Source organism: Mustela lutreola, chromosome 14 (assembly GCF_030435805.1).
Source record: "Mustela lutreola isolate mMusLut2 chromosome 14, mMusLut2.pri, whole genome shotgun sequence".
NCBI classification, from domain to species: Eukaryota; Metazoa; Chordata; class Mammalia; order Carnivora; family Mustelidae; genus Mustela; species Mustela lutreola.
In genome coordinates, this window is record NC_081303.1 from 50,789,820 (window position 1) to 50,859,997 (window position 70,178).

Sequence of the window (70,178 nt, forward strand, 5' to 3'; positions counted from 1 at the left end):
TGCCTACCCAGGCGGGCACGGGAGCCATGGGTGACGGCGGCGCTGGCATTCTGTACCCTCTTAATGGGTTCATTCCTTCTTGAGCAAGCTTGTTAAAAGTTAGAGGGGCTTCACACCAGCTAACTGGCTCCTGTCTCATTTTCTGCCACGCTGGTTTCTACGGGAGTCTTTCTCCCGAAGCACGGCTACGGTTGTTATGCACTTTCTCATTTTAGTCTTGAGATCATTTCTTGCTTCAGGCAAGAGTGAAGTTTAATTTTACTCCGCGTCAGCCCCTTCCCATTACTCTAATCAACAAGGCTTTTCTTGGCTGGGGGTGGGCGTGGGTTTGGGGAGAGAAGGAAAAAGGGAGGAAAAAAAAAAGGCAAGAAAAGGCAACCTCCCCAACGTCAATAATCCTTTTTCTTGAGTGAAGAATAATCATCAGCTACTATAGATATGAATAATGTGGTCTAGCACTTCTTTATTTATGACTGTGGCAATGAAAATAACTTGGTACTTAACCAATTATTTTTAAGAGGTGGTAGCACAGTGTTTCTTTGAATGTTAAAAACCAGAAATAGAGCCTTTAAGAATTTCTCCCATCTGCCAGCCTGGATGTTGGCTGGGTAGAGATTTTAACAGCACACATGTGATAGGCCGGGCCTCCTCGCCCCCTATGTAGAACACAGGCCCATGAAACCCAGCACCCCTCTGTGACACGCAATTAGCTGAATTCCGCTTCGCCAGCCAGCGCTCCACCAACTGAACCGTTGGGCAATCAGGGGAGACAGAGCCCCCGTCTGGGCGGCAGGTCCTCCCCGGAGGTAAGTAGTGACATTTACGGGAATGAACGCTGTGCTGCTCTGGGAATGACAGCCTGTTACCAGGGTAAACACTGCATAATGAGGTTGATTGGGAATGCCTTTCGGCAGTGCCTTGCTCATTTCAGGAACTTCTCCTCACAGGGATGAAAAGGAGGCAAAATCTGGGCAATTGGTTTTGTGGTTTCGCATGTGTATTTGGGTTGGAATCCACTTAAAAATGAAGTGGGCTCATTCTGCATAGAGGGAAGCCGGCGCTTTGAGAAGAGATCCAGACATGATTAAGATCCAGTCCCCAAGCCAAGGAGCTCCAGGAGTTGTAGGGGAAGGCAGATGAGTAGTTAAAACTGGAAAAATACCACAGTCCGATGGCTGGGAGTTTGCTCTGGACAAGAGGAGAATAAACCTCTATACAGATTCTCTTTCTATTACTGAGACTAGTGGGAAAGGGAGCCCTGCCTGGGAATTTGATTTGGCCCAAGGTAAGAAAATCTCAGTGTCATGGCTTCTGCCCGATCGGTGTGGAGCCGGAGGTGGGGTGGGGGCAGGTAGGGGACTCTTTGGGAAGACCACCCAAATAGGCTCGTTCTCTCCTGCCCACATTTTAGCTTCCTTATGTCTGAGATTTCAGAAAAGTGTCTTCTGCAGCTCGTGTTATACTGTGAAGAATTAGGGCAGTGGTGGAAGTGGCCTCCACTCCTCTGGCCCTCTGTTGAGGTCAGCTGGGTGACCTCACCTTGGCGGCCGGCCGTTTCCTATGGAGGGCGCTGCTCTTGGGGTGGAGGGGACAGTCAGCCCCACTCCCCACACACACTTTCCCCACATGACCAGGGGAGGGGGAGCCTTGGAAGAGAGGCTCCTGGAATACTTGGGTCCAACCCACATCACCAATATTCACACAACAGGACAAGTGCACTTTGTGGGGGGGGGGGTAACGGTTTCCTTTCATGCCCCACCCTATTTGCTCTGGACAACCGTGGCCAGTCCTTCTCTCCCTGGGCGACCCATGGAGGTGCCCCATGGCCACTCTCCCAATGGATGTCTTCTCTGCCACCCTGGTTCTCACCGCGTTGCTGCATTTGTTGGCACACACGATGGAGAGTGTGTCATGGTGTGCTGCCTCTCGTAAGTGCTGGGCTCCCCGCTCCTGTGGCTGCAGGGCCCGAAACACCGAGAAATGCAGTGCCCTCCCAACATCCCTGAGGAATTTGACCAATGACTCCTTTGGTTTGGCAGCTCTTTAAGAAGCCTTCTCTTCCTAGCTCTACTGGGAAGCCAGGGAAGCTGCGAGAACCAACAGAGAAGACAATAAGGGAGGCAGGGAATGTTAGCTCTTTTTTACTATTTTTTTTTTAATATTTTACCTATTTATTTGACACACAGAGAGAGAGAGAGAGGCAGATGGAGAGGGAGAAGCAGGCTTCCCGCTGAGCACAGAGACCATGGGTTCATCACCAGAGCCCAAGGCAGATGCCCAACCCACTGAGCCACCCAGGCGCCCTGGGAAGCTTAGTTCTTAGAGGTGTTCCTCTTCTCAAGTTTCTGCCTCTTCAGACTCCTTAACCTGGTTCCCAAGACCGTGATCTAAATCCTGCCTTCCCTCTGGCCCCATTTCTCACCACTTCCCCTTCCTTTTCCCTTGCGGTTCCCCAAACGTGCCTGCTTGCTCTCATATACTCATCTCCATAAATACTGTGCCCTTGACCTGAAGATGGTTCCCATAGCCTCACCCACTTTTCTCCCCCTTCTTTTGACTGCCTCCTGCTCATCATGCAGGATTTCGCGATGATCTTTCTCCCACGTGTGCTCCCAACACCTGTGAAAGTTGCCCTCTTCTGCGCTCCCAGAACACCCTGTCCTACCATCACAAAGATACCGCTGAACACTGTGCTGTCTGTTGGCATCCCTATCTCCCTGCTCAGACGGCATAGTCCTTGAGAACAGGGACTATACTTTATGTAGATTTTATTGATTTTATTTGATTAATCTGATTTATTTGATTTGAATATCTGATTTGATTTGATCTGAATTAAATCATTCGATGAGTATTTCATTTGAAAATCTGATTTATTTGATTACATCAAAAATATTGATTTTATTTGCTCTTCTTTTTGAGAGTGTGCAGGAGGTATTAAATAATTTATTGGATGAATGAATAGTGAAACATTTCCTGGAATCAAACCTGTATGCTTCAGTCTCTTCCTTTTAGATATGTTTTTCCCAAAAGGGGGACCCTTTCTGCAGAGTTCATAGACTCCGGATGGACCTACCCCATTGGTTCTCTGGCCTGACTCTGGGTCAGCCTGGCTGAGGCTTGAGCTAGGACTCTCCCTACATAAGCATCTGATGGTGGCGGGCTGCTCAGGGCTTTTTAAACCTTAGTATGTGTGGCCTGGGGTCCCGTGAAAGGCAGGTTCCAGCCTAGTCGATGAGGGTAGGTCCTGAGACGTTAATGCTGCTGGCTGGGGACTCACACTTGGAGTGGAAAGGCACTGACCAGGTGCCTTATGCAGTGCTTTCACTGATTCCAAGATTCCAATTTATAAAAATTAATTGGCAAAAGTAGAAAGTACTGAAGCAGCCTTTCTAGGAGACACTTGGGTCTTTCAATGCTTAATTATATTAAGAACAGAAGTGTCCTTTTTAAAGAACATACAATCATCACTGTAGGTTGCTTCCTCCTATTCTTATACCCAACCTTCTTCTCCCTTGTCTGTCTCAGACAGAGATTGCTAAAGCGCAAATGCTCACATCCCCAGCCTCCCTTAAACTTTTTTTTTTTTTTTGTAAGATTTTATTTATTTTGACAGAGAAAGAGAGAGAGAGAGCACAAGCAGGGGGAGCAGCAGAGGGAGAGGGAGAAGCAGGCTCTCTGATGAGCAGGAAGCCTAATGTGGGGCTCAATCCCAGGACTCTGGGATCACGACCCAAGCCAAAGGCAGACACTTAACCAAAGCGCCCCTCTTCCTACTGCTCTTGTGGAGAGGGATGTGGTTAGCCCTTGTGTTCTGCCTTAAATGCTAATGTGCTAGCCTGAGCTGCAGCACTAATTTCAGCAGTTCAAAGAAAGCAGGCTAGAGTCTTTGTGATTCTCTCAGCCTTTCTCATATGCTTTTTACCTCATGGTCACAGAATAGCTGCTGCTGCTCACTAAGATCTAACATCTCTCTCTCTCTCTCTCCTTTTAAGGAATCTCTACACCCAGTCTAGGGCTCAAACTCACGACCCTAAGATCAAGGGTTACATGGTCTACCATCTGAGCCAACCAGGCAGCCTCCAACATCTCTTATTATCACTGAATATCTAGTCCAGATTTTTTTTATCTTAATTTTTTTCTACAGCTGACTTACTTGAATCATTATGTTTGGTTATTTTTACCAATGTTATATGTCTTAACCTCCAAATTTCTTATGAGATAAAAATAAATTCTTACTTAAGTTCCCTTATCAGAGTTTTATGTTTCTTACAGTCGAACTGTAATACAGTATTACCATTTTAAATATTAAAATGTATTCTCTCTCATTAGCAAATTAACATATACTGCTTATAGAAATCTTTAAAAATGTGGAAAAGTAGGAACAAGGAAAAGAAAATTAGGGAATCTCATCATGGAAGTACTGTTAACATTTTTGTGTATTTTCTTCTGGTGTTGCTTGTACAGTTGGGATAACATATTTTAAAAATGCCATTTTTGGGGTGCCTGGGTGGCTCAGTGGGTTAAAGCCTCTGCCTTCGCCTCGGGTCATGATCCCAGGGTCCTGGGATCTAGCCCTGCATCGGGCTCTCTGCTCGGCAGGGAGCCTGCTTCCTCCTCTCTCTCTGCCTGCCTCTCTGCCTACTTGTGATCTCTGTCTGTCAAATAAATGAATAAAATCTTTTTAAAAAATACCATTTTTTAAAAAGTTAGTTTAAAAAAAATTTTAAATTTTAAAGTAAATTAGTAGTGGGGGCACCTGGCTGGCTCAATAGAGTGTGCAACTCTGAATGTTGGGGTCATGAGTTTGGGCCCTATGTTGCATGTAGAGTTTACTACAAAGAAAGAAAGAGACTTCCCAGGGCACCTGCGTGGCTCAGTCGTTAAGCATCTGCCTTCGGCTCAGGGGCTCAGGTCATGATCCCAGGATCCTGGGATCAGGTCCTGGGATCAAGTCCCCCATCAGGTTCCCTGCTCAGCGGGGAGCCTGCTTCTCCCTCACCCACTCTTCTTGCCTGTGTTCCCTCTCTCACTGTCAAATAAATAAATAAAATCTTTAGGGGAAAAAAAAAAAGGACTTCTCACTCTTAACTATAGAGAACAAACTGCTGGTTACCAGAAGGGAGTTGGGTGAGGGGATGGGTTGAACAGGTGATGGGGATTAAGGAGGGCACTAACTGTGATGAACTGTTGTTGTATGAAGCATTGAATCACTATATTGTACAACCAAAATTAACATTGCACTGTATGTTAACTAACTGGAATTTAAATAAAAACTTTTAAAAGCAGGTGGGGGGTTGTGCAGGGGAGGAAGACTTCTCTGTATCTAGAATTAGGTCCTCCAGGAAGTAGAAATATTGTGGCGAAGTGTAACACTGCTTGAGTATTTCTTGAAGGCTTACTACCCATCAGGTGGGGACCAGGCTAAGTACTTTGCATGGATTATTTCTTCAAATTCTTCATCCCCTAAGAGGTCTATTCTATCTCTAATTTTCAGAAGTTGAAACTGACACACAGAGAACAAGGAACCCCCCGCCAAAGTCCGAGGAGCCAGGCACCTCTCCAGCTCTGCCTGCTCCCAGAGTCCACCCCGATACCAACATTCCCTCACAAGGCACTAATTTATTCAAACCTTCTAGTTTCAATGGCAAAATTGCTATCTTGCTCTGAATTGCTTCCCTTTCACGACTGGTGATGCTGGATATGGCTTTGTGTTTACCGAACTAGACACATTCCTTTTTTGTTAATTACAGGTCGGGGGCCTTTCCCATAGTTGACTCTACCACTGGACGAGGGAATAAAGTGGGACCTATGGGCTTAGCCCTGTAGTTCAAAAGAAAAACGCGAGGCACAGTTTTCTTTTTGGAAGTATGCTCAAATGTGGTGGTGGTTTTATTGATGGCCAGCACGACCCAGGGGACTCCTTCTGCCCAAGCTCCTCGACAGGAGTGCCCCATTCTGTCCCTCGTTTCTGCCACAGTGGATGTTGGTTTTTGTTCATTTCGACTTTTGGCACTGTCCTCGACCTCCCCGGACTAGTTCCTTATTCTGAAACACGAGTGGTGAACCAGACAGCACGTGAGGCCCCTTCGGCTTTGAAATCCTGAGCCTGGGTACAGATTTGTGAGAGCAGCAGCACAATGGAAAGCAACCTGGCTGTGGGGCTGGGTGCCCCGGTTGGAGCAGTCTTTCTGTTCTTTTCCTGCAGCTGGAGGGCTTCGAGCCACGCTCAGCTGCTCCCTCCCTGCTCTGTTCTAAAGCACTTAGCCAAAGAATGGCTTCCTTTCCACCGTTATGTAGACAAAGATGACAATGATGAAGATACCAAGCACAGCGAGCTTCAAGCCCACGGGAAGCATTTCTAGGTTCCCGTACTCAAAACTCCTGTTCCCGGGGCAGTCGCCAGTCTCTCGGGTGCTCCATCCTCTGCATCTGGGGTTTGACGCTCTCTTGGGTAACCTGTGAAAACATGAGTGGTTCTTAGGGCTGTGGACTTGAGCACCTCTTTAACGTATGTGGACCTTGGGCCCCAAGGGAGCAACCGACGTGAGGCTACAATTGAGAGAGCAGCCCTCTACTTGTTTAAAACCTAGGCTGATTTCAACAAGGGAGGCTAACGAGGGATCCCAGGGATGTGAGATCCCTAAAATCCCCAAAAGCATTTTTTAGTAGGACCACCCGCTTGCACACCGTCTCCCTATGTTGGCCCAAGGCCTGCCGCAGGGACCCGCAGACCCGTCAGCCCCCACTGGGAATGGGTCCAGGTGGATGGGGGATGCCGGGACCCACGCTCTCTCCTTTCTCTCTCCACACGTGTAAGGACTGCCCCTCAGGGGTAGGATGGGAAATGCTTTCGAAATCTGCTAATGTTGATTTAAAAGGACAAGTGGGTAGGGTCTGAAATATCTTAGTGAGAGTTTATGTATGGACCCACTTGTCTAATCCTGGAAATCTGCCTAAGTTTATTCAGAAGTTCTGGAATTTTCCGGAAGACTTTTCTTTCTGAACAACAACTAAAATGGCCTGTCTTGAGCTCTTATTTCAACTACCTGCTCTTTTTTTTTTCTCTCTCTCCCTATTTTTCAGGACATAAATAGGAACGGATTCTGGTCTCAGTTTGTAGTGACTTTCAGTATCCAGCCTCTCCGGCCTATTTCCTTATCTCCAAACTTAAGTGGTGAACTAGATAGTTCATGCAAAGTCTTTTCAGTTTTGAAATGATGAGCTACAGGGATGCCTGGGTGGCTCAGTGGATTAAGCGTCTGCCTTCGGCTCAGGTCATGATCCTGGGGTCCTGGGATGGAGCCCCACATTGGGCTCCTTGCTTAGTGGGGAGCCTGCTTCTCCCTCCGCCTGCTGCTTCCCTGCTGGTGCTCTCTTTCTCTCCCTCTGACAAATACATTAAAACTTAAAAAAGAAAAAGAAATGATGAGATACGACGAATCTTTTCTTTCTCAACAGATTCTATTCAGCCTCAAGCCCTTCACAGAAATTTGAATAACAAATTTGTCCCCAGGAGTTATATAAGACAACAATATCCTCTCACATGCTAAGAAAAGCATTACCTTATTCCCTCGGAATGCTTATAAACCAGGCAGTTGATATCTAGGGCTTTTGGTTTGGTGATGGAAGTCTCGAGTCTCTAATGAACAGAAAGAAAAGAATTTATTGTTTCCCAGGTCTGGTACAAAGGACTTTATTTTTTTTATTCTATAAAAAGCCATATACTCTGAGGACTGATCGATATTTCTGTTACATCAGGTCTTTAGCCACCTCATAACACAAACTTCCAGTTTGCCTTTACTCAATAATTAGCAAAAACATTCCCATGCCGTGGAGTAATATTATACTGCAGTGACTCATGCCTTAACAATAGACGCTCTGGTAACAAACTCTTTATTTTGCTCTTCTTTGTGCCTTATTGCTTGGAGTTGTTTTTGTTTTTTTATGAGCAGGCATCATTTATATATAAAGAATAATGTTATTGCTCAATCAGTTGAGTGACCGACCCTTGGTTTTGGTTCAGGTCATGGCCTCAGGGTCATGAGATCGAGCCCCGCGTGGGGCTCCATGCTCAGCGGGGAATCTGCTTGAGGATTCCCTGTCCCTTTCCCTCGGCATCCACCCTCACCCCAATTTGCACACTCATGTGCACGCGCTCTCTCTCTCTCACTCTCAAGAAATAAAGAACTCTTTTTAAAAATTAAATAAATTAATTAAAAATAAAAATAAAATGAAAAGCAAGTTGGCCATGGACAAAAACTGGAAAGTATGGGGTGCCTGGGTTGCTCAGTCATTAAGCATCTGCCTTGGGCTCAGGTCATGATCCCAGGGTCCTGGGATTGCGCCCCGCTTCAGGCTCCCTGCTCAGTGGAAGCTGCCTCTCCTCTGACACCCCACCCCCACCCCCTCCCCCAACCCACTTGTGTTCCCCCTCTCTCTCCCTATGTCTCTCTCTGTCAAATAAATAAATAAAATCTTAAAAAAAAAAAAAACAGAAAAGTAATTTCAGAAAATGAAAATGCTGTCCTGTAAAAGGTATAGAAGTCAGGACAATCACATTTTCTGTTCTTTTCCCAAAACTTCCTTTCATTTTGTTATTTTTCCAATAAAGTGAAAAGGTACAGTTCTCTATGCCTTTGTTTCCTCCCTGTGAAATAGAGTTGTAAAGATGGAGCGACTTACCATATGCAAATGAGGGGCCCCTGGGTGGCTCAATCAGTTAAGCAACTGCCTTCAGCTCAGGTCATGATCCCAGGGTCCTGGGATCGAGCCCCACATTGGGTTTCCTGCTTAGTAGGGAGTGTGCTTCTCCCTCTACCCCTCCCCCTGCTCATGTGTGCTCTCTATCTCTCTTCTTTCTGTCTGAAATAAAGTCTAAATATATATATATATATATATATATATATATATGTGTGTGTGTGTATATATATATATATATATACATACATATGCCAAATGATTAAAACATCTCCTGGCCCATAGTCAGCATTCAATGCACGTTAGCAATAATAATTGTGATTCTGGTCATTATTATTAATTGCATGTTGCTGTTTTTCCTCATGTGTCTAGTTTAGCTGACTGTCCATTCATGGTTATGATGCGGGCCTCATCATCCTCAAACATCTGCAATGTCCCAGTCAGGTGTTGTGTCGGCAGGACCGATGGTCTCAGCCCAAGGTAGGCTGTGGGGAGAGCATGGCTTGGTGTACCATCATTTATGACTGGTCACCCGCTTCCCGGTACTGGCCACGGATGCCCAAGCAGCTATGGCCTCCCCCTCTCACCTCCACTCCCTTGCCTTGTCTTCTTAAAGAAGATGTTCTTTTTTTTTTTTTTTTTTTTGAATTTGACAGACAGAGATCACAAGTAGGCAGAGAGGCAAACAGAGAGAGAGAGGAAGGGAAGCAGGCTCCCCGCTGAGCAGAGAGCCAGATGTGGGGCTTGATCCCAGGACCCTGGGATCATGACCTGAGCTGAAGGTAGAGGCTTTAACCCACTGAGCCACCCAGGCGCCCCAGAGAGGTTCTTAACAATTGCTTAGTGATACCCAAGCCAGGCCTCTGCTGATGATGGGAAGCTATGCTCAGCACAGGAAGGCCACATCAAGAAAGCAGCCCAGTGCAGACACTACATATGTGCACACACCTACGATTTCCCAGAAGAAGGGGACACTTGCAGAAAACAGACTTTGAAAATCCTCAAGGATCCAGTGGTGGTTTGCTACCAAGAGACGCTTCAAACTCTTTTCAAGGGTGTAGGAAAAATCGTTTAAAAGCACATTTTTTTTCAACCTTTTTAATTACAGAAAGTTTCAAGCAGACACAAAAGTAGACAACAGGATAATGAGCCTCCACGTACCCATCACATGCAACTTCTTTTAAATTCTCCTACATGCAAAAATAGGTCTGTTCAACAAAACATTGGGGGTAGAAGTCTTTTGCAAAATCAAATTATAGGATTTCACAGCTCTTAGGCAATCCAGTATTCCCTTCTTTCTCTTCCCTCCTGCCACAAGGAGGTTTAGGTCTTTGATTGCCTCTCCTTTTATCATTTCTGTCCTTGACTATCATTCACACGTAGAGTTCCCCCTATAGCATATGAAATGTGGACATTTGGGTTTTCAAAAAAGGAGTAATTATGGCTTATCAACTTGACTGTTCAGCCATCAATAAGAATAATGATTATAAAGTCAGGGTTATTGATCATGGCAAACAGAGTAGAGAATTGTACACGCACAGTGATGACAACTGGCTAAACTTTCACCATGCGGTGCCCATAAACAACAGCTAGAGGGAAATAGAAACAATGAAACGGTTTTTGTGTCAGGTGGCGTGTTTAGAGTTGATTCATTTTTCATTTAAAAAAAAATTCCTTTAATGTTGTTAAAATACGGTTTTCACTATAAATGCCATTTGCAATGGAACTAAAAAATATTGGTGTTCATTAAAGCAATGGTTTAGTGAGGATGAAATCGTCCCCCTGGGGGAGTGTAATGCTCCTTTCTCCCTATGCCCGGAGCTAGAATTGGAAAAAAAAAAAAATAGGAAAAAAAGTCTGGCTGTTTTCAAAGCATTCACAGCTAAGGTTGTGGCCGCCTCTGCTTCCCCACCCTCTTCATTAACCCCCTGGCATTCAAGTCAGAAAATGTCACCCAGGGGCGCCTGGGTGGTTCAGTGGGTTAAAGCCTCTGCCTTCAGCTCAGGTCATGATCCCAGGGTCCTGGAATCGAGCCCCGTCTCTGCTCAGCGGGGAGCCTGCTTCCCTTCCTCTCTCTCTGCCTGCCTCTCTGCCTACTTGTGATCTCTGTCTGTCAAATAAATAAATAAAATCTTAAAAAAAATATCTGAAAAAAAAAAAAGAAAATGTCACCCATCCACATGTTATTGATCACAGCTGTAGTGACAGATGTAATTATCCTGAGATGCCAATTCGATAAACGAGTGTCTTAATATCATCTTGACACCTATGTAGTTATTTCCTGTGTGCCAAGCACCACTCTAAGCATCTTACATAAATAAATCCATTTAATTCTCAATACCAACACCCTGTGAGGAAGGTGCTTTTATGGCGCCCATTTCACAGACGACAAAACGGAGGCATGGAGAGTTTAAATCGCGTGCCCTTGGCCACACAGCTGGTGAGATGGCAGAGCCAGGAGTCAACCCAGGTGGTATAGTCTCAGAGCCCCTGCCATGCTCACTCTGCTATCCTGCAGAAGATGGATAGTGAGGCAGGCTTTACTAGAAGAGAATTAGAAAGATCATGTTTTGAGCATCTGTTGTCTTGGGCATTCAACATGCCCCCAGCCACATATTCTTTCTAATAACTCTGTAGTGGCCATTTTATTTTATTTTATCTTATTTTATTTTAAAGATTATATTTAGTTATTTGACAGAGAGAGACAGCCAGAGAGGAAACACAAGCAGGGGAGTGGGAGAGGGAGAAGCAGGCTTCCTGCAGGAAGCCCTGTGCGGGGTTTAATTCCGACACCTTGGGATCACAACCTGAGCCGAAAGCAGATGCTTAGTGACTGAGCCACCCAGATGCCCCATGTAGTGGCCATTTTATAAATGAGAAAATTGAGGTTTATAGGAGTAGGAGTGAAACTATTTGCCTGGGTTACATGATTAGGAGAAAGCACAACTGTAACCGAGCCCCCATATTCTGGACCCAGTGCTTTGTGTTCTTGTTTTGTAATATTTCTATTGGGGAAACTCATCATGAAAAACAGAGCAGAACATGATTGTAAAAACTGTTCTCACTAACTGATAAATGATCAAATCATTAATTCCCTTCCCATAGAAATGAAACTTGTAGCCATCTGATTTCTTATTAATTATCTTCGATGAATTGTTCATTTTTTTAAGGAAGATTTTTCTAGATAAACTAATTTTGTGCTAATTCTGGTTTACTTAGTATATCCATGGAATCTGCAACCAGAGTGTGTATGAGATATTATGTCCTACTGTATTATAGGGAACTACAAAACCCTGGGCTAATATCCAGAAAAAGATGAAAAAGAATCATTTTGTTTTCTCATTCAATCCTTACTCATCAAAAAAGGTATTTGATTTTTGAAAATGATCTACTGTGACTTAAAACAATTCATTTTGGGGAATGAGGAAATAAAAGTATGTTTGCATATCCACGAGACACGTATTTGACAAGGTAGACCCCCCAAACCTAGCCAGACCCCTGTCATAGCCTGACCCCTGCAGTTACAGGCAATCAAGAGAGGGGGTGTCGGGCACCATGCCGAACTGTGCCAACTTCTTCCCTGCTCCTTTCTCTTACTCTCCCAGGACGACAATGACTACTACTACTGCTACTTCTTTTTAAGATTTTATTTAGTCAGGGACGCCTGGGTGGCTCAGTTGGTTAAGCAGCTGCCTTCGGCTCAAGTCATGATCCCAGCATCCTGAGATCGAGTCCCACATTGGGCTCCTTGCTCCGCAGGGAGCCTGCTTCTCCCTCTGACTCTGCCTGCCACTCTGCCTGTGCTTGCTCTTTCTCTCTCTCTCTCTCTGACAAATAAATAAATAAAATCTTAAAAAAAAAGATTTTATTCATTTATCAGAGTGAGAGAGAGAGAGAGCACAAGCAGGCAGAGAGGCAGGCAGAGGGAGAAGCAGACTCCCCGCTGAGCGAGGAGCCCAGTGAAGGACTCGATCGCAGGACCCTGAGATCATGACTTGAGCTAAAAGACAGTTGCTCAACTGACCAAGCCCCCCAGGGACCCCTTACCCAGGATTTCTTACTGCTGGCCTCTGGGCGTGTCAGGAGGCAGTGCTGTTCCAAGGGTCGGGGATGAAACCCTTTCCTAACTACAATGTGTTACGCTTTCCAATCACGCTAGTTCATGGATGGCAGTTTTTCAAAAACAACTTATACTATAGAACCAGACATTTTTACCAATAGCTTGACAAACTGGCCGTTGTGAACCTGCTCCCAGCCAGGAAAAAACCTTTTGATTTAGAGCTCCTTAATATTGAGTTAACCTCAAAGTCCTTTATTGACTAAAAATGATTCCATTAATAACAGATCCTACAGTAATTTCAGACTTTTACTTCATTGTTTTTACCTCAGCCCTGATTTAATAAAGCTCTCATTTTCAACACTGTGCTCTGTTAACCTAAGTCATGATTTTGAATTAATTAAAAGCCTTCTAAAATAATCTCTACCACATTAAAAAAAGAAAGGTTGAAAACATTATGATCGTCACGATTCCTGGTTTGTTTATTTTTTTAAAGGGACTCTTCTAGCAAACCAGGAACAGAACAGGAACTTCTTTAACTTGACAAAAAGTGTCTTCCAATACCTACACCAAAAATCATCTCAAAGGCAAAATGCTAAATGTATTTCCTTTTTTTTTTTTTTTAATTTATTTATTTGACAGACAGAGATCACAACTAGGCAGAGAGGCAGGCAGAAAGAGAGGAGGAAGCAGGCTCCCTGCGGACCAGAGAGCCCGATATGGGGTTTGATCCCAGAACTCTGAGATAATGACCTGAGCCAAAGGCAGAGGCTTTAACCCACTGAGCCACCCAGGTGCCCCTGTATTTCCTTTAAAATCAGAACCAAGGAAAGGATTCTTATTACCATTCTTATTTAATGATGTAACAAAGGAGACTTAGCCAGTCCAATAAAACAAACAAATAAACAAAGAAAGATATACAAACTGCACTAAAAAAAAATCTACAGAAAAATTATTATAATTGCAGAGGGTCGTTGTTATAAGATCAATACGCAAAAGTCAATTCTATTTCTATATACTAGCAACAAACCCTTTAAACATGATTTTTAAAAGATACTATCCCCAAGAGCAACAAAAATTAAAAACTTAACACAGCTACCTGCTAAATCTAATAAAAGATGAACATGATCTACACTGAGAAAAATGATAAAATCTTACTGAAGGACATTAAAGAAAATTTAAATTAATGTAAAGAACAGGAACAGGAAGAGTCAACAAACAATAAAGATTTTGTTCTTTCCAAATTAATTCATAAAGTCCATAAAATTTCAATCAAAATTCTAGTCTGAATTTTTCATGGAACTTGATAAGCTGATTCTAAAATCTATATGGAAGGACAAAAGGACAAGTCAAATAGAGAATCTATTTTAAAACAGAAAGGAGGATGGGGGCTTGTTAAGGTAATTAAAACATTCTGCTGTTGGCACAGGCCAGACAAACTGATGAGAATAGAGACCCTGTTGAATTAATCACGGCTTTTGTTATCTGTGGTTTATGATGCTTTTTGACATCTTGACTCTTGCTAATCCTAGAGAGAAGGCACGTGAGCAAGCCTTTCAGAGGCAAGTCAACCAACCCCAAACCCATATCCCCAACTACCTCCTTTGCCTTTCACACACCAACCCAATATTTCCCCTGCTGTAATTCAGCCCGGGGCCGGATACTGGCCAATTAGGAACCAGTCCTGTGGCCTGGAGTCCACTGAAATAGTTAAAACTAGCCAATTCTAAAATGCGTACCTTACCTGACCAATTTCTTCCTACAAAAACCACGATGAATTCGGTGGCCATATCTTTCTCTCACCGCCCCCGGCCCCCATCCCCCACCACATCCATTGACCCTGGTCCTTCCCCACGTGGCCCTGCGTGCCACGAACTCTTTCAGTGGCCGCTGTCTCCACGTCTGTCCCCTTACCATACGTGGTTAAAACAAATCCTGGGTACATTTTGAAACAACCATGTATGTATGGAAATTGGATATAGGACAAAAGCTAACAGTGCAGATCAGAAGAAAAAGGGCAGACTTCACAAATGGGATTGGGAACAAGATGGGATAGATATGCTTCTCTCAATTTCTTCTACTGAGTATTGCTCCAAAACCTGGACATTACATATAAAGCAAATATAAAAAGATGCTGAAAGGTGGAGAGAAGCAGAGGGACTAGGGACCTTAGCACCCAGGAATGACACATGGTGAGTGTCCTGGGTCATGCTTTTACCCCCAGAGGGAGCGCTGGAGAAAGGTAACCTGAAAACCATAATGGGTGCAAATGGAAAAAGCCCCCAGAATAGCCTAAGGACTGAAAAGGAGAAAGGGGCAACCAAGCATGATGGGAGACTTTTTTGACAATCACTGTCATACCCCAGCCACAGGGCCCACCCCCATCCCCACCAGCCAAGATGCAGGGGGGAAGCTTGGACCACCAGCCCCAGGTGTCAAATCCTCCCCCTCCCCACAGGGGTGGAGTCAATGGAGGCCACACAGGAGCCCCCACCCCAACAGTAGCCCAGCAACAAGGTGCCCCCACACCCAGACCAGGGTGGCACTGGAGGCCCGGAGGGGGACCTGGACTTGTTTTTTTTTTTTTTTTTTTTCCAAAGATTCCATTCATCCATTTGACAGACAGAGATCACAAGCAGGCAGAGGCAGACAGAGAGAGAGAGGAGGAAGTAGGCTCCCCGCCGAGCAGAGAGCCCAACGTGGGGCCCAATCCCAGGACCCTGAGATCATGACCTGAGCTGAAGGCAGAGGCTTTAACCCGCTGAGCACTCCGGGGCCTGGACTTCTATCCCCACTTGACAGCAAAGAGCTGGGGCCCCTCTTCCCCCGCTTCCCCACAGTTCCTCAGTGTGGAGTCTGAGGAGCCCTGCTGAAACAAAAGATTTAACTGAGATCCGGAGTCTCATAAACATCAGCCAATGGAGATGACACAGATGTTGGAATTATCTGACCAGGATTTTAAAGTGGCCACCATAAAATGCTTTTCATAGGCAATATGAGCAATAGGAAATTTTTTGTAACAAAAAAAAATTAATTCCTTGCAAAAAAGTAGAATATATATACAGAAGAGCCCCGTGTAAATTTAGAAGTGAAAAAAAAAAATGCAACCACCGAAATTAAAAACTCACTAGATGGGCTTGACAGAAGAATGGGGAACACAGAGGAAAGAATCAATCTACGTGAAGATAGAACTGTATAAATCACCCACAACAAAACACAGAGAGAAAACAGGAAAAGAAATAAAAGCACACACACACACACACACACACACACACACACACACACACAAAACCCCCAGATAAACAGAGTCTAGGAGGATTACTGTAGAAGACTGAGCATTTGTGTCATCAGAGGCCCTGAAGGAGAGGAGAATGAGGTCAGGCTGAAAAAGATATTTGAAGAAATAATGGCTGAAAATGTCCCAAATTTGGCCAAAGACATAAATGTACAGATTCAAGAAACTCAGTGAATTTCTGAGGACAGAGCAGACACAAAGAAATCTATACCAAATACGCATCATAATCAAACTTCTGAAGACCTTTGAGACATCACCAAGAAAATAAAAAGGCAACCCACAGAATGGGAAAAAATATTTGCAAATCTTTTCTCTGATAACAGTCTGGCTTTCAGAATATATAGGAACTCTTATAACCCAACAATAAAAAAAAAGCAACCTAATTAAAAAACAGACAAAGGGCTGGACTAGACATTTATCCAACGAAGATATATGAATGGCCAATAAGCACGTGAAAAGATGCTCAACATCATTAGTCATTAGGAAAATGGAAATCCAAACTCACTGAGATAGCATTTCACATCCTCCAGGATGGCTACTAAAAACAAGTTGCATAGAACGACAGGTGTTGTGAAGGGTATGGTAACCCTGGGTCCTCAGGTATTAGTGTGAATGTAAAATGCTGCAGCTAATGTGGAAATTGATTTAGCCTCTACTAAAAACGTTAAGCACAGAAATACCACATGACCCAGCAATTCCACTCCTAGGTGTATATCTGAAAGAATTGAAAACAGAATTTGAATTTCCATTCAAATTGTCCTTGGGTTTTTACAGTATCACTTTTCCAAGAGGTGGAAGAGGTGGGAAAGACCTAAATGTCCATCAGCAGACGAATGAGTAGGCAAATGTGGTCTATTCATGTAACGGAACGTTATTCTCTCAGGCGCTGATACAAATGCAGGCTGTGATGTGGATGAACCTTGCAAACTGTTAGGTGGGTGAAAGAAGCCAGTTGCAAAATGTCACTGACTATTCCATTCGTATGAACCTGTTGGGAAGGACCTGCTTAACGAGTATTGAGTTTTATTTTGAGGTCATGAAAACCTTTTGAGACGAGATAGAGGTGATAGTTTCACAGCACTACGAATGCCCCCAAATGTCAGAGAATTGTGCGCTTTAAAGTAGTAAATTTTATGTCAATTTAATCCTAGTAGAAAAATTTCTGGGGCACCGGGGTGGCTCAGTCGGTTAAGCATCTGCCTTCGGCTCAGGTCATGATCCCAGGGTCCTGGGCTGGAGCCCCATAGCATCGTAGCATCGGGCTCCCTGCTCAGTGGGGAGTCTGCTTCTCCCTCTTCTCTCTGCCTGCTGCTCCCTTTGCCTGTGCTCTCTCACTCATGCTCACTCTTGAAGAAATAAAATCTTTAGAAAAAAAGAGAAATTTCTGATTCTTGTCACTGTAGTGTGAATATCTTTATGTCTTCAGTCTAAGGAAATATACACCGAAGTTTTGGGGATGGCATAAAAGATCATGATGTTTACAATTTAGTCCAAGAAAAGAACAGATAAAATGATATAACAAATATGGCAAAATGTTAAAAACCAGTAAACCTGGGTGAAGACCATAGAAGAATTATTTGTTAGAAACTTTTTGTAAGTTGAAATTATTTTTGTCATTACTTTTTTTTTTTAAGTCACTGAGGAAAGAGTGAAAATACAGGGCCCAAGCGGGGGATGGTAAAAGGGAAGACTATGCATGTATGGGAGCAGGGAGTAGAGAAGAAATCTCTGCACCTTTCTCTCAATTTTGCTGTGAACTCAAAACTCCTATTAAAAAAAAAAAAGATAAGCCAAGACTACTAGAAGATACGTGCTACACTTATGACTGACAATGGATTAGTATCCAAAATATACAAAGAGATCCTGTACCTTAACAAGAAAAAGATAACCTAATAGAAAAATGGGCAAAAGACACGAACCGGCACTTCATAGATGAGAAAACACAAGTGATCAAAAACATGTAAGATGGGGCGCCTGGGTGGCTCAGTGGATTAAGCCGCTGCCTTCGGCTCAGGTCATGATCTCAGAATCCTCGGATCGAGTCCCACATCGGGCTCTCTGCTCAGCAGGGAGCCTGCTTCCCTCTAACTCCCTCTCTGCCTGCCTCTCTGTCTGCTTGTGATCTCTCTCTGTCAAATAAATAAATAAAATCTTTAAAAAAAAACAAAACAAAACAAAACAAAACAAAAACATGTAAGATGCTCAACCTTATAAGCAAAATAATAAGCAAATTATCATTATACTGAAATACAATCTTATACCCACTACTTTGATAAACATTAAGTGAGGCGATATGAAATTTTGAAGATTAAGAATGACAGAGCTCTTCATATATTGCTGGTAGAAATGGAAAATGACTCGTCACTTTGTAGGGTTACTTAACATATCTCTAAAGTTGAAGAGGTCTGTGTCCCTGGTTATCCAGTAATTCCACTCCTAGGTGTATTCATTCAATCAGAAAAAAATTCTTGCACATGTATACAATGAGTCACATATCACAATGTTTGTAGCACCATAGCTCTTATTAGAAAAACCTGGAAACAATCCAAATGTCCAATAAATAAGGAATGGATAATATATTTTTACAATAACTATATAGCAGTACAAATGAATGAACCAGCACTATAAATATTGGAAGAAGCCCATGGCATAATGCTGAATGATAATTGGAAGTCACATAAAATATTTATATGATGCTGTTATTTATTTATTGAGTGAGTGAATGAGTGAGTGAGAGAAGGTGGGGAGGGGCAGAGAGAAAGAGACAGAGAATCCCAAGCAGGCTCCACGCCTTGTGTAGAGTGTGACTCGGGGCTCGATCTCATGATCCTGAGATCATGACCTGAGCCTAAATCAAGAGTGGGACTCCTGATCAAATGAGCCACCCAGGTGCCCTATGACGATGTCATTTAAATGAAATCTAACATCAGGAGAAACTAAAGTTTGTGGGTATATAAAGGAAGGGAAAAGCAGCAAATTCTGGATAGTGGTTACCTTGCGGGGAAGGAAGGAAGAGGAAGGAATACGATCGAGAAGGGCTCCACTGGGACGCCTGGGTGGCTCAGTTGGTTGGACGACTGCCTTCGGCTCAGGTCATGATCCCGGAGTCCTGGGATCAAGTCCCACATCGGGCTCCTAGCTCCATGCGGAGTCTGCATCTCCCTCTGACCTTCTCCTTGCTCATGCTCTCTCTCACTGTCTCTCTCTCAAATAAATAAATAAAATCTTTAAAAAATAAAAAATAATAATTTAAAAAAAAAAAAGAAGGGCTCCACTGGTCGTCAACAGAACGGATTTACTTTTTTAATCTCTGGGGTGGGAATCTACCTGCTCATTATAGAATTTTTTATATCTTTTTTAGATACCTAAGATCTATCATAAAACGTCAAAAATATTTTCAGGTTTGAATTTTTTTCTGTCCCCTTGGGTAAATGCCAGCTGCCTATCTGCATATATGTCAGCCCATTTGAACAGTGTTCATTTCTGTACCAGGGCTTCTGCGTTTGAGTGGAAGGAGCACAGAAGAGTGCCTCCTAAGGGCTCTCATTACAAAGCGATCTCCAGACCAGAAGCCCCTGCTTCCACAGGTGAACTCCTGTCCAGGAAGCCTTCTGCGATATCATGGAAAGAGACACTGGGGGGAGCTGTTTCACTACTCAGGTGCCTGGTTGCCCTTCCTCCCCTTTTGGCAGCCTGCTCTAAAGGAAAGGGCAATAGAATGGAAATTAGGAGGCTGGAAATGTATTTCTGATTCTTCTGCTACCTCTCCGTGTGGTCTTGGGTGAGTCATAATCCCTCTTGGCCCGTTTCCTCATCCTTCATCTGAAAGAGGCCACAGAGCCTCCTTCGAGAAGCCTTTCAAATAGGAAATTCCATGATCAATAATGACAAAAAAAATCACACCTGAACTTACGAATAGTGATGAACAGGGTCTGCTGCTTACAAAACCTTAAAAGTCCCAAGAGAGCAATATAATCTGGGGTTCTCATATAGGAGGTGCAGTGGGGAAACTCCTCTCCCTAAATTGATACATAGAGCCATAGACCTGTAATGCAGAGGATAAATTGGCCAAAGGTTATATTCGGAGGTGAAAAGGAGAAGCTGCATTTTCTAAATAAATTCATCTTTTTCTATAGGAAGAAAACACCGCCACTCATAATTCAGTTTTACGAAAATAATTTTACCTTTATTAACATGTTATCACTGTAATCAGAGTTTGTTCTCACTATAGCTTCCTGCTGCACTTGTATTTCAAAAACTGGGTTCTATTACACAGAAAGAATCAGCATGTCCTCAATAAGATAAAGACATATTGATCATTAAGCATATTTAAGTATATCTGCCAGGAGGTTAGTATTTTTGTAGGGAGAATGTTAAATTACATTCCTTGTAAAGACAGTATTTAGCTCCCATTAGCACGTTACAGGTAAGAAGAGAGGGCTTATTAAGTAGTTATAGAATATGTAATTTACTCTTCACTTTGACCCAAGTGGAATATACAACTACTACTGGGAATAAGGATGTTTTTCAATTGATTAAGAAACGGTTACAGCGATGTTTAACATGGGGTCTCCTAAAACCTTTTCATGCAACTCAGCTCAAACTGCATACTTAAGTAGTCCTTTAACACATACTCCCTTGGCACATCGGGCCTCCCGAGGGTAGCATTCGGGGTAGTCAACGCACGTGCTAATTACAGGCCAACATGGTAACTTATCATCAGTAATAGGAGAGTAAAAATCCTATTAGAGTTTTGGCACAAAGATATGGAAAAAGACCTCAGAATTGGAAGAAAAAAGAGACATGAGCTTTCCTTCCCTTCCTTTCCTCCCCTGGGAGTCAGTGTGGGAAGAGGGGACATGGGTGCTGAGGGCCAGCGTGTCCAGAGGCCAAAGAGAAGGAGGGCAGGGGGCTGTGTATATGGAGGGGGACATTGGGGTCCCTTATGGTTGAAGAAGGAGAGGAAGAGACAGCACGAAGGCATTTGTGTGCCCTGTGTCCAAGGAAGAGGGATGGCGAGAGAATGGCCACGTGGAGGGTTAACGTCCAGTGGCAGAGGAGGGGGTCATGGGAGTTTTGCAGAAGAGGCAGTAGCTGTTACGGTGGGAGACTTGTTACACTGACAAAAATTTTTAAATTGACCAAAAATACATTGGGGATAACAGAAGCCAGGTTTCTCACTGTCGTAGGAAGGGGAAAGGGTAGAAAGAACATTGAAATATTGGATCGGAACCGGAGATCAACATGGACCCATGGCTTTTAACTTTATGTAGAGAGAGAGACAAAATCGTTACAGATGTTTAGGTGTATGTGTACATACGCAGATATTTATTTTTTAGCTCTATTCACTCAGAGGGCCTGGAAGCCACGACTCCCCAGGAGCAATGAGCTCCCTAAATGCCTAAATTTTGGTTTCCAAATACCACCCTGCAATGAAAGGAACCAAGGCTCCCAGGGCAGGCAAAGCACAAGAAGGGACTGAAATTTCTTGTACCGGAAATTAAGAAAATCCTCAAGGAATAATGAGGACATATTAAAAGGACACAGTACACGTTTTGAAAAGGGCTCCCACAGGCCAAAATGAAACAATTTGAGCAGTAAAATGATATCAGTGAATACAACCTATGGGCCAAAAGGAATCAACAAGCCCATGCTAATATACACGAATGAATGAATGAGAAGGGGAGCTCTTCTTTATGGTAGAATGTCAACTAAAAAATACAGAAGGAAGGATAGAAATAGAAAATCTTTTTATCCTTATTTTTAATTTTTTTTTTTTTTTTTTGAGTAATCTCTCTGCCCGCCATGGGGCTTGAACTCAACCCCGAGGTCAAGAGTCACATGTTTTATCAACTGAACCAGCCAGGTGCCCCTAGATATAACAAATCTTAATGGGCCATCATCATAATGGAGGCGGAATCAGGCAGTCATCCATGGGTGCTGGGGACAATGGATGAGGTTTGATGAGGAACACTATGTTGGTATCATTTCAGAATAATTCCCCACAAAAGCCGGATCGGTTACAAAGGGGAGAAATCTGACAGACGCCAACTTTCCCAGGTGATTTAGGTTGCCGTCACCGGCAGTGGGACAGGATGACATTGTTCCCTGGTGTGATGCTCTGAGAAGAGCACAGCACTCCGTCTGAGGTATTTCTGCCCAGAATGCAAAGCCTCTATGAATAGTCAAAAGGAAAAATCAGAGAGAATGAAAGGCCTGTACTTTCTAAAACAGTCAAGGAATAGGATGACAGGGAAAGATTGAGGCACCGTTCCTCCAGACTGAAGAAGGCTGCCGAGAGGCAAAGTGTGTCCCTGGACTGGTCGTGGACCAGAAAGCCGAAAGACATTTTGGGGACAGTTGGTGAAATATGAATGGGGTCTGATTATTAGACGGCAGCATTGAATCCATGTGAATGTCTCTCTTCGGAGCACCACATGGTAGTTATGGAGGATGGTGTCCTTTGGGGGTAGCAGAAGACGTGCAGGGGAGCTGAGAGACTTCCTGTCTACAGTGGACCCTCAAACAGTTCAAAGACACAATAGTAGGGCATGTGCGTGGACACGTACATGTACGTGTGTGTACACGCGCACAGAGTGAAGGCGGTAAAAGCTAACCACTGGATAATCTGGGCAAGAGCAATCTAGGATTTCTTTATACCAATCTTGCCACTGTCCCTCAGTTTGAAGTTCTTTCAAAAATAAATTATTCTGGGACGCCTGGGTGGCTCAGTGGGTTGGGCCGCTGCCTTCGGCTCGGGTCATGGTCTCAGGGTCCTGGGATCGAGCCCCGCATCGGGCTCTCTGCTCAGCAGGGAGCCTGCTTCCCTCTCTCTCTCTCTCTCTGCCTGCCTCTCCATCTACTTGTGATTTCTCTCTGTAAAATAAATAAATAAAATCTTTTTAAAAAAATAAATAAATAAATAAATAAATTATTCTGGGGTGCCTGGATGGCTCAGTGGTTTAAGCCTCTGCCTTTGGCTCAGGTCATGATCTCAGTGTCCTGGGATCGAGCCCCACAATGGGCTCTCTGCTCGGTAGGGAACCTGTTTCTCCCTCTCAGTCTGCCTGCCTCTCTGCCTACTTGTGATTTCTCTCTGTCAAGTAAATAAATAAAATCTTTTAAAAGTAAATAAGTAAATAAATAATTTTTTCAATGTTTCAAAAAGCAGGGGAAGGATTTAGCATAGATTAAGAAGGCATCCTTACATACAAGGAGGACACATATGACTTTTTTTTCAAAGGTTGTTCTGCCCCATTCAACACACAGCACTGATATAGAGAATAATCTTTAATTACATCTGTATATTTAATTCGATAAATATACCTGTGGGCACGCTGAGAAACCCTTCTCTGTAGCACTTAGGAGTTTAATACTGACGTTCCGTTGCCATCATATTATTTTCCACTAAGTAGTTTGCTTTATTTTGTAGATAATTAAATATCATGTTTTTTCTATGATCGTACTAACGATATTACTAGCTATTAGTGTACCTATGTGACTCTTACAGTATGGCATCTGTACTCTGTTTCACATATTTTAACTTCATTCTCGCGACGCTCTATGACGTTGAGACCATTTATGAGCCTGATTTATAGATGAGGAAATGAAGACGGGGAGGTCAGGTGTCCTGTCTAGGTCAATGGCAGAGCTGGGATTTGAATCCAGGCAGTCTGGCTCTAGAGTCCAGATTTTTTTTTTTTAAGATTTTATTTATTTGACAGAGATCACAAGTAGGCAGAGAGAGAGGAAGGGAAGCAGGTTCCCTGCTGAGCAGAGAGCCCGACATGGGGCTCTATCCCAGGACCCTGGGATCATGACCTGAGCTGAAGGCAGAGGCTTTAACCCACTGAGCCACCCAGGCGCCCCTAGAGTCCAGATTTTTAATACACACATTCTTTGTTTCCAGAGCTCGTTTTTTAAGCTCCTCCAGGGCAAGAACCGTGGCTCCTCGTGCACCTATTTTCTTCCGCAGAAAGTTCTAGCACAAAGCCCAGAATAGGTAATTAGCTGTTAATTCACAGGCTGAGACCCAGGTGTGGAAAATCTGTTGCAACCATTCCCTGGGTGGTCATCAATTCACAGGGCCCTAAGCATTGTGCCTCAGGAGAAAACGTTAAGGTAGTTCTAAGAGAAAAAAGAGATGGTACAGAATGGGAAGTCAGAGAAAGGGAGATGGTCCACACCAATATAGGAAAAAGGTTTCCTTGGGTTCAGCCAACAAAGACTGAGCAGCTCAAAGACTGAGTAGCTCCCTCCCCTTCTCCCCGTAGGCCTGGCACCGGGTTCAATGCAGAGCATTCAAAGACTGTAGGTTTCCGCGCTCAGGGTTTTACAACCTGAAGCCGAAGCTCTTAGGCAGAGGGTGGCAGTCGGGGAGGACAGAAAGGGCAGACTGCAAGGCCCAGACTCATGGAACTCGTTTTTAGAAGCTCCCAGTGGAATGTGTAGCACAGGTGGCAAGATGCAACAGAGAGTTTTCTGCGCTGGGAGAACAGAGAACCGGGATGCTGGCAGCACTGGGCATGCGTGTCTGGGAGGAACCAAGGAGACACGGAAGGGGCCAGGGGCGCTGCAGAGCACACAGCTCCCGGGCCCAGCAGCCCTCTGGGGGTTGGACAAGCAGCTGTCCAGAGTTGGGAGTACACGTACAGACACCCCACCCCACCCCTGGAACCATTCCTAAGCCCCGGGTGCCCAGATGCCCCAGTTTGCCAGGACCGTCCTGCTGGATTCCCGTTATTCCGGCGTCCCTTCTAGAAGTGTCCCCTTTCGTCTCAAAAGCATCCTGTACGGGGTGTAAATGACAGGGTCACCTTACTCCGAGGCCACTCTAGGCAGCCTGATGTGGCAGATCATTCTGCTTCCCCAGCATCCCAAATCCCACTTCGCCCTCTTTGGTGGGCAGGACTTAGAGCTTGCGTTACACACATTGGCTTTCCTGCCTTCTCCATCACCGGAGGCACCCGCTGTGCGCCGAGTTCATGTGATGAAAAAATCCCCAATAAAAAAATACATTGGCCTGACTTTCTGAGGGGTCGGAATCGCCAAAGCAGGGGGTTGCGCATGTGGTCTGATAAAACACAGGCACCTGCGGGGTTACAAAGCGACCGGAAAGGGACATAAGCCAAATCTCAAAGTGGTTTGTATCCGCTGGGTAAGAGAGAAACAGGTGCTCGTTGGTGTTTCAAAGCAGCGCAAATTCTGCCTCTCCAGCTACTCACAGGACAGTTAGGTACACACCACTGCTCTTACATCGTTGAAGCCTATAGTGTTAGACAAGGGACTCCATAAACACACTTTTTACCACCTTTTACATGGAAATTTAAATGCTTATTTACACTTACTTCAGAATTTAAAGTTGAACAGATGTCTCGAGGCCCATCTGAGAATCAGAATGGCTTCTATATATCCTTCAGATGCAAACATTTTGGGACTCACAAACTTTCTATTGAGTTCTCTTGCCAATTCAAAGTATTGATGTGGTTTTATTTCAGGTTTATGGAAGGCAAAGACCCAAGGGCGCCAGTCCCACCCCCATTCACCGCAAATACTCAGGTTGGTTTTTTTTCTCCCCTCTGTGTCTGTGCAGGAAGTAGACAAAGGGGTGTTCTGCCGACAAGAGGTTTTCTGAATGGGAAGGATCCCTCTGATCTTCCCATTTGGAAGATTTAAAAAATTCTTTTAGAATGTTTGAGAAGCTACCAGAATTACTTCATCAGATCCAAATTCTTTCCTAATGGGAAACCAAAGCTACAGGAATGTGTATTTCGCGTTTCCTTCTCATTTACTGAAACTCAGCGAGGAGTACTCAGTACTGGGCTATGCTGGCAAACTAACCTGTTTGTCGCTAGAGCTGTTCGGTAGATGCGCTGGGGTGAGCTCTGGGCTCCTACTCTGTGCCAGGGCCCACGACAGCTGTTGAAGGGGATGGACAGCAATGTTAAGGGAATGCACAGGCATGGCCTTGGAGTCGGGTCCTTAAACAATCACAAGATTTTGACCAGAAGAAAAATGGGCAGGGGATGGAGTGGGGGGTTGGAGGCTGAAAAGAATGCCAGGCATAAGGAGCAGTTGAGGCAAAAGCACATGGGGAGGAAGTAAGAGAGGTGGGAAAGCAGGGAAGAATTTGTAGGAGGATGTGGGAGATACTGGGGTCTCCTCGTGCTGTATGGCAAGTTTGCCCCTTGTTTCCAGACGAGTGAATGACTCGGCCCAAACACTGCTCATATGTGTCCGATGGAATCAGGGAACGTTAGAGGCGGAGGTCAGTTAGGAGGATGTTACAATCGTTCCAATAAAAAATAAAATGCGTACTATAAGGGCACCTGGGTGGCTCAGTCGGTTAAGCGTCAGATTTGATCTCAGCTCAGGTCTTGATCTCAGGGTTATGAGTAATACGGATGCAAGCTAGGAGAGCAGAAAGGAGATATGGATTTTTAAAAATCATAATTCAAATCCACTGGCAACTCTTTATATGTGAGGGGCAATGGGTGTTCCAAAATAACTCTGAGACCTTGAGCCCGGGGCCACCGGAAGGTGGTGAGAGCATCAAGGTGAACAGAGGCCACAGATCCAGGTTTGGGGTGGGTGAAAACAAGCATGGTCCTGGATGTCCTCTGTGGGAGGAGCTGGGAGGTAGAGCTCACCCTGGGGAGAGGAATAAATATGCTTTGTGTAGTCTATGAAATGTCACAATTATAAGTAACATTTGCTGCATGAGGAAGGAACGAAAGACGAGGAAAGCAAAGGAAAGAGCTCTCCGGGAGGGGGCTGCATGTGAAGGCCTCTGCCTCGGGGGACAGGGCCCGTGGGGAGGCTTCTGTGTAGAAAGAGGACAGGAGGCAAAGGCCAGGGGTTGGGCAATGGAACTGATGCGGAGCCGGAGCAGAGGGGGCCCGAGACAGATCTCCCGGAGGGGCCTGAAGACAGCCAGGATGGAAACTGTCAGAAGGGCAGAATCAGGAACCAAGCCACCACTGTGTCCTCAAAATGGAAAGAGACAGGCGTCTCTAAATACGGAGGGACAGTGGTCAGAAGACTGGAAAAATCCTTGGGGTTGGCATCTTGGAGTTCATTATGTGAACTAATTATGTGCCTCATTCAGGCGCTTTCCCTTCGCCCCACGCTATGAAGTAGGTCCAGCTATCAAGCCGCACGAGGAGTTGACATCTGTTAAGTGACTTCCCGGAAGCCCCAGGACGAAGCCGGGGGAAGAAGGACTCTAAGCCAGTGAGGCATCATGACAAAACCTCTGACCTTCACACACTTGGCCATGAGCTTCAACATGGCACTGAGGGTAGAAGCCAGAGCTCAGTGTCTGGAAAAGAGACGGAAGCAGGGGGACGCCCGGGTGGCTCAGTCGGTTAAGCGGCTGCCTTTGGCTCAGGTCATAATCCCAGGGTCCTGAGACTGAGTCCCCATCGGGCTCCTTGCTTGGTGGGGAGCCTGCTTCTCTCTCTCTCTCTGCCTGCCATTCTGCCTGCTTGCACTCTCTGTCAAATAAATAAAATCTTTTTTAAAAGTCCTTTTAAAAAAAAGAGAGAGAGAGAGAGAGAAGGAAGCAGGATTCTCTGCTCAAGGTGGGTGCCCAGGCGAATGTGGACCCTGTGGCAGGGAAAGGGGCGGGGGTGGCGGTCGGGGCGGGGAATGGCAGTCGGAGGGCAAAGCAGGACAGCTGCAAACTCAGGGAGAGACAGGGGGACGGTGACTCTGGGTCTTGAGCCAGAACATGGCAATAGTTTCACAAAACAGAAACCTGCATTACAGTGAACTATTGTAAACTAGGATTTTCCTGCTGGAACAGAATGCAGTCACTTTTGCGATTTCCTTTCTTAATACATAGGAGGAGTGCTATTTCCTATGTTTAATATAGTATGGGTAAAAGCATTCATGCATTAGAATTGTACATACTTTTTTGGGTTCCTTGTTTTTTTCTGATGAGAGAATGATATTTCCTTTCAAAATGATAGTGGCATTAAGCTCTGGATCATGAAAAACAAAAGGAGAATAGGCCATGAGAACATACGAGCTAGAGAAGGAAATAAACACCAGTCATCGGGGTGCATTCTCCCAATTGTAGGGCAGAAGAAGTTCATGAGGGGAAGAAAATTCACTTTGCTCTGCTGAGGGCAGAGGGCATTTCTGCAGTGGCCTTTGTGCAAAGCGCTGCGGCCTTCCCCTGGGAACACAGGGAGGGCTCCTAACAGGAAGGTCGTCATGTCTGTATGACTCCCGGAGCTCACAGCTGGCCACGCCTCTGGGTGGCTGTTTTCAGTCTAGTTATTGCCCCTTTGAACCAGCTGCAAGCCTCACCAGTCCCTGAATGTCAAGGTCGGCAGGAGGACTTTCTCCTTCCAGGTTGGAAGAAGCCCCCAGAGGCAGAAAGGTCAGACCTGCCCTAAAGCACTTTACCTCTGGGGACACTGCCAGGGGCAGGAAAGGTAGTTGTTCATCAACCCTTGGCTTCAGCCCGTGGAGAAGCATTTTGATAAACTCACAGCAATCATGACTGTTGCACATGGAGCAGAGCTGCTGGAGGGGATTTTAAAGGAGCCCCCTGACTCAGAAATGTCTGGGAAGCTGGAGAAGAGGTTCGACTAAAAGCTATGTCCACTCGGTGCCAAAACAAAGAGTGAAAATGAGAAAAAAAATCAAATCCCCCCTTTGTCTGGGTTACCTTCTGCTTCGCCTCTGAACTGACCCCTGCCACATGTTCCCCACCGTGACCACTACCCCCCACCCCGGGACAAGGTGTTTCTGTGAATCTCCCCAGGACTTTATCAGTCCCGTGACAACCCCTTCATTAAAATGGCACCAGGGTCTCTGAGGCTTCTCCAATGAGCAGATTTAAATATCTGATTCAGACCTGACCCGGAGAAAGCAGTCGTTGTGTACCTGACCTAAGCACTGTCCACTGACACCACAGAATTGCATGACAAGGGAGGGACTGACCCAGAGCTTTCACCTCTGACCTGACTGCCTGCATGTATCTGGCATCAGGTGAACACAGTCCGTAAGGTAATGGCAAAGCTTACAAACGGAAGGACCCATTTTTTCGAAGCCTGGGCATGCGTGCCCCTCTGTGAAGGGCTGCGTGCTGGGAAGCAGGAGAGCTCGGTCTGGGACCACCACAGCTTGGCTCTGCAGCTCTGACTTGCCGTCCTGGGCAGCTGTGAGCAGTAAGGACACAAGCCTTCCTCTCTGGAACCTTCCAGCCTGGCCCTCCTTTTCATCAGAGGGCTGGTCTAGTCCCTTCAGCTCCTGTCTAGGGCAGGAAACACTCTCAGTCGCAGGTCTGGGACAGGACTCTGAACATATCCCCCTTGCAGAAAGGGCCTGCGGTATGCTCAGGAGCTGGTGGGGTCCGGTCCCCCAGCCCTGCTGCTCTTTCCAATGAGGCTGACCCCGCAGGACTTAGGGAAATCTCTCAGAACTGTGCTCCGGCGATACCAGGCATCACCAGCAGATTTTTCAAAAGGCCCCAGGCACTTATCTTACTTGTTCAACTACTCCCTTGAGCTGTATGAAATTGCCGGGTTTTGGTAGGTCAAACACAGTCAAAAAGGTAATGTGTTCGTCCTCACAGTAGAGATCGTGAGAGCAGTGTAAGGCTTGGGCAAGAGCACAATGATGAGAACCAGACCTGGGTTCAAATCTCAGTTCGGTCACCCTCTTTCAACAAACACAACCTGCATTCCCACTCCGTGCCTGGGAATGTTCCAGGAGCTGCCTGTGTAATGGTGACGGAGACAACGGACCTTGCTGTTCACGGCACATTCTGGGGCCGCGTCCTAGCTATTCGATTTTTGGGTTGGTCACTCTGCCTATCGGAACGTCAGCTAAAAGTTTGTGAGACTTAAATGAGATATTGCACATTAGGCCAGAAGTGCACTGGGGGGCCTTCCAGCATGGCAGTTCCTGTTACTTTACTGTGCCTCTTAGATGACTCCTAATAAATTATTTACTGAATGAAACAGCCTTGGAATGGACTGTAGGAATCTCCGAGCCCACCCCCTACAGGAGAATGGTGCCTGTGGGGGCAGGGGCTAGTGGAACAGAAGCCACCCACCCCCCCAGCCAGATCCCAGAGACCACAGCTCTGCACCTACCCGGGAGCTCGGAGGAGACCTGCTGTGGTCAGCTCCCATGAAGCCAGAAGGGCAGTAGGCATAGGACTTTCGGGAGGTACTGTTTGGTTCATCTTTCTGAATGGATTTGAAATCATTTAATCTGAAGAAAATAATCGTCCCATTTATTGACTGAGGCAAAGCAGAGTTTGGGGTCTCAAAGGAGATGTGGAAAACGACCTGTAGGAACTCCCGGTTTTAGAAATCAAACACAGATTTGGCTCTGGCTAGTAAGAGGACCGGCAAATTGACCAGTTCTTCTCCCTCCTCCCTCTTTCCACCCAGTGGAGTTGCTGGCATGAACATGGCTATGGGATAATGGATTCCTTTTGTGGCCCGGGGACCAATTCTCCAGGCCATAAGGCCAATTCATAGGTCACCCTGCCTAGCATTTCCAGCTGCATAGAGCATCCCAGACCAGGTATGAATAAGCCCACAGTTGTTATCAAACAGTACAGCTTCTGATCGTACCATTACTGCCGTCATCATCCTGAGCTCCATTCAGCCCCTCAGGTCCATTCATCACCGGTGGTGTACAGGGAGGTGAGACCAACAGCTGCACTAACTTTTTTTCATACACTTTTCTGGTGGAAGCTGAAGAAGGAGGTGAAGAATGGATTAAGCTATGCCACTCCTGCAGGGGATCTCACTGTGCTCGCGGTATTTCACAGAGGGATCCTTATTCTTGTACCTTACATGGTTAATTACGGTCTTTACAATCGGGTCCACCCCACAGCTACTCAACGCACTCCTTTCCTTCCACAAGCAATTAAGGTGAGGTCTCCATTGGATATATCCAAAAGTAAGACTGACAAAATTGCACTTCCTATCTACGGGGAATATGAATATGTACATAAAGTTAACATAGTGCACGGACTAGAAACGAAAAAAAACCTAACAGGGTGATAGAAGCAAGAGTAACTAGGTTTCCTCATTGGAAGAAACCAGTCCTTTCTCTCGGGCACCCTAGTAACCTGTGCACAGAATCTGGGTGTATTTCTCACTCCTTCCTTCTTTATGGTTTTCTGCGTTTTTTTTTTTTTAATTTATTTTTATTTATTTATTTACTTGACAGACAGAGATTACAAGTAGGCAGAGAGGCAGGCAGAGAGAGAGAGGAGGAAGCAGGCTCCCCGCTGAGCAGAGAGCCCAGTGAGGGGCTCCATCCCAGGACCCTGGGATCATGACCTGAGCGGAAGGCAGAGGCTTTAACCCACTGAGCCACCCAGGCGCCCCGATTTTCTGCGTTTTAAGAATTTTTTTTTTTCTATTTCCATGTTAATGTTTTTTAGTTGCATTATGTCCCTTCCACAGTAAATAATTTTAAATCTTGGGAGGTAGTTTGTAAATAATAAACGACGAGTCTCTGATGTTTGCCTCATACGTACGGAGTATTGGTCCAGGTGAGAATCCGAGCTTACGAAGTTCATGCTGTAACTCATAGTCCCTCAGACACTTCACATCCACCATGGTGTGAGGAGGAGTTGGGTCTCTTTCAGACAGTGCAATCTACAAAAGAGGAAAACAGTCAACTCATTAAATCAGCCTTACAGAGAAGAACTAGAACTTTCCCAAAAGTCCACAGAAGGGCTTACAACCCAATCCCTCCACTTTTGGAGACGCGCAGGCAATAACACACCTCCCACCCCAAAACCACCATTCTCTACCATACATCTCTCTTGGGTTGAGGTTGCCTCTACACAAAGCTTTGGGTGGGTGCTACTTCCCTCAGTGTCTCCGGGGTTGAATTATTTCTAACTTTTCTACCCATCTCATGGGAGAAAATTCTTCTGCCTCAAATGAACACGGGAACAAATAACTTCCATGACAGCTTAGGAACTCTGAGTAGGATGTAGAGCTCCGAGAAGATAAGAAGTTAATTAAATATGAAAGAGCTGAGAGAGATTTTCTAGTGAGTTAAATAAAAGTTATTTATCCCTGCCCTCCTTTTGATGAGAGTACAGAGAGTCAAGAGCGTTCGGTTACTGCAAACACTAGTAGTTTTCACACTTGTAATTTAACTCGGAACATAACGAGATGGTAGTTTTTAATTAACCGCCAGCAGACTTTGTAATTGCTGAATTGGCATTTGGAAGAAGAAAAAAAAAGTCAGCTATTCATTCTCTGGCACATAAATTGATTTATACAGTCTTACACCAGTCATGATTGGCTTACCCGTCCTACACTAGCCTCAAGTTCCATCAGATCTATGCACCTGATAAATTTATCCCCCCAAAAGGACCCCTCCACCTACCTAACAAAGTCTTGGAAAAGACCCGTGTGTCACACCTTTCAACAGAGATCTGTAATACAGAAGTGTATGTGTTGTACCTCACTTCTATTATGTTTCCAGGTTTTTTAATATTGCTGTGAAAACCACTGCAAGACGATCACTCAGCGTAAGAGGATCTGGACCAATTTTAAGTAATGACTTTGCCTTTATTGGTGATCAATCAATGTCCAATTAGGAAGTACGTGGTATACAAGCTAGAAGAAGCTGTGAGTAGTCATGTATAACAGGGCTGTTGGAGAACGCCTTGCTTTACAGTTCTCCTCTTTAAAGCTGCACTTGGACCACAGTCACATTCTGGCGCACAGTAGGGGCTTAGTAAATGGAAGTTTCCTTCTTTTCTATGTGTTGGGGAAGCTGAATTAACATTTTTGGCCCTTAGGAAACAACCTAATATAGAAAGGAAAAGGACAATACACCTCGGATTTTTTTTTTTAATTATTCTTATTATCATTAGAAACTAGCTTGGGCACGCCCCGTGACATTTGTTCTTGAGAACAGCTGTCTGTTGTTTTGCCGCCTTCCCCAAAATAACCTCCAAAAGAACCCTCATCAATTTCAAGTGACACTAGGCAATTGCCTAGAGGGAACACACATACGGAAGAAAAAGATTCAAATGGAATCCAACGGGATGATTAATCCACTTACCCCTTTACATGGTTGTCTAAAGTCTATGCATTTGGGTTGGTTACTAAAGCTGGGGGACTTTCACCCAAGGGTTTCTAGTAACAACCGGTCCCTCTTTGCCTATTAGATATTACGGTAATCATAATCCGGACAGTGTGACATCAGTAACCCCCATAGCAACAGACTGATGTGAAAGCCAGATGATTAATTTAACCTGAGTTCAAACGGAAGGAGACACTGGTTGACTTTAGAGGCAGCCTGCCATGATAAAATGTCAAGGGATGCAGAGAAGTTATCATGTATGCACAGGAAGTGAGGGGAAAGACCTGCTACCCAACCAAACAGTGCCAGGAAACTGGGAAGATAAAGGAAAAATCAAACAAACTCAAGGGTCTCCGCCATCTTCAAAAGACTCACGGTGGTAGGTGGGTAATTTGGCCTTGGACTCTAGGCAGAAGTGAGAAAAGAGAAGATGGCTATATTAACTTGTCAAGGAATTGCTCGTTTAAGAGTAAGAAGATCCGTTAGGTGATCAGCTTGAGTCTTTTTAAAAAGAACGGCTGAGAATTTAGAAACAGTTACGCAAGACAAAACCTAAATATGGGAGAACACCCTGCCTTCATTAAATGCCAGGGATAGGAGGGAGTCACCTGAATGGGTTAAGGGGCCGCTTGGAGGCCGTCCTAACTCTTATTTCTTAGCAGCTGGGTGACATCAGGAAGGTAAGTTACTAACCTGTGTCTCCTTTTCCTCCTCTGTAATGGGGATGACAATAGTACCTATCTTACAGGGCTGTTACTCGGTGGCAACCGGGTTTATAATACACATAAAATGCCTGGCACTTAGTAAGCACTATATACATGTTTCCCATTCTAATTATTCGTGAGCCATATCTTCAAAGCCTCCATGTGTAGTTTCTTCCTAGGAGGCTCCATCCCATTCACACTTGTCCATGGGACTCGACCATTTCAACGCCACCCAGAGCCTGGGAAAAGATTAAACATCTTTCTGTGTATCGTCAGGAGGCTCATTGACTGATTCCAGGCTGTGGTTTCAAGGGCTACAGCTCCAGAGTTTCTGAATAGAGCATCAGTTTCCAAACAAACATGTAAGGCAAACATTTGCCAACATCCAAACATTGGATTCCCCAAACAAAGACTTGGAAAATTGACACATTTGTTTCAATGAAAGCAAATAAATGATAGGCTTGGGTTATTAGGATGCATAAGCATTTTGTTTACATTTCCCAGAATTGCTTTCAACAAAAAAGCAGCCAGCAGGTGGAACTGCTTGCATTTAAACAGACTATTAGGATGAAACAGGCATTTCTAGAATATTTTCTGAGACCTCAGCGGTTTAAAGGAACTACGTTGACAAAGGATTCTATCAGACCATCTGACTGGGTTGAGCCTCCTATTATGTGCAAACTATTCTGTCTGAAATTATTTTCCTGAAGATCCCACCAGCCTATCTAGGATTCTGTTCTCAGCATTACTCTGTTTAAGAATTCCTATACTCTGTAGGGCCCGGAAATACTTGATTTTGATGTTTGCAGCTCCCCTTTCCCTCCATGTTACCTGTGCAGTCCTGGGCACTTGTTTGTGTTTTGTTTCTTATTCCCTCCATGGCTGCAAAGATATTTTATTCCATTTCTTGAGGCAAGCAGGTTTTAATTGCCAATCGAGAAGGTATTCAACATGATAAGGTATCTAAACCCTGAGAGCTTCCTCTTTTCATTAAAATGTAGATCCAATTTCTTTTCCCTTAATGCCACATGCTGTTATTAAGCCGAAATAACGGAAATAGTAAAAGCCAGATGTCACTTCGGTCTCAGGTTTGACGTGGGGCACAATTTCCTCTCCTCAAGTTTAATCTGCTGTTATTTACTAACCCCTTCCTTTGGAAGAATGCACAATTTAAATGTAAATGCAATTTACATAGGGGAGCAGATAGTAGATTTGCGGTTTCAATTGCCAATAACCGTTTGCAAAGGGGGAAATCAGCTGAAGCAAAGATCAGCAGCTGTCAGGATGAAGTCTGCATCACTTGCCATTATCCTCGACTTTCCTCCTGAAGGCACCTGCCTCTGAGCCTCCGCGAGGCGGGCAAAAGGAAGTGGAGAAGTGAGGCATCTTCCCAGATATTTTGCACTGCATTTACTATTGACTAGGGGAGAGAGGAGGAAGTTTGGGCTTCAAATGGGCAAATTTAGTTGGCATCATCATTGGATGAGACTGACTCTAAGTCTTTCAACGGATATTTATTGATCGTCTCCTATGGGACAGACATCATGCTTGGCCTAAATTAGAGAGTGGTAGAGGAGAATCCGAAGATACAGTTCTCCCTTTAAGGGGCTCTTTGTCTCCTTTAAGAAAAAGAGAACAAATAATCATGGGGGAATCAGGTAAGCTGTTAACAGAGAGTTATCGGAGCCCAGATTCGGAAGCCTCAAAGTGTTGAAAGATTCATTTAGGCTAAGACTTCCGGAATGAGCTCTATAACAAGGGGGTTGGGGAGAGCCATTCTAGGAGCATAGTGATAGAAGAGAAATGAGCTGCAGGACAGGTTGGTCGCTGATTTGTGAAGGAGCCTGTGGGCCACGTGGAAGTTAACCCTTTACCTCTGGGCACATCTGGAAGTTTGGAAGTGGGATCTGGCAAGATTAAATTTCTCTTTCACACTGGCTGGGGGTTCCATGTTCATGCATGTGATGTAATTTAGGTTTGGTTCTAAGTGGAGATTGAGTCAGTAAATGCAAAGTCTGGAGGCTACTTGGGGAGTTGTTATAGCAGTCCAGAAAAGAGTTGACTCACACTTGGACCAGGCCAGGGGTGCGGGGAGGACTGGAGAGGAAGATCCATGATTCGTGAATGATTTAAGAGCTGGAATAGCCAGGACAGGATGTCTGATTGGATGTTTCCTCCTGACTTCACTGGTGCAGGCACGAGCTCCATCTAAATCCTTGGGTGACTCGGCTAAGCATCTGCCTTCAGCTCAGGTCATGATTCCAGGGTCCTGGGATCCCGGGCTCCTTGCTCAGCAGGAAGCCTGCTTCTCCCTCCCCCACTCTCCCTGCTTGTCTTCCCTCTTCTGCTGTGTCTATCTCCATCAAATAAATAAATAAAAATCTTTTAAAATAAATAAATCAATCTTTTGTCTCCTCCATGAGTCGCCTTCCAGAAGGAACCATACGGAGTGTGGTCTACACAGCACTGACACAGGAAGGCTTCCGTTCTCATCTAGTCAGCCCCGGTTTACCCACACTACTTGAAGGCGGCAGCGATGCAGATAATCCCTAACTCTCTCCTATTTGGCTTTGGAATTAATTACACCTTTTAGAGCAAATTTGCCTTCCTAATTAATCTTTCTTAGGCTAATATTAAAATTAACTAATATTCTCTGAGCCTGTAACAGCTGGGCAGGGGAGGGGGAGAGCAGGGAAGGGGAGGGCAGGGTAGCTGCTCAGATTCAGGCTGAGTGGCAGGAGAAAGCCACTTCACGTTAAAATTCGGGGTGAATCATCCACGGGGACCCTGAGCCAGGTCTAGCTCTCCAAGAGGCTGCATACAACCAGAGACTCAGATCCCCTGGGGGTTCAGTCGCTGAGCACCTACTATGCGCCGGGCACCTGCGCACCCGGCTGAGCCTCCAGGCGAACCCCACAGGATCTCTGCTGCCAGGGATCTAGCTGCCTGTTTGACAGGGACAACGGAGGAGTAAACAGATCGTTTAATCCAATGCAGTCAGGACTCTGGCAGAAGCGTCTTCTCAAGAGAATAAGGCATGAACAAGGTTAATGGAGAACAAAACAAAACAAATGTGTATGAAACAAAGGGGAGAAATCCGCTTAATTGCTGTTTTACAAACACACCAGCAAATATATTTTTAATAAAATGAGTGCATATAGTTTCCTCTTTCAGTAACTCCAGTATGTAAATTCCTCTTATGTGAAGTAAAATGTGATCCCCACCCCCCATGATTTTTAAGCCATAATACTTTGACCCCAAGATTTCCTCTGAGCTACCAAGGAGGGGTGCGGGCACAGAGTCACCCCACTCAAGGGCAGCCAGAAGAACTCTACCCCTGTCTGGTTTCCATATTGAGCTCTTATGAAGACTGCTTCTATTTGATTGATTGATTGAGAGGGAGAGACAGAGGGAGCAGGCACGCAAGTGGGGGGGGCAGGTGGCAGAGGGGGAGGGAGAGAGAGGATCTTTAAGCAGTCTCCATGCCCTGAGCGGAGCCTGACTTGGGCTTGATCTTACGACCCTAGGATCATGACCTGAGCTGAAATCAAGAGGAAGATGCTTAACTGACAGAGCCACCCGGGCATCCCTGAAGCCTATATTTAAAGGAAGAATTTCACTGCTATACAAAGTTAGGAAGCCACTCATCTAGACCATTTTCTGAACGGCTTCTTAAAACCAAAATGACATCTAGTCGTGTTATGAAGACAAACCAAACCTTAGATACTGACAAATTATGGTCCTGAGGGCTTCCCTCCTAGTGTTCTGTAAGCCCTGCATATGGAGATTGATTGTGCATAAACCTGCAAGAAATTTTGGATCATCCATGGTGACAGATATCTAAAGTGTGCTTTTTGTCCTCAAGGGGATTATGTTCTAAATGGAGAAACCAAAAACACACCAGGAAAAGGTAAATCAAATTTCATAATCGAATACCAACACAGTGGTACCCGTGGGTGCCACAGACGTTCAGAAGCAGAAAAAAAAAAAAAAAGTCAGCACGGATTGGGATGGTAAGTGTTCAGGGAAAGCTCCCCAGAGGAGACGGAATTCAGAGTGTGAGCTAAAGCACGGGCAAGGTCTGGATAGGCAGGAAGCAGGAGGGTGGGCATTCTAGGCAATGACACATCATGAACAAAGGAATGGAGTAGGCTGACTTCAGCAAAGGATTTGCTTAGAGAAACAGATGGATACGGTTGAACCAGAGAGTCCTTGGATTTCCTATTAAGGTATCCAAGACCATTCTGCCTCTAGGATCCTCCCCTTCCGGGGTGCTCTGATGGCAATGATGGGTCGCCCCTTGAGGTCACTGACAGAGGATGCCCGGTGATGACAGCAAGCCATCAGAAAGGCCAGGTTGGCAGTGCAGGACAAGATGCATTTCAGAGGAAGAGATACCACTGGGGAGACGCCATGGGTTCCTGACCCTAGTCTCCCCTTGAAATGGTCATGAACAGTCGTAGAGGGAATGCAAAGAGGCTTTGGCCTGCCAGAGCCTTGAGAGGCAAATGCGGAGTGGTCAGGAGCACAAACTCTCAGGTCAGACTGCCTCTGTCTGTGTCACGGACCTGCCATTTCCTATAAGCTCTGTGTCCCCAGGCCCTGGCTTTCACAGCTCAACAATGGAAACATAATTGTACATTCTTCATGGAATTACTGACAACCGAATTAATGCATCTTAAGTGCTTAAAACACTTAAAAATATATATTTTATTGGGGCACCTGGGTGGCTCGGTGGGTTAAGTCTCTGCATTCGGCTCAGGTCATGATCTCAGGGTCCTGGGATAAAGCCCTGCATCAGCTTCTCTGCTCAGCAGGGAGCCTGCTTCCCCCTCTGTCTCCGCCTGTCTCTTTGCTTGCTTGTGATCTCTCTCTCTGTCAAATAAATAAAATCTTTTTTAAAAAAAGAGACTTCAGGGGCGCGTAGGTGGTTCAGTGGGTTAAAGCTTCTGCCTTCAGCTCAGGTCATGATCCCAGGGTCCTGGGATCGAGCCCCACATCGGGATCTCTGCTGGGCAGGGAACCTGCTTCCTCCTCTCTCTCTGCCTGCCTCTCTGCTACTTGTGATCTCTGTCAAATAAATAAAATATTTTTAAAAAAGATACACACACACACACATATGTATTATTAACTTATTTGACAGAGCGTGAGAGAGCACAAGTGGGCAGAGAGGCAGGTAGAGGGAGAAGCAGGTTCCCCACTGAGCAGAGAGCCCAGATGTGGTGCGCTCAATGCTAGGACCCTGGGATCATGACCAGAACCAAAGGCAGACACGTAACCAACTGAGCCACCAGGTGCCCCTAAAACACTATCCAGCAAGTGCCCACAGATAAGTGCTCAAAGGTGTGAGTTGTTAGGAAAGCCTCATTTCTATGGTGTGGCATTAGGGGCATATCCAAGGGGTGTCCATGGGGAGGTGACACAGGTGTGACAGTGGCATCTCTCCACCTCAACCCCACCTTTCCTCCTGAAGCCAGGGAAACCAAAAGTAGCTTGTCCTTCTATAAAGAACTATAAAGCTATTACTCCAAGGAACATAGAGAGAGAGGGACTGCCCTGGGGTGGGCCTGGGCCTCCAGTGCAGTCAAGGGAGAGTGTTTGCTCAGCACGAGGAACACTCAGAACACTCAATAAGAAGCAGCCACGTTTGAGAGAAGACTAGACAAGGCAGAGGGAGAGGGCGTGATGGGAGAGCCAGTCCCGTCCTGAAAATCCAGGAGAGGTCAATTCTCATGGCTTAAAGAAGACTCTGCAAGAGTTTAGGACAGCCACGGAAAGATAATCAAGGTGGAAGCAAAAGAAGGGAAGAACGAGTAGGAACATGAAACAGAGCCAAGAATGAGCTGAGTGAGAAGGAAACCCTAATGGCCCATATACACGGTTACTGTACTTGCTGGAGGATTTCCAATTTGACCTAGCTTTCCAGCAACCATACAAAAATCTAGTCCATTCTATACTCATAAAACAAAAACAAAACTGTTCCAGAAAATTCGGTCTGTTCCTGGTAATAAGGAGTGTGGATGTTTCCTGGGGAATCCTCTGAGTGTGCAGAGCAATGGGGTGACAGCTAAGGGGCAGGGCCAAACACCGGTGGTGGGTGGGGGCTGGGGGCAGTGCTGGGAAGCACAAGGAGCTCTTGACTTTATCCTGAGGACAGTGGGGGATATTTTTTATTTCCATAATTTTTAAAGATTTTTTTTTAATTTTTAAGTAATCTTTACACCCAACATGGAACTCAAACTCACAACCCCGAAATTAGGAGTTGCGTGTTCCACCGAAATTATGGTGCACCTCCATAATTTTTAAACCCAATTAGCTTTAAACAGTTTCAAGCAGGGGCACCTGGGTGGCTCAGTTGGTTAAGCACCTGCCTTTGGCTCAGGTCATGATTGAGTCCCTCATTGAGCTCCCACTCTGCGGGGAGCCTGCTTCTCCCTCTCTCTCTCTCTCTCTCCCTCTGCAGCTCCTCCTGATTGTGCTCTCTCTTTCTGTCAAATGAAAATAAAAAGTTTCAAGCAGAAGGAAATTATAAGCAAGTAAAGTGAAAGTTTAACGAAACTCACACATACCCTTCACTCTGCTTCCACGGTTGTGAACATTTTGTCTGTCAGCAAAGGGCTATGAACAAAGGAGTAACCTGATGACATTTGCGACTGAGAGGGATGCCTCTAGACGCTTCAGAGAGAATGGTAGGAGTGGTGCGCGACTGGGTACAGGGTATCATTAGGTTATAGCAAGCCATTCGTTCATTCATTCATCCATTCAACAAATAATTCCCGAGTTCTACCACGAGCCTGACACTATTCTTAGTGCCGCGAATTTAAGGGCAAAATAATGGGGCTCCTGTCCTCCTAGAGCTCGTGTCCTAGGACGGGAAAGCAGACAAATGAGCAAATGAAATGAACAAAAATATTTCAGAGTGTGACAGCGAGACAGTCTGATGTGACAGTGAAGGACTCGGGGGGCAGGGGGCTCATTCAGATTGGGTGGTCAGGGAGGGTCTAGCTTGAGTGCCCAGAACAAGAAGCCCAGGGGTCCTCAACAGCATCAGCAAGAGCATGGGAGAGAGGAGACCAGAGAAACAAAGCAGGAAGAGGTGATGGCTTGGACTGAGGTGAAGGCGGTGGAGAAGCAGGTAAGCGTATCTGGGGGAGATGCAGGAGGGAGAGCCAACAGGATTTGGGGATGGATCAAATGTCCGGTGGGGAATGGGGTGTCAAGAATGGCTCTCTGGCTTGAATGGAAGGAAGATTTCTGGCTCCAACATCTAGGTGGACAAGGATGCCCTTTATTGAGACAAGAGGGATAATGAGTAGAGCTCAGAGCCCCAGGGCCCCCTCCCTCACAGGCCCTTTCAAAATGAGGACCTGGCAAAATGAAACCACTTCTACCCCCAGCTCCAGTCATGAAACCAATGACCTACATAGCTCCTGGATCAGACAGTTGCCTGAGGAAATTCCAACCACCACCATCACCCAAACCGTCCAAAGCTGGTAGTAACCCACTCCACTTCCAATTACATAGAGAGTATGGAAGGATGCTTCTGGGTCCAGCTTAATTTGCTTGGGCCGTGGAGGAGATGAAGGAGATGCCACAGCCTCTTGGGGAGGGTGAGAGCATTACGCTGAATCAGAGGAATATGGTCTCCATGGTGATGTTTTTATCATCATAGCAGGGGTCCTCTGAAGCCATGTCTGTGTCTCATGCCATTTTGGGACTTGGCTTATCTCAGTGTCCTCTGTCCCCATAGTCATGACGGCTGAAATTCAAAAGGTGTGGGATTTGGCTGGGAAGCAATACGCAGGTCTGGCTAGAGGGAAGCCTCGCATTAGAATTTCAATCCTTTGGCTTTTGCGTGGTGTACAAATTAGGGGGGACATAAAAGGTGGCCTGTGAAGACTGCTGGGGTAGGAAGGAAGATGATGCCCCCAAATGCAGTCTAGACAGAAGACCACAGTGGCTAGGCAGGTGTCTGTTTCTGAAAATGACACCTCCAACTCTCCTTCCCCCGATTTTCATCAGTCCTTGCATTTTGCCCTAGAACAGCATTTTCCCCCCAGCTGTCTATTTTGAGGGGGAGGGCAGGGACGGGCATTCAGCGTCATTGTCTGGGAATGAATCCTGGACAGCAGGAGGCTGCTGCTCTCACTCCCCGTCCCCATCATCTGTCACCCAGCGAGGGCCGCCGGCAGCCAGGCTGCGGACTTCCTAATGAAGACAGAGAGGTGGTTCCGGCTGTGCACAGGTGCCATTTCCCCATTAACAGAGGTGACATTCCGAAACACGACTCATTACAGAGCAGACATTGGACAGGGCTGGGACACATATTGATGGCAGCCGGGCCAGCCAGCGTCTGTCTCAAATCCCAATGCCCCTGAGACAGCAAGCAAGAGCGCCAGAAAGAAGCGTCATAAGGGTCGAACCCACTGGCCCCTCACTTTGCAGAGAAAAATGAATGCTTGCCACTCCACGGACATTTAGGGCTAAGTCATTCTCGCCGCTGCCCGCACACGCAAGGGTCTTCAGGCTACAGCCCCCCTCCCCCCACCCAACGCTGACCCACTCCCGAAGAATCCTTCAATTCCTTCCCTCCTGGGAAGGGCTTTCGGTGTGGATGGCTGGGGGTGTGGGTGGGGAGGCGGGTCCTCAAAATGGGATGTGGATCTGGACTGGGCCCGCGGTGTCGCTTAGAGCTACGGAGCCAGGCGAAGAGTTTGCAGACTGAGGGCGATCAGGGACGGGGCGCGTGGAAAACCACAGTCGTGGCAGATGCTTTCCACCGGACAGGGAGGAGTGGACAGAGCTCCACCTCGGCCAGGATGGGCCTCCGTTCCGCTGGAGCCAGGGACCACCAGGAACTGCAGAGCCAGCCGCTGCCGCGAGCAAACAGGCCAAAACTCGGGGCGCAGGGTCCCCGCGGCCAGGACACCCCATGGCCGGGAGCCCTGGAGCCTCCACGGCACCCCCACGGCACCCCCCCACGACACTCCCCACCAAGGGCGGGCGCGCAGGCGCGCTCGGCCCCACCGCCCGCCCCCTCGCGCCGCCGCGGGGCGCCCCCGCCCCCGCCCCGCCCGCTTCCCAACCCGCAGCAGACGGAACTCGGCTTAAAAATAACTATTTTGACAGTTCAGATGTAAATATGTGAGCGACGCGTGGGGCTGTTTTTCCTCCACACTTCCCTCTCCCCCTCGCTCCCTACCCCAGCCCCTACACTACCGACGCTGAGATGATGGGAGAGCGCCGCCTGCAGGACGCGCCCCCGCGTGGAGCTGGGGGAAGTGCGGGCCCGAGAAGGTTCGGCTCCTGGCGCGGGGTGGGGGTCGGGGGAGAATGCGAAGTTAGACGATTCCGAGCTCGCTTCCCCCACGCCACAGGGCGCAGCGCTTAGGGGCCAGCCCATCTACGCACCATTTCTTAGGTATTACCGGAGAAAGGAGACGTGATCTAGGACACCTTTGAGCTTACTTAGTAACTCCTGACTTACCCCTAAGCGTCTTCAATTCAGTTTGACCTGTGTTTACTGACTCCCTGTCCTATACCCAACACTGTGCCAGAGGCAGTACAAAAGGAGAGAGATGCAAAATCTTTTGCCCTGTGTAACTCTTTCTTTCTTTCTCTCTTTCTTTCTTTTTAATTAAGATTTTATTTATCCATTTGACAGATCACAAGAAGGCAGAGAGGCAGGCAGAGAGAGAGGGAGGGGGAAGCAGGCTCCCCGACGACCAGAGAGCCTGATGCGGGGCTCGCGATCCCAGGACCCTGAGATCATGACCTGAGCTGGAGACAAGAGGTCCCAACCCACTGAGACACCCAGGCGCCCCTGTAACTCTTCTTTCAAACGACCCTGTCGGGTAACTCGTCTTTAGCCCCTGAGCTAAGGAAGCATTTAAGCACACGCTATCTTTTTTGATAAGATGGGGGAAGGGCTGGGCATTATCACCTGCATTTTACTAGGCAAAACAGAGGTTTGGGGAGATTAAGTGAGTTCTCTGGACTGCCACAGCTAATGAAGAGAACAGATCAGAGCGCAAGTCTGGTCCTCTTTCCTCCATAGCCAATTCAGAGGAAGGGAGTTGGAGGCAGAGACTCACCCATTCTACAAGTAGGGAGGCTGAGGTCCAGACAGACAAAGACACTGGCTGTCTGACCACCTCCAAGCATCTTAGCTGGAGCAGAGCCAGGACAAAAACATTGTGTGTGGGGGGTGGCTTTAGGACTGCCAGCTCCCGCCCCTGTCCTCAACTTCTGGATGCAAGCAGTGCGCTGGGACTTGATGGAACATCATATGATGTCTTTGAGGTTTTCTGACAGTCTCTTTGGAAGGAAGGTAGAGGAAAAGGTAGTTGGTGAGAAAAAGAAAGGGAAGGGAAGAGGAGGGAGGAGGTCTGGAGAATGGAGGAGCAGAAGCAGGCACAGGCGTGCACAAGCCGGCTGGGCAGAGCTCGGAGGTAGAGGTAGTTCCTTGTCACACCTCCCAGCTACACTTTTCTTTGTCCCCTTTTCCCCACCACGTCATCCCCAGTCAGATGCCCATTGATGCTGTCACGCTTTTCCCCTCGTCCTGATGAAACCCGCTTCTGGAGGGCATCTGGTGTAGCTGGTGATGCAGTAGGGCAAATGCCTGAAAATCGACCCGTTTGCCTCCCTCCTGGATTACAAACCCAAGGGGACCAAAGCCTAGAGCAAAAGAGAGGAAGCACTGATGAAATTTCAGATATCAGACTCTTTGGGGGAGGAGAGGAATTTGAGAACAATAGGGCCCACCTGCGACGGAAGAGGCTATGTACAACACCTGCTTGCAAGGTTCTGGCTGGCTCTGGCTGGACATCTGACCACGGGCAGATGTCTGTAGACTGGCGAGGAGGAGAGGGGGTCCCAGGATCTGCGCTTTGAATGTTCTATCCTCTTCATCCTTCAAGGCTCAGCTGAAATTCACCTCTTCTGTGAAGCCTTCCCTGATTCCTCCCCATTTTCCAAACAGTTCTGCTCTCTCAGACCCCTGCAGCTTTAAAACACTTTGCTATATACTCTACCTAAGGCATCTTGCATCCTTAAGCTCTGGCATGTTGCTTTTTTTTTTTTTTTTAATTGTGAGTTCCGCAAGGGGAAGAGCAATGTCTGATTTCCCTGTTTTTCCTGCAGCTCCTCCCACAGAACTTTGCACAGTCAGAACTCAAGATCTTGATTGAAGGGCTTGAGCTGACAGCAGTACAGTGCACACCTTCCCCACACAGCGAGGTGAGGACCGGTACTGACAGCCTAAGGGCTAAAGGCGGCGTCCCAGGCTGACTCCCAGAGACTGAAAGTTGGAAGGCACTGACCTGCCGCAGACCATTTAAAGACACTCACTGAGGGGCAGCTGGGTGGTTCAGCCCCATAAGCACCTGACTCTTGATTTCAGCTCAGATCATGATCTCCAGGTCTTGGGATTGGCCAGTGTGGGACTGCCCGCTCAGCGGAGACTCTGTCTGGGATTCTCTCTCCCTTTGCCCCTACCCCTGCTCACATTCCCTCTCTCTAAGTAAATGGATAAATAAATCCTTAAGAAAAAAACAAACACCGAGTGCTTCTGTGCTAGGCAGCATGGTGGCTGGAGCAGGAGAAGCAGGGAATCCACTATTCTAAACCTTAGATTAGCCTTGTCCTGTCCCAAAACACTCCATGCCTACGGGATGCTGACTTTGGGGTTAGAACTTACGGCTCTAGCCTCCCAAACTCCTCTCAGGTCCTCCTATTTCAGGGATAATTTGGAATCTCCATCCTTCTGATCAAAGTGGAGTCATGGTATAATAATTCTTTTTTTTTTTTTTTTTTAAGATTTTATGTTTAAGTAATTTCTACACCCAACGTGAGGCTCGAACTCAGGACGCCGAAATCAAGAGTCCCATGTTCTACTGACTGAGCCGGCAGGCATCCCAAAGAATTTTTTCAAAAAATACTTTTATTGAAATGCAATTAACATACCACATAATAATTCTTTATCCTGAATATTTTGCCATCTTGTAGCATCTTGCTCTCCTTGTAAGTTTGGAAATTCCCATTTGTTCTGTCAACAGTCCTGAGAAGCCCGACTTAAAGGTCTTTATTCTTTCTGTAAAAAATGAAAGCACTTTTCAGCTTATGTGATTGTATTATAATCTTAAACAACGTTCCCCGCTTCCCAGCCCACCTCCTCCAGCCAGCTTGATCCGTTTCTCTGGGACTCTGAGGAGGTAGGAGGCCTGCCTTCCCTCAATGTATTATAGGTAGCACAAGGGAAGCTTGCAGCTCTAGGGGCTCAGTTCATGTCCCAGAGCCTCCTTCTAAGCCCTGTCACTTCGCTTTATGTCCACGCTCCTGACTTCTTCCTGCTCTTCATGCCCCTTTCTCTCCCCAGCAGAGCTGGTGGAAATAAACGTTGAGCTTCTGATGCTGGAACGTATCACAGTGCGAAATAAACACGGATACCCCATCTACCCTGACAACATAATTCATTTACTGCAAAGGGATATAATAAAGTCTGTTTATTACAGCAATTAACAGAGAAGCATTTGCCGGCATGCTTTTCAGAGGCAACCAGAAAAGTGCTTACTCCAGGTGCATGGATTCGGGAAACCGTGCAACTTGAGCCAAAATGAAACCAATTAGAGGCTTAGTACATGCATCCCAGCCACCCTAGACAACTGAGCCATCCCCGAGTCAGTTCAGCTGAGGTGGAACCTCACTGTAAGAGCCCGACACAGTATGATTGCCAATTTGTTGGGTTAAGACCTGGACCTGTCTTCAGGGTCATGGTCTTGAGGATGTCCCTGAGAGGCTCCCGCCAACCCAGCTGCCCCAGCTGCTGGGTTCAAATCTCACTGACCATCAGAGCATATAGGTGGGGAACTTTAGCACCATTGACTCTCAGCGTACCACTGTGGAGGAGGTGGGGACATAGGGAGAGGACCAGAGGCTGGGCCAGGCAAAAGGGACAGAGTAGGATCAGCCCTAAGAAATTCTTTCATCAGGGGTGGCTGGGTGGCTCAGTGGGTTAAGCCTCTGCCTTCGGCTCAGGTCATGATCCCAGGGTCCTGGGATCAAGCCCCACATCAGGCTCTCTGCTCAGCGGGGAGCCTGCCTCCCTCTCTCTCTGCCCGGTGCTCTGCCTACTTGTGATCTCTTTCTCTATATATTCAATAAATAAAATATTTTTTTAAAAAAAGAAATCCTGGGGCGCCTGGGTGGCTCAGTGGGTTAAAGCCTCTGCCTTTGGCTCAGGTCATGATCCCAATGTCCTGAGATCAAGCCCTGCATCGGGCTCTCGGCTCAGCGAGGAGCCTGCTTCCTCCTCTCTCTCTGCCTGCCTCTCTGCCTACTTGTGATCTCTGTCAAATAAAAAAATAATAATAATAAAATCTTAAAAAAAAAAAAAAGAAATCCCTTCATTAAACCCTGACTTTAGGGGTATTGTCAAAGTTTAAGACCTCAGGGTGCCTGGGTGGCTCAGTGGGTTAAAGCCTCTGCCGTCAGCTCAGGTCATGATTCCAGGGTCCTGTGATCGAGCCCCACATCGGGCTCCTTGCTCGGTGGGGAGCCTGCTTCCTCCTCTCTCTCTCTCTGTCTACTTGTGATCTCTGTCAAATAAATAAATAAAATCATTTAAAAAAAAAAGTTTAAGACCTCAATCCTGGGGTGAAGAAACATGGCAGTATGGGGGAGGGGGAGGGGAGGAAGGAGAGGAACTCAGCCTGGAGTGGATATGTGCTAACTTGCTTTGTGCCTAAAGCCTGGATGAAGACTCGAAACCCAATTGCTCTGGTCCTTGGGTGGAGGGGCAGAGGAAAGAAGGGAGATACTGGTTTAGAGTTCCCAGGGATGTTACGTGTATTTGATTGCTAATAAATCAAACGTTGCTCTCCGTCCCCTTTCAAGGGGCCGGGGCTTGGCTTGTACCAATAAGACATTCTGCAGAACGAGGTCTGACTTTCCCAAGAGGAGCAGCAGCTAACCCCTCACTTCCCCCGAACCACCACCACCCGTGTCACAGCCCTGTGAGAAACATCCAGAGTAGCCACTCTTCCTTTCTTCTCTGGAGCAGCTTCTGAGAGAGAACATGGGGAGTTTTGATCTCCTTGAAAATACGAAACAGAGCGCCTAAGTCAGCTCGAAAACCAAAGGCTCAAAAGTGCAGGGGCGAACCACCGCCAGGCAGTTCCTCTAGTTGAGGCAAGACCAAGGGTTCCCCCTTTCCTCCATTACTCTTTCTCCTTCTCAGGCCTCTGGGAGAAGGTGCTGTGTTGAAGGATGAGGGCAGAAGCCCGCCTGGCCTCTCTGGAACAGAGAAAGTCAGAGCTTTGAGCATCATGAACAACGGGATAAAAATAGCAGCGTTGCCACGGCGACGAAGGCTGGGGAGAGTCCTGAGGACCTGGCTGGGGCCTGCTGTCTTCCCCTGCAGCCTTCCTCCCACCTCTGCCTCTCGGATGGAACACCGGAATGAGACGACGGTGGGGGGAAGGCTGCCCAAGGACGGGGAGACAGACCAGTACCCACGAAGAAACCCTTGAACTTCAGAGACTGGAGCAGGGGCTGCCCCCTTTGGGGGATTTCTGGCTTTTGGATCTCCTTCCTCAGTATCACGAGTTCCTCCAGGGATGCCCAGGGTAGCTCCCCAACCTCACCCTCCTGTGGGATGGTCCTGATCTCCTGGCTCCCCTGTGGAGAGCCAAGGTTCCCGTGTCCTCTTTTGTGATCTGTAGCTCTGATCCCACAGGAATTTACAGACGGGAGCCCAGGCTGGATTGGCCACAACAACCGGACGCAGTAGGCACTGACCTGGGAGTGTGGCAGGGGGGATGGTGGGGGACAGAGGATTTACTCGGGCCAGCCAGCCGCCGGGACCCTGGATTGTCTAGCCACGGTCCAGCGTGCTGTTTGCACTGGGGACAGGGTGATGACAGCCAGCTCATGCTCTTGCTTTTGTGCCAGAGGGATGAAGGGTTTGTTCTTTGGGAACAGATTCTGGTTCTTGGTTCTGATGGGGTTGTCAGTCCCAACCCATGCTGGGCACAGCGGCCACCTTCAGCGTGAACACCGGGCTTTCTGGACCGGTCTACGAGGGGCACACCAAGTGCAGCAGTGAGATTTCCTTTGCTGGTGGAAGCCCACCTTCATAATGGTAAACCAAGTATTGTCTCCAAAAGTACAAGCCACATCGAGGCACCTCTGATACAAAGCGCCCTTGTAACCCGTGCCTTCCTGCGGGGTAGGGAGGAAATGGGTCTTGTCACCACCTTTTAGAGTCTGGGAGAGATGAAGCAAGTGGCTGAGGTCAGGAGGCAGCCTCCACGGAGACCTGGGAACCTGGGGGCTGCCGCTCTCTGTCCAGACACGGTCCGTCTGTCATCAGCCCATCCCACCACCCACGCTCCCAAACCAGTGGGCAAACTGCACATTCCTTCAGGAGACAGGGCAGACGGCAGCCCAAGGCCCCTCCCCTTGCAGAAGGCAAGGTGATGAGGCAGGATGGGTCAGGCAGCCTCCACTGAGATGCCATCCCACTTGCAAAGGCTGGTGTGTGTTGTGGGGTTGGGTGATGTGTGTGCAGGAGGGGACCCCTGGGGTGCAGCGACAAGCCTGGCTGTTGGAGGCAGGAGAGGCAGGACTCCACGGAGCACTGGCACAGGATTCCAGTGGCAGCTCTGGGAGCCTGGGCGTCCCTCTCACCACTCCCACCAGTTCTCAGATCTCCCATATCGCTTGCATCCGCCCTGCCAGCGCATGGGCTGCAGGCCAGGAGTGCGGGGCCCCTGCGACCCTCCTCTTCCACCGCCTGAGCCCAGCTGAGGCTCAGCGTCCCAGGGCCACACACAGAGCCCTGGCCTCCGGAGGGGGCTCCTTAGAGGACGTTCACGGGAAGAGACTGAGTCCCAGAAGTCAGACAGGATGATGAGGTTCAGGTCACACGGGGTCACCGGTATCGAAGCAAGGCTGGAACCTGGGAGAGCCGGTTCCCAGCCCAACGCCCTTTGCATCCCGCTGTGCTACCTCATGCACATTTCAGTTAAATGATTGCTCTTTTTATTTCTTCTTTTTTTTTTTCTTTTTCAAAAATAACAGTCTTATATATTTCTATGGACTCCTGTGCGACACCCAGAAAGCCCTTCCCTGGGAATGGAAAAGGAAATGACATTCTAATTAAAATATCCTGAGACAAGAACCCTGAGGGCCAGGCTCCCAGACAACATTCGAGGCACAAGCACCTCTCCCATTTCTTTATCCCCTACTCGGCAGCCCGCAGCACAACAGGGGGAAACTGAGGCCCAGGGAGGCCAAGGCATCCTGCCCTCCTACAAGGACTCAGGGCGACACAGTGAGGAGAGGCCTGCACCCTCCCAGAATCATCTACTCTCGTGCCCCTTGCTCCCACCCAGGAGCTCCCAGCCCCCTCCTCAACATGGAGTCTGGGAGAGAACCGTGGCGTGGAGGGAATCAGAAACAGGAAGGGCAACACGGTCCCACCTGTCCTCTGCGAAGGAGCCTCAATGCAGGGCAGGAAATGAGGTGGCCAGACCTCACTCCCCCAGAAGGAACAGAAGGAAGAGAAGCCTGGCCTACAAGGCAGAGGCCTGGGGGGGCATGGTCTGGGGACAGTGGGGCTGCTTCTGCCCTTTTGGATTAAACCTCTCGCCTGGGCTCACCCAGGGGCAGAGAGACAGGGGCGCAGGTGTCCAGACTGGTTCTCAAGAGGCTGAGAAGAGCAAAGTTGCCATTTCCCTGAGAAGGAAGCCGAGGGACAACAGAATGTGGGGGGTGTCTGGCTCAGAGCTGCTGCTGTCCGCCTACTTCCACAGTTCAGCACAGGCCCCAGCCTTCACCCTGATGAAGAAGGGGCCAGTGGCTTGGGGGCCAAGGGCTGCCGTCTGCAGGCATAACTGGGCCTCCACTCAGAGAGGCCTTGACCTTGGGACCGCTCCCATGTTCCCATAGCAGGGGCTCCGATATCCAGCATCCCTTTGGAGCCAAAGGAGTTCTCGGGGGGCAAAAGCTCTCCGAACAGGCTCACCGCCAAACCCTGCAGCTGAAATTCCTGCCAAGGCCTGAGAGGTGCGCAGGGGCAGCTCTCTCCTTCACCGCCCCTCCTGACCTCTCCTCGGGGTGAGCCTCTGTGGTCAGGACCTAACACCCAATCCTTCTGAGGCTCCGGGGGATTCAGTTTCATCCTCCACCGCAGGAGTGACTTTCCTGGGGCTGCAGCCTCGCCGGGTGACCGCTAGGGACACACGTGCCCTCCAGGCGGGCTCTCCTGCGGCAGGATCAAGGTACCCTTGAAAGCCTTTCTGCCCATCTCTGTGCCTCATCCAAGTCCTCTGCTGTGTAAGAGCCCAAAGAATCGGGGAGTTTTTCTTCCATCCCTTGTGACCCCACTGGCCTTTATTGCTGTTTCCTCGAAGGAAGGACTTCTGTTTATAATTCTTTGGATATAAAAGGAACTAACAGATTGCACAAGGCTGAGACTGGATGGTGGAGGCCAAGGAGGGGGTTGGAGGATAGGAGGAAAGAAATCAGCTGTGCTCCGGCTTCACAAAGATGACCTGGATCCCACCAGATCTGCCCCAAACTCTGGGAATCTCCCTGAGCATGGGGCATGAGCTGGACGGACGAAGGTTGCCAGGATAGAATGTGCCTTTGCTTCTTCCAGGTTCTGGATGAACCGGCGGAAGAGGACTTCTGCCCTCCCGGACTGCCCAGAGAGTCACATTCCAAGGGAAAGAGCACCCAGCCCCCTCCTTCTGTCCTGGGGCCCTGACCTTCTCTAGCCAGGCTACCTGTTAACTCTCAGAAAGGTTATTCTGTCCCTAGATGCTGCAGGGGATCTGACTTTGTTCCTGGGCTGACTTGCTCCGTAGTGAAGTAGAGGGGGGATTTGCTAAAGCTACAGAGTCTGCTGGAAGCGTCTCTGCCACGGGCCTGCTGTCCGTGTGACCCTCTAGCCCCTGAGCGGTTCAGGCACAGTGACAGAAGGTAAGTTCTAGCAAATGGGAGGAGAGAGGAAGGAAGGAGATAGGTTGTGGTTTGCTTCCTACCGGCTGGAAATAGGCTGGCGGAGGGGAAGAGACTGACCCTGGAAGACTGACTGAGGGGGGCAGAGAGAGGAGGGGGGAAGTCAAGGCAAGTCCTTGAGGGCTCCCTCTGCCCGGTTTCCCCTAAAGGCACAACAGCATGCAAGCCTTTCCCTCCCTATGGCTTCTGAGAAGAGGAAGAGGAGGCAAAAGGGCGAGGCAGGGCGAAGGGAGAATAAAGGGAGGACATGGTCTAGTCCAGGAAAGGGGTCCCACAGTCCGGCCCTGGAAGACAGTTCCTGAGAAGGGGATTCGGGGCCTGGGGAGCGGGCCCCCACGTGTGGGCTGCTGCAAGGCCTGGTGGGAGTGAGAGGGTCCCGGAGGCCAGGGCTGGAAGGAAAGTGGCTTTCCGGTGTGCGGGGGACACGCAGCTGGCTTCCTTCCACGAGGACACCGCCTGCCTCTCACTGTCCCGACTCTGCCGTCCGACTCGAGAGCAGGCTGCCCACCTTGGGCCCGGCTGCACCCGCCCCAGGAGGACGCGGGGAGGGGACAGGAAAAGACTCCTCTCTCGGGGGCGCTGCGCTGTAGAGGCTCCTGCCTCAGGTCCCGGAGTCCCCGGAGCGACTCCATCCCGGGCTTGGAGGGTCTTGTTTGACGCCTACACCCTGCCTAGGCTGCCTGCGTCCTCCTCCAGGGTCCGGGCTGCCGGGAGGTCCTCTGGCAGAAAAGCCCGCTTCCGATCCGGGAGCAGGGCTCCTAGCCCAAGGCGGTGCATCCCTCCCTCCGGGAGGACTTGCCCTGAGTGGAGCACCTGGAGCCCTTGGGGGCCGAAAGCAGTTTCACGCCTCAGGCCGCCCCAGGGCTTCTCGGTCTCTGGAGGGTTGGCCAGGTCCTACCAGAAGTGGGTGCCCTCAGGTCTGGCACCTGCTGGAGGCGGCAGGAGATGGGGGCCCGGGTCCTGCTCACACTGCCGTTTCCCGCTGTCTGTGAACTTCCTCCTTCTTCCTCTTCATCTTGCAGAAGCCGTGGAGGCCACAGAAGCAGGCGAAAGTGAACTGGGGCATGCCCTAGGCCAGGCTGGGGGGAGCTCACCAGAGAAGATCTGCAAGGAAAGGCAAGGGAGGAAGAGGGACAGGAGGAAAGCGGGAGAGAGAAGCAAGCTGGGGTTAATGTTCCCAGAGCCCTCCGGGGCTGACCAGTCACTGCCACTCCCTGAGGGTGCCCAGGCCCCCGCCAACCCTCTCACCCAGGCCAGGGGGAGGGGCCACCACACAACAGCCTCTGTGAAAGTCAGAGTGTCCTGATCTCTGGGGAGCTGATGTCATCCCTCTGATCAGAGCCTGGGAGAGTCCACGGTAGGCAGGAGAAAGCTACAGCACCTGCTGCCTGTTCTCCTCCTGCCTCCTCTGCCTAGCTCCTCACCGCACACCTCTGCTTGGGGGACAGGAAGGAGGAGGCTCAGAGTAAGCTCTGTGCCACCTTACAGGGGTTGGGGGGGTCCACTCGCCCCTTTAGGTCACACAGTCCCGTGATCCCAAGGGAGGACTTTGTGGACCTGTATCCAACACAGCCCTGACCTTGGTACCTGGAACCGAGTGCCGGGGATGATGGGGGGTCCCCCCTTTCCTAGCAGGCTCGGTTTATTTGATACCCTTAGGGAAATCTGTAGAGAACAGAATGGACTGTCTTTGACTGCTTAGAGCAACACAATTCACGGTTCTCCTCACGCAGAGAACAGACAGCAGAGTTCCTTCAGCCAACAGGCTATTTTATTGAGCACCTACGCTGGACCAAGAGGTTGGGAGGTAAAGGGTGCAGAGAAGAGCCTCTTCGCTGGCACAAAATTCAGTTGAGGCTGGATAGCTGAGCATGTCATTACGCCCCCACCCCTGCCCCCACTTGCACAGCTCTCAGCCCCCAAGGCAGGGCCCCCTTGTGGCAGTTGGGGCGGTCTGGCTAAGGATGGGAGGGGGCTGCAGGGGACTGGCACTCAGTCTGCAGATCCTTCCGGCTCACTTAGCTGCCCTGGCCTCCCTGGGAGAGAGCACACGTGTGTTCAAGCCGGCTCAGCCCTGCAGCCCGGCCCAAAGGGAACACCTTGCATGGAGGTCAGCCTGCCTCCAAGGCCTGCTTTGAATCACATCCCCCTCTAGAAGGGAGACAAGGGGTGCAGCCCAAATGCTGAAGTCAAGGAAGCACGAGGCCTGACTGTCGTCCAGCCTCTCGGGCGAGATTGCTTCCAATGGCCCAGGCCCTAAAGGCTAACCACACCTCCAAGGGGTTCCACTTTGTTTGAGGAATCTGGCCAGCCCCAGGTGCCAGCCCTCTGGACAGTTCCACAGATCTGGCCAGCCTTGCACCTTTGGACAAATGGCATGTTTCTCCAGGCAGAGCAGAGGCCCAGGTGGCGGGTTCTTGTTGAGCCCAGGGCACCCAGCGGGGCTGGGTCCTGTCGGGATCCTCCCCTCCTGTCCCCTCCAAGTGTCCTGTTAACAGAGCTGGTGACTGTAGTGACTGTAATTAATAGGTGCGATGCATTTGCAGCGGCGAGCTGGGTGGGCAGGAGGCCCAGCTTGAGTCAGCACGGGCAGGTAGACAGGTTATTCAATCGCCCACTTTCCAGCATACACCCACTCTCCTGGAGAATCTAGAGAGAGCAGAGAGCCATCTCCGGAATATATATAGACAGAGCTGAGACACAACTACTATATTTCTAGATCTCTCCACGGCAGCTATCTCTGGATCCCTCCTGTGACAAACCTAGAGAGACGGGGATCTAAACTGGGACCTTGATGGCCTGGGTTCTATTCTTGGCTGTGTCACCCTGGCAAGTGGCTGTCCCTCTCTGGGCTTTCATTTCCTCATTTCAGGGTACCACGAGGTGAATCAAGGTTTAACGGCCTCCAAACCTAAGGGGCTAGCAGGGCACTGGGCATCCTTGGCTGACCAGGGAGAAAGGAGGGAGGCCAGGTGGGCTTCCTTGCAATCGGTAATTTTAATGCCTACACTTTCTTGGCTAGGGGGATGCCTATCAAGGGTACTATCAACAAAGCATTTCCATGATTACAGGAAAAAGACATGGGGAGACATCGGGAGGCACAACAAAGCTGATCTGGGGAAGGAACTCATAATTAAAACAAGCCAGGAAAAAACAACAACAACAAAAAACCAAGCCAGGTCAAGTAGCTCTGGCCATGACCCTCCCACCCCAAGCCTGGGTCTAGGAGCAGCTAGGGGTCTCGGGGTCTCTGGTCCCCCCCTCTCCATTCTACTTCCCCTCCAATGTCTGCCTGTTCTACAAAAACAGCAAAGCATGCCCCTTGGCGTAAATATTCCTCCCCAGGGTCCTTTAGGAAAGACAAGACCATCTGGGCTTTTTTGCTCACTGTGGAAAGTGTTGGGGGGCAGAGTTTGGAGGCACCAGGACCTTTACTTCAGAGTTTCAGGAGGGTCGAATCAAATTGCCCCAGGGCTAGGGGGTGCCTGGGTGGCTCAGTTGGTTAAGCAGCTGCCTTCAACCCCAGGTCATGATCCTGGGGTCCTGGGATCCAGCCCCACATCGGGCTCCCTGCTCAGCAAGGAGCTGCTTCTCCCTCTCCCTCTGCCCACAACTCCTGTGCTTGTGTTTTCCCTCTCTGTCAAAAAAAAGAGGGAAAAAAAAAAAAAAGAAAAAAAAAATCTTTAAAAATAAATAAATAAATGGCTCAAGAGCTAGGCTAGAAGCTACAACCTAATTCCTGAGAGCTATCGGGGGGGGGGGGGGGGGGGGGAGGGTCGGCAATCATCTCCCAGATTCCTGGGTCCTGGGTCCTTGCTCCTCCGGAAGAGTCTTGTCTCTGATATAAATGCAGGTTTTCCCCTCTCCTCCTTCCCTACCAAGGCCTGGAAGCAGTCTGGGTCCTGGGTGTGATGCAGGTCCCTGGGCCAGCCCCTGAAGTGGGGACCTGTGGAGCAGAGAACCCCTTCCCATTTCAGGGTCCCTCCTGCCCTGGGTTCCCGTGCATCCTTCAGAATCCCTCTGCCAGCACGGTTCCTCCGCTCCGCTCCGCTCTCGGTGCTGCCCCCTCCCCTTCATCCTGTCATCCTTGGCAGTGTCCCAGCACCAACTGGAGGGCTCCCTGGATGTCAGGTCCTGGTGAACCTGCTCTTGGTAGGTCTACTTGAAGAGAAAGGGGTTTGAATGTTCAAAACGAAGGAGTCCAGAGTTTCCAGAAAGCAAGTGGACCAGCGCGTGGAAGGGACCCCCCCCACTTATCCGTGTTCATGATGGAAACGTCCGCTCCCACCCTGCAGCTTCCCCTCTGACCTCAGCTTTCATGCCTCCAGCCCAGGAGGGGCTAAGGGATAGAAAGCTGGGCCCCCAAAACTCAGAACAGGAAGGAAAGGAAGGTGGACACTGGACGGACCCCTGCTGGCTCACGGCTGGCTGCATCGGACTGCAAGCTGCTGGCCCAGATTTCTTCCCCGCCCTCCTCTCTGGCCTTTCCCCGGCTCAGGGCTGAGATGACCCGGGGTCTGGGGGCGAGAAAGATGCTCCACTTAGCCAGCTTTGTGGGAGCCCAAGCAGAAGAGCCGTCAACCCACAGCACATCACCCCCAACCGCGAGGGGGTTCCCAGCCTCTCTGGCCTCAACCCCACTTCTCCTCTATCCCAGGAACCCTCCCAGGGCCCCCCAGCCCCGGCACCTCCAGACAAAATGGGGCCGTGGGTCAGAGGCCGGTTAAACACATGGAGGGATCAAGAGGAACTGGGCTAGAAACTAAGAGAGGGGCCAGCCAGGGCTCCACGCTGGCAGACCACGAGCTCTGGGGAGCCTCAAATTTTGGTGGTGTCCTCCATCAAAGTGGATGGCAGTGGGGGGCTGAAGAGTGGGGAGGTATTTACAAGTGTTGGGACTTGCCCGGAATCCTCTAACAAACAAGAAAGGGGGTCTTTTCCCTCCTACCCACCCATCCCCTCAACCTCCCAAAGCAGAAGCAGAGAACTTCCCATGAGGCGCCCCCCCAGCTTCACTCTGCCCCACCCCCACCCCAGGTAAAGGGCAAAAGAGAAGTGACCCAGTGAGGAGGGGCGCCTCACGCCTCCAGAACAATGCTGAGCCCTCCGCCCCTCCCCAGCTCCCCTTAGCACCGCGCCTCAGTAATTAAAATATGAATTCACCTTCCCTCCCCGAGCCATTCATCACTGCGAAGGGAAGCAGCTGCGGCTTAGGAGACCGGATTTGGGGGATTAGCTCGGGCGGTGGAGCAGACACACCAGGAGAAAGAATTAAAAAGGAAGGGGGTGAATTGGGTTTTCTCTCCCCACCTCTTCCCTCTCCCTCCTGCTGCCACCGAGCCTCACACCCCACCCCTTCCCCCAAAGCCTGGCCTCTGCAGGTTTCTGGGAACTGTAGTCCCCACGACCGTGTTGACAAACAGGCAGGCCACGGGTGGGTGGTGACACAGACTACAGATCCCAGGACTTCTTCCCGGAGTTGGCAGCCGCAGAGCTGGGCACAGGCCTCCAGTCTGGGAGTAGCCCTCACTCTCCTTGGAGATTAACTCCTTCTTGGCCTGCTGGAGACTGACTTCCAGCCTCTGCTTTACGGAGCTCCTTGGAATCGGGAGCCAAGGTCCTCTCTGCCTCTGATGCTTGTAGGCCATTCCTGCTTATTTCCTCCTTGCCCACCTATGGAGAGAGAGGGGACATTCTTCCCACCTCTCAAGACTGCAAGGACAAACAGGCAGTTAGCAGTGGTTCTGAGGGACTTGGGGCCCCAGGGACTGGAAAGGTCATCCCCAGGGACTGGAAGGGTCAGACCGTGAAGTCTTGAAATGTCTTGAAGCCCTGACCTCCAGGGCCTTCCAGGAGGCCCACTGCTTGGCAGAGGCTGACCCACCTGAAGAGTCAACCTAAGTGTGTCTAGGGTCGTCAGCCTGACACGCTGGGAGCACAGCAGTCCAGGTCCAGACCGTTGGGGCCAGAAGGGCTTCCAGGGGTCAGATGTTAGGGCCATCCTCTTCTAACAATGGGGCAGAGATTTTTTTGAATAGTCTTTGCATTTGAAAGGAGCAGAGTTTCAGCAGTGAAACTCCACTTGCACTAAAAAAAAATGGGACACACACAACCAGAGATCGGCTTGAATCTGTGTTGCTCTACATGCGCCTGCTCTCTCAGAGGAGGCCATATGCTGGGTCTCTCTGAGCACTGTGACCAACACTGAGGTTCGGGGTTGTTTTTTAGGTCTCAGCTGTCTGCAGGCAGGGACCAGGATAGACACGGGCTTCTGATCCGCGAATCCTCCAGGGAGAAAGGGCAGGAGGCCAGCTTGCCTATTCAATTCGGTTGAACAATTATGTGAAATATATAATTACGTACCTCCTCCAGGCCAGCAACACCGGCAGTGACCAAGAGACAAAGAACAGAGAGAATCCACAACCTTGTAACCCCAGAGGCGCCCGGGGCCCAGGTCCAGCAAGGCCACCCTGCTCTGTGTCCCCCTTCTCCGGGCTCACAATTCATTTAACCAACATTTACCCAGCAACCCCCTGCTCAGAGCCTTGCCTTGCTGGAGCTTTAGAGAAGCAAAAGCTGGCCTGGTCGTCTGTTCTCTTCGTCCAGGCCCAGCCTGGGGCTGCGGGGGCCCTTCCCAGCAAACTGTGCACCGGGATTCCTGTTAGGGACCCTGCTGCAGAGGCAGGAAGGGGGCGCGGCTCCCACTTGACTTGTCAATGAGATCCGGGAGCAATGGGCAGTAAACTTGGATGTCCTCTAAGCAGAGGCTCATTCTGCGCTGGGGGCAGCTGAACAGGGAGGGAGGTGGGGGAAGTTTCTAGCCACCTCTGAGCTCTGGGCAAGAGAACTGAGGGGGAGAGTGACAACACCTGCCAATTCTCATCCCTGTGCCTCACACCACCCAGGCTGGGGCAAGTCGGGGGAAGGAGCTTGGAGCAGCCCCGGCGGAAAGCAGCTGGCTGGCCCTTTCTTTGCTTCTACAATTGTTTTGATTTTTTTTTTTTTTTTTTTTTTTTTTTTTTTTTTTTTTTTTTTTTTGCCCCTGTGATCTTCTTGCTGGAAAAAGAAAACCAGCGATGGACAAAGGGTGATTAGAGTTGGGCCACAGAGCCAGTTTGTGGACGAGCATGCAGCAATTTCCAGCTTCCAGAGTGGTTCTCCATGGGCTGCCTTGTTGGCTTTCCCTGCACCAGCATGATGGGATTTAAGAGCCAGATTCAAATCCCAGCTCTGTCCCTTACTAGCCACATGAACTTGGGCCCGTTTCTTAGTTCCCGTGTGCCTCAGATTTCCTAAAGTAAAAAGGGATAATAATAGTAATTTTTATCTTAGAGTCGTTTCCAGGATTAAACGAGTATAGGTCAGATGGATAGAATCTTGTCTGCTACCTAGCAGACACTAGATAAATGCTGGTCAGGGAGATTAAGGGCTCGGAGACATTGTAAGTAACTTGCCTTCTGATTCTCAATACCAAATATAGTACTCTCTGATTCCTCTTCAGTGGTCTTAGACAGACTGGGCGCTGAAAGGGGAGGGGAGGGGAGGGTACTTCCTCTCCTTCTCCAGCCAGACTGCCTGCCTTATTTCCATCTGCTGGAACATTCCAGGATGGCTGGGATGGAGTTAGGTAGATTTGCATGGGCTGGGACAGTAGGGCAGGAACGTGAGTGAGAACGGGCACGGGCAGTCAGGCAAGATGAGTGACAGGCCGTGGGAAATAAGAACAGGTCCCATTCATAGACCCGGGGAGAGGGAGACCAATGCCAGGGCAGGGTGGCCGACCAGGAGCTAGGAACCTCCCACTGCCCCTTGCAGCCCATAGCGGGAGGCTGTCTTCCTAGTTTCCCTCTGAGGAACTTCCTCTCCCTAAGTGGCCCGCCTGAGCTCTCCCGTTTCAGCCACTGACAAGTCTCTCTTACACAGAGAAGGCTGTGCATTCGAGCGGACCACAGAGAAGTGAGTGAGGCCAAGAAGCATGGACTGTTCTGGGGCCTCTGAAGGAAGGCCTGAGTGCTGTGTGGCCCCAGGCCTCTGGCTCCGGCCCCCAAACCTCTGAGCATAGGCCAGTCCTCAGTAACTTGGCAAGGGGTAGGAGACTTACAGACCTCAGCATCCCTCGAATGTGTCTCCATCCTCAGAGGGAACTCCCTCTGGAATCACCAGTACAGCCTCCTCATTTCAGAGCGAGGGCCCAGGCCCAGAGAGGGAGAGTGATTTGGCCAAGGTCACACAGCCTAGCCCCAGACCCTCCATTACCAGATCCCCTGGATAACCCCATCCCCAAGTGGAAGTCCCTCCCGATACCCCCTTTGTGGCTGGCTCCCAGCCTGGTCCTCTGGGGAGGGAAGTGCAGATCTCAGGAGAAGGAGTGCGCCCCTCACTGTAGCCCATGGCTTTTAGCCCTACATGAATTAGAAACAGCAATCACATAGGAATGAAAAGCCATAGGCCACAGCAGAGCTGAGGGGGTCCAGCGGTGGGAATCTCAAAAGGAAGCAGGGAACCCTCCCCACCAACCCTCCCCAGCCGCCCTGCCACCCTCGAGGTATGGGCCTGGTCACATTCTCTCACATCCCCCACCACCTGCCCTGGCTCCAGCATTAAAGCCTTCCCAGTAATGAGTTTCCAGTTCTGGCCCCACAAAGTCCCCACACAATGGGCCTCCCTCCGGTACGAGGAGGGGTGGCTTCCTGGCCATAAAGGACCTCCTCAAATTCCCTTAATTAGCCTCCAGCCCCCTGCTCAGGGTCCTTAACTCCCCCCCCCAAAACCCCCACCAAGAGTAAGGCCGAAGTTTTCAATGGTGCTGCTGCCAGGGAGGGCCCAGGGCCGGGCCCCATATTAGCTGCTCTCCTTACAAAACTTAACCCTTCCTAGTCCAGCCACGGGAAGCAGAGGGCAAAGGAGGGTCTGGGCAAAGGAAGGCTGAGATGAGGGCCTGAGTGTGGGGTTTGGGGGCCAGGGGCCCGGGGATGTGGACAAGGAGAACCGGAGGTCCTATTCTTTAGAGGAGTGAATGCGTTTCCGGAGCACCCCGGAGGTTGGGGGCTGGCCCACACTTCCTGGACTATCAGGGGGCCGCCAGCTACAGACCAACTCTACGGGTGCTCCTGTCGTTTAGAGGAAAGCGGGACCTTGTTTTCAGCCCCAGATGGAGGCAGGAAGGGGCCTGAGTTTGACATCCCCGGCTGAGGGCGGCAAGCTTAGGACCCACCCCTGGGTGATGCTGTGGGAGGGGTGCTTGCAGCTCGCTCTCCAGCAGTGTATGGTGGTTGGTATCGGCATCTCTAGGACTCGGGGAGTTCCTGAGTGGAGGGGAACCAAGGTCTCAGAACCCTGGAAAAGATGTGTTCCAAACACAAGGACTGTCTCCTCCTCTGCTCTGATGGGTCGCTTGTGGGCAAGCACCAGCCTCGGAAGACAGGAGTTCAGGGAGCCCAGGTTGAGGGAAGCCGCAGGGGCTGCGGACCCTGGCAGCAAAGCGAGAGACCTTTGGCTCAGACCAGGTCCCGCGTCTGCCAGGGAGCAGCGGCAGCCCTCACCTCAGGGCGCAGGCTCACTGGTTCTCTTCAGGACCCTGGGCTTCCGACCTCCCTAGACTGGGCTTCCCACACTGCAGGAACAACAGGGCACACACACAACATACCACATACCACACACACCCACGCGCGCGTCCTTTCCAACCTGTAGGCAAAATTGCTGGACATCTTCCAACTTCCCACCTGAACTTCTGGGCATCTGCCCCAACGCCAGGAGCGTCTGGTTCTCCCTTGGCTCCCTCTCCCGTGGGTCCCCATATCCCAGACTGAGGACCCGCGGATGCCCGTGGCCTCCAAGCAGAACCCCGTGGCCTTCAAGCAGAATGCCCTCAGTCCCCTTCCAAGGGACACTGGAGTCAGGGGCTGGGGTCCCAGGGAGGGCTCACCTGGTGGGCCCCCTGGCCCTGGAAGTCTCCTCAGAATTCCCGCAGAGCCACTTCCTGCCTTCCTGGCAGCCACTCACTCCCCCACTTACCCCCAGAAGCTCCACGCCCAGCGAGGGCAGGCCTCCTCCCTCTTCCCGCCCACCAGCCTGGTCTGAGCTGTGCCCAACTCAACTTGACTCATTGAGAAGCCCTGGCCTGCCCCTCCCCCAGCCCGGTGGCCGGTGGGGTGGGGGTGGGGGTGGGCTGGGCAGGCGGAGGAGGTCAGGTATTCCTTCAACCCTGACTTGGGCCTGGGTAACAAAGGTCTCATTGAGCCTCTGGCTGTCTGGTCGGTGAAGCACAAACCTCTTGTATCTACTCGCTTTTGATCTCACTCCCTCTGAACCAGCCGTGTATTACTCACATCCCCCTGCCGGGCTATTGGTGTGGAGGGACTGTTCCTCCCCTCCCTTCCTCCCCATCGCCTTTCTCTCCTTCCTTCCCCTGCTGCTCCCCTCCAGCTTTTTTATGGTTCAATTTTTGGCAGGAGACCTGAAGCGGCTCCCTAGAGGCCACCCTCTCCTGCCTGGCTGGCTCTCCCCATCTCTGTGCGCCCATCCTGTGTCCCTCCACGTCCTCTGCCCCTGCACTCGTGGATCCTTCTAGTTGGAAGATCCACACACCAGTTAGATCTGGGCCCCCCCCCCCCATTCCCCCCTCACCTGGTGGTTCCCTCAGATTCCTGGCCCCGGGCACAGGAAAACCCCTGCCCCTCCAGCCCCAGCCCACCTGACAAGCACCAGGGAAGCACCATAAAGAGCCGTGTCTGAGGTGTTTCTGGGGCCAGAAACGGGGTGGGGGAGGGAACATCTGTCCGGCAATGGCTCATCCAGACCTCGCTGGCAGGTGGAGGAAGGGGACACAGGTCAGCTCTCTGCTTCCTCCAATCCTGAGAATCTGCTTTCTAGCGAAAGGTCACTACTTGGAGAGGGCCCAAAGGGCTCGTCCTCCTCAAGCTGGGACCACCCCCACCACTCCTGTGTCCTCTGTGGTCACCCCCTGAATCTTCAGCAACTCTGCTGGTACTGAAAGCTGGGGCCCGGGCTGCCCACTGGCACCTTCTTTCTATGGCCTCCCTGGCTCTGTCCCCACAGAGAGACAGTCACCTTTGAGCTCTGAGCTCTCCCCAGAAATGCCACCAGATGCTAAGAATCCATCCCCATGGTGGCCGGCTCCAGGGAGCTCTGCCAGCTTCCCCCCACCCCCACGCCCTGCCTACCACCTGTGGCCTCTCCCCCCACCCCACCCCCCACCCCGCCCCCAGGTACTCCCATTCAGCCGAACTGAGGATTGGGGAAAGTTCTCTTGCCCCGACAGAGGCCCCATTCTTCCTGCTGCTGGCTCTCATTGTCCCTCATGACTCCACACATTCTTGAGCCTCTAATGAGAAGCCAAGACAGCCACCTTCCCGCCCTGTCTTGTGGTCGGCACAGCCTGGGCCCTGCCACGGACAGGGGCAGGAGGTGGGGGAGGGGCGGGGCAACCGGGAGGCAGTGAAAGGAGATGGGGGACAAAACAGAGGGAGGGGCAGGAGCGGAGGGAACAGCAAATGCTGAAGGAGATCGTGACGGGGGCAGAGCGGTGATGCAAGAGGAAATTAGAGAGGAGAAAGCGAAGGGGAGAAAGGGACAGAGACTAATATTTGAGGGAAAGATGTATGTCATGCGGGCGCTCGGTCTCTGTTGATTAATTATAATTATTCAGGGGGCGCCTGGGTGGCTCAGTGGATTGGGCCGCTGCCTTCGGCTCAGGTCATGATCTCAGGGTCCTGGGATCGAGTCCCGCATCGGGCTCTCTGCTCAGCAGGGAGCCTGCTTCCTCCTCTCTCTCTCTCTCTCTCTGCCTGCCTCTCTGCCTACTTGTGATTTCTCTCTGTCAAATAAATAAATAAAATCTTTAAAAAAAAAAAAAAAATTATAATTATTCAGGACTGCAAACCCTAATATTCTCATTCCCATTTAGCAGATGAGAAAACGGAGGCTTACAGAGGTGGGTGGGTATGGCCAATGCCCATGTGCCCTTGCCCTGTGCCTCGCTCTCCAGTGGTAGTGCCACTGAGCCCACGTGAACTGGAGAACGGAGGGTGAGCCTGGACACTGAAGCCTCTTCCCTCGGACAACAGGCTGCAGCAGGAGCCTCGGGTCCCACCATTCCCTGCAAGGGCACACCGTCACCCTGAACCTCAGGCTCAGTCTGGTCTCACTGGGGTTGGAGGCAGTTGGAGCTGAGGATAAGCCAGATGGGGAAGCAATCCTCTACAAGAAGAGGAGTGAGGGTGTTTCTAGGGGGCTCAGTTGTTAAGTGTCTGCCTTGGGCTCAGGTCATGATCCCAGGGTCCTGGGATGGAGCCCCGCATCGCATCGGGCTCCCTGCCTAGCGGGAAGCCTGCTTCTCCCTCTCATACTCCCCCTGCTTGTGTTCCCTCTCTCACTGTTTCTCTCTGTCAAATCAATAAATAAAATCTTAAAAAAAGAAGAAGAAGAAGGAGGAGGGTTGTGAGGTTGGGGCTAGCAAGCCATTTACCCTGCCCTCCATTGGCGAGAAAGCCACAGATGGAGGGGGAGAGGAACCCAGAGATAGAAGGGGCAAGGGGCTCAGACTGGGCTCTGCTCTAGAAAGGAGCAGCAGAAGAGGACCTAGAACAGCTCCAAAAGGAGCCACTGTGCTCCCTGCCTCCAGAGGAAGTCAAACACCGGGTACATAACCATGTCTCAGAGCCACTGCCAGGCACAAAGTAGGTGCCCAGTAAATGGTCTACCAGTGTAGAAGGGACCCTTGCACTTGGCAGTTGGCGAGATAGATCCAATCCAAGGTCCCATCAACTCCAAGATTTAATGAGTCTACGTTGGAGCCGACTTCTCCTCTCAGAACTTTTCATACTTATGTACCTTCTGGGGCAGCCTGGAGCCCGGCAGCCGTGCATCTTTGCCCTGGTGGGCAGGAAACCAGGCTATTGGGAAAAATCTGAATAGGAGGAGGTTCTCACCCCCTCACCCACACACACACACACTAACCTGGAAGGGATTAAGCTGGAAGTATACCAGATTCTTCTAAAGATGCAGGCTGAATGATGGAGGTATCCATTTGCCGAATGAATGAGTGGATGGCTGGTGAGCCTGGAAGGAGGAGAGATCTAGGCTCTCCCACGTTCCAGGTTTAGTGTGTCTGGGGCTCCCCCATGCCTCCGCTCTCTGGGAGGAGCGTCCCTGTGCTGCACCTTGGCATCCGACTCCACTTGCTGGGAGAAGGGAGGCACGTCTGAAACTTCAGAGGAGCCTCAGGGATTTGCCTCCGCTGCTTCTGCCCCAAACAGATGTCTGGCTTTGGAGTTGTAATCAGGATGATCAACGGGTACAGTCCCTGGCCGAGAACGGACTCAGGAGAAGACTAGTTCCAGATGGATTGCCAGTCTCCCTTACGTGGTCCTCCAGACCCGAACCGGACCAGCAGCGTGCTTGTCGCTAAAACAGGCTGAGCGCCTTATTTCTGAACCCTCCGGTAGCCTTCCCTGTGCCTCAGACTCCCACGACTCCTCCCTCCATCTCTACTCCAGAGCTTGGTCAGCTCAGGTCCCCTCTCGGTCCCTGGCTCCACCGGAGTAAGAAAGCAGAAAGGTCAGGCATGAATTTTCTTTTTCCCCAGGACTTTTGTGTTGTCTCAGGAGGGCTCACCTCTGAGCCCTCCCAGACCAACAGGGAGCTCCCTGCCCCTGGGCTCTCAGGGAAGGGGAGAGAAAGGAGACCTCGGGCAGTCTCAGGTAATCAAGGCAGAGAGAGACCAAGGGGAAGGAGAATGCAAAGACAGAAGCTGGGGGAGATGAGGGAGTGGAGAGGGGGTGATCTTTCCAGCCTTGATACTTGCTGCCCCTGCATTTCTACAAAGCTCCAGAACTGGGGTCTGGGAGGGAGAAGAACCCAGGGAAGTGCTTGCATCACCAGAATCCAGCCTCCCCAAACACAGGACCCAGGCCACAGTTCAGCCCTTCAGAGCAGTTACGCTGTTAAAGAAAAATACAATAACGGATCATTGGCAAACTCAATGCATTTCAACCTGAGCAATTCATGAATACCAAAATATTCTGATGTTCTGCCCAGGCCTAATTCTTCTCCCACTCCTTTCCACCCCTGCGCCCCCAAACCCACAAAGGGCAGGCAGTGGCAGCCTAGTCTAAAGAATTACACAGCTGGGCTCTCCCAAGTCTTAAAGAGTGCCTCTCAGAGGAAGAGGCAGGGCGCAATCAGGGTGGGGAGAAGGCCCTCGGGGGCAGCCACTCACTTAGCAAACACTGGGACAGACACAGTGCTAAGCACCGGGAGACAGCACTTGGTAAGGCCTGGCCACCAAGCAGGCAGTCCTGTGGGAAGATGCGCCCCTATACATATGATTGCATTCCGAGCCCTCCTACAACCTGATCCCTGTCTCCTCCACCAGCTAAAGCCACCACACCACCTCCTGGGGGTTACAATGAACTTGCTTCTCCTCCCTATTTGAGGGTTCCTCCTTCCTCTTAATGCCTTTAGGAGTGGCCGCAGCTGGATATACACTTCTTCCTCTGTGTGTGTGTGTGCACGCTCGGCCCATGTGTAAGAGATGTTCCTCTTTCTCCTGATTGTGATAGGCCCCAGTGGGGTGATGGGGAGCTGAAACAGAGTGACAGAAGCTGTTCCCAGTCCCAAGCCTCAGCATTATCCTCCTAGAGGATGCAAGCAGGGTTTTAAGGCCGCCACCCCCCTCCCTCAAAAGGGGGCTTCTTAGAAGACAACCAATACATAGCTCTGTGATCTCAGGACCCCTATCCCAGCCTCAAAAGAGCTGAATTTCCCTCTGAAGTTACCCCTTCTTAAGGCTTAAGTCTGGCCAAGTTGTTCACTGGCAGATGAAGGTACGCTGGAAAAATCACCAGGACAGAGTAAAATCAGACCTGAAGAGGAATTTCTTAATGAGGGTTGAGGGGAGGAGGGCAGGATACTACACTTTCAAAGGGAGACTGTGGAATGTCGGTCAGGAAGGGCGGGCTCTCCCTTGGGCAGCCAGGCGCCCTCTCCTGACAGGTCTGGTAGAGCCAGGGGCTGGTAGCCAGCCCGGTTCCCTAGGGGCACCCTGTCATGGACCCTTTCTCAGCAAAGGGAGCAGCTCTCCTCTCCAGAGCGGCCTCCCCCGCCCCCACCCAGGCCAAGGCTCCAGCTCCCGGGCGGGCCTCCAGCTCCAGCCCCTCTTCATGTGCGAGGGCGCCAGGGGCGAGGATGGAGGTGGGCGGAGGACCCCGGGCCAAGAGTTGGTGGTTTTGCTTCTAGAAATGGCTTCTCTCGGTCTCCCCAGCTGAGGTCACCTGAAGACCCCTGTCCCAGGGGTACCGGGCACCTCTGCTTTTCCCTTCTTAGTGCTAGACAAATGCACAGGTGTCACAAAGTCCTGATCCTTGCCTCATTCATAGCCCCTTCCCCAGCCCGCCATACCATGGGGTAAGGGAAGGGGGGGCACCCAAAACGGGTTTCTCTCTAGCTCCCTCTCCTACTCCCCCTTGAATCTTACCAGCTGCAAAAAACCTTTAAAAGGAACAAAGGCAATGGGGGCGGGGTGGGGGGTTTCCCTGTAGCGGACTTGGGGCTGCGGTTGACGCAGCCCGCTGCCGGTCAGCGCTGGCTTTCAGGTGAGTGCCCGAACCCGCAGCCCCGAGTCCGCCCCTGCCTCAAGGACCCCTCATCGTCCAGCCAAACACCCCCCCACCCCTCGGCAAAGAGACGAGTCCTCCACAGCTGCTCTCGGTCCTCAACCCGGCGGAGGGGTCCCCGACTCGCAGCACTTTCTGCCTATTTGGTTTCGCTCAGTACTCACAGTTCGGATGCTAAGCCGTCTCCTCTCGCACTCACTTCCTTTGTCTCTTTCTCTCTGTCCCTCTCCAACCTCTCTCTCTCTCTCTCTCTCTTCCCTCCTTGTCTGATTCTCTGCTGTAGCTTCCAGTGGAGAAAAATAATTATTCTTCTCAATGGGTTCGCACGGGGCGCACGCACACACGCGCGCGCACACACAGACACCGCCGTGGTACCCAATCAATGCACAAATCTTCGGGGTCCCTTTAACCTCTGCGGATGACTCCGGGAGTTAATTATGAAGCCTATTTCGGCGCAGCATAAATATGCATTAAGGTATGAAATGACAACCGATGCGCTGAACTTCAGGGAATTGGCATTTAGACAGACTTCGTCTCGTCGCCCCCCCCCGCTCCCTCCAGAGCCCCGCGAGCCACCTCCACAGCCTCGCGCCCTCCCGGGGCTGGCAGTGGCCCTCCCCGGGTGGAAGAGGGCCACGTAGCCGCGTCCGCGCCGCGCTGAGGGCCCCGGAACGCCCCCTCGTGCGCCCCCTGCGGTCGGGGCAGACCTTGCGGGGGGGGGGCACTCCCCTCCCCCACGCCCGCAGGCCGGCGCCCAGGCCGCCACGCCGCACCCCCCTCCGCACGAGGCCCGTCGGTGAACAAACTCCGCGCTCAGGGCTCTGAGAAGCGGGAGGGGGCGGGACGGCTACCTGCCCGCACGCCCGAGTCCCGGGAGGAGCGCGAGAGCCCCGGGACACGGCTCCACTCGCATTCAGGCCACGCCACCCCGCGTCCTCGGATCCCGCCGCCCCCGGCTGGCCCGGACCCGCACACACAGGCACGCGTTTGCACACGCGCGCGCACACGCAGGCACGCACACGTATGTGTGCACACACAGGCACTCCCGCGCGCGCTCACGCCCGCACACACTCAGGGTTATAACAAAGGAAGAGGGGCCAGCGCTGCCTTACTTTTCTCTCTCTTCTCCTCTCTTTTGCAGCCCCCCAGCCCCGGGCCGGCGTGCCCGGCCCACCCCGCCCTCCGCGCCCGCCCGACGGCAGCGGCGGCCGGCGTTCCGGAGCAGCGCGTCGGGGCGGCAACTTCGCTCCCGGGCGCCCGCGCCTCGCAGCCCCGGGCGGGCGGGAGACAAAAGCTGCGGCGCCGCCGGAGGCCGCGCGGCCAAGGTGTGCTCGCTAATTGTCAGGAAATGTGTGTGTGCGCGCCGGGAGCCCGCAGGGGCGGGGAGGGGGCGGCGGCGGGAGGGAGAGAGGGGACGAGGAGACCCACCCCCCCACCCCCCCAGTCCCCGCCGCTCGCCAGCGCCGGGCACCCGAACCGGGATTAGAGAATAAATTATCTGCTCTCTTCTCATTGGGCTGTGGCTGAGGACGCCGTCGGCGGCGCCGGGCTGGGAGCTCGCCCGGCTCTTTGCATTCACCGCACAGCTCCGGCTCGCCTCCCTTCGCGGGGGCCGAGAGCTCGGGGCCTTGGCTCCAGACACCAGAGGACACCAGCCGGCTGCCCGCGCCGCCCCTCCCCCGCCGCCCGGCTCCGCCTGACCCCTCTCCCCTCCCGATTCTGGCTGGTGCTTTGGGGACCAAGGGACTGGGAAAGAGAAGCCCAGAGACTGGAAATCTCAGAGTCCCTCCCCCACCCCCCTCGTTTCACCCCTTCTGCAAGGAGAATGATGGGGGACAGCTGGGGTCGGTCTATCTGAGCCAAGCCCACCTCAGTCACAGAGGGCTTTGAGAGCCCTGGGAAAGGATCCCTCCCAGAACCGAGTTCTCTCTTTTGGGGTCATCTCCTGTCCTCCACGCGGCAGCAGCAACGACAAAGAGGAGATGGCCCTCGGGCTCTTTGCTTTCTCCTCTCCAGCCCCACCAGCTCCAGCCCAATCGTGTTCCCCTCTGCTTGAGCCTTTCCGTGGCCGACCGGGGAACATAGTTTATGAATTGACTGCAAAGGAAAACTCTCTAGTTCAAAGCAGCTCCCTGGCAAGAATGAATTCATTCATTAATTCATTCATTCATTCTGCAATAGGCAGGACCATCCCCGTATCCTGACAAGGGCTATGCACCAGGAATAGGAGGGGAGAAGATTCAGATGACACAGTCATGTAAAAATAAAATAACAACTGTACAAGAGATGCTGTATGACACTATACAGGCAAGTTGGAACCCAGAAACAGGCGTGACTAACTTCAGCCATTCATTCAACAAATACTTCAGCATGACTTAAATGCCAGGCTCTGTGCTGAACCGGTGGGCTTGATGCCTGGAGCAGACAGTCTGGTGGACAAGATGGGCACTGACTGGTGCCACATGAGCTAATCAGAGGCATGGGGGCAGAGAGACTAGCAGGGGCTCCCTCTCTACTCTGGAGAACCCAGAAAGGCTTCTCTGAGGAAATGAGATAGAAGTCCAGCCTTAAAAGCTGAAAAAGAGATAGCTAGGTGAAGTTGGGATGGGGAGGGACAAGGGAAGAGGTCTGGACAGAAGGAACTTTTTAGAAAGGCCCTTGAGTTGCTGGTAACC

General features: G+C 49.9%; 2 protein-coding genes across 7 annotated transcripts; both read right to left on the reverse strand.

The window, feature by feature from the left end:
- Positions 1-5,837: 5,837 nt before the first annotated feature.
- LEMD1 (LEM domain containing 1) lies at positions 5,838-33,193 on the reverse strand. 4 transcript variants are annotated; one of them, XM_059146788.1, is made up of 6 exons: positions 33,117-33,193; positions 31,567-31,687; positions 30,650-30,772; positions 27,963-28,033; positions 7,563-7,639; positions 5,838-6,456 (listed from the first exon to the last, which is right to left on the reverse strand). In XM_059146788.1, the coding sequence occupies exons 2-6, from the start codon at positions 31,646-31,648 to the stop codon at positions 6,261-6,263; spliced, it is 549 nt and encodes a 182-aa protein (XP_059002771.1). In that variant the 5' UTR covers positions 31,649-31,687; positions 33,117-33,193; the 3' UTR covers positions 5,838-6,260. The 4 variants fall into 4 exon arrangements, with proteins under 4 accessions (XP_059002771.1, XP_059002773.1, XP_059002772.1 ...); XM_059146790.1 differs by lacking the exon at positions 33,117-33,193 and adding an exon at positions 32,433-32,453; XM_059146789.1 differs by lacking the exon at positions 33,117-33,193 and adding an exon at positions 31,851-32,153.
- Positions 33,194-49,793: 16,600 nt separating this feature from the next.
- On the reverse strand, positions 49,794-67,760 carry BLACAT1 (BLACAT1 overlapping LEMD1 locus). 3 transcript variants are annotated; one of them, XM_059146635.1, is made up of 3 exons: positions 57,032-57,189; positions 55,747-56,385; positions 49,794-52,972 (listed from the first exon to the last, which is right to left on the reverse strand). In XM_059146635.1, exon 3 carries the CDS (start codon positions 52,932-52,934, stop codon positions 52,833-52,835), a length of 102 nt encoding a protein of 33 aa, XP_059002618.1. In that variant the 5' UTR covers positions 52,935-52,972; positions 55,747-56,385; positions 57,032-57,189; the 3' UTR covers positions 49,794-52,832. The 3 variants fall into 3 exon arrangements, with proteins under 3 accessions (XP_059002618.1, XP_059002619.1, XP_059002617.1); XM_059146636.1 differs by lacking the exons at positions 55,747-56,385; positions 57,032-57,189 and adding an exon at positions 67,668-67,760; XM_059146634.1 differs by lacking the exon at positions 55,747-56,385 and having other exon boundaries at positions 49,795-52,972; positions 57,032-57,182.
- Positions 67,761-70,178: the final 2,418 nt, after the last annotated feature.

Excerpts from the sequence above, each read along its gene's own strand:
- BLACAT1 (XM_059146636.1), bottom strand. The coding sequence starts at position 52,934 with ATGCCCCAGTTCACTTTCGCCTGCTTCTGTGGCCTCCACGGCTTCTGC.
- LEMD1 (XM_059146787.1), bottom strand. Across the intron at positions 30,773-31,566 it reads CTCACCTGGACCAATACTCC|CTTCCACCAGAAAAGTGTAT; the intron begins GTACGTATGAGG and ends CTCCTTCTTCAG. Across the intron at positions 7,640-27,962 it reads AAAACAAGGAACCCAAAAAA|AGACTCGAGACTTCCATCAC; the intron begins GTATGTACAATT and ends TCTGTTCATTAG.